This window comes from Diadema antillarum, unplaced genomic scaffold (assembly GCF_040938485.1).
Source record: "Diadema antillarum isolate AM-2024a unplaced genomic scaffold, OU_Dant_1.0 scf00000091, whole genome shotgun sequence".
NCBI classification, from domain to species: Eukaryota; Metazoa; Echinodermata; class Echinoidea; order Diadematoida; family Diadematidae; genus Diadema; species Diadema antillarum.
The window spans coordinates 2,089,304-2,150,251 of NW_027270980.1; the positions used below are offsets into that span (position 1 = coordinate 2,089,304).

General features: G+C 40.3%; 3 protein-coding genes across 3 annotated transcripts in view; 2 read left to right on the forward strand and 1 right to left on the reverse strand.

Annotated features, from left to right (window-relative positions):
- LOC139718191 (WD repeat-containing protein on Y chromosome-like) overlaps positions 1-21,018 on the forward strand; it is a 26,376-nt gene extending 5,358 nt beyond the window's left edge. Inside the window, exons 3-22 of the mRNA XM_071629670.1 lie at positions 1,743-1,811; positions 2,904-2,972; positions 3,847-3,849; positions 5,602-5,636; positions 6,983-7,148; positions 7,643-7,745; positions 10,541-10,625; positions 11,376-11,574; positions 12,633-12,751; positions 13,205-13,272; positions 13,559-13,707; positions 13,995-14,132; positions 14,483-14,836; positions 15,378-15,448; positions 15,818-16,514; positions 17,255-17,470; positions 18,103-18,454; positions 18,959-19,106; positions 19,641-19,863; positions 20,568-21,018. Of these exons, the coding sequence (XP_071485771.1) occupies positions 1,743-1,811; positions 2,904-2,972; positions 3,847-3,849; positions 5,602-5,636; positions 6,983-7,148; positions 7,643-7,745; positions 10,541-10,625; positions 11,376-11,574; positions 12,633-12,751; positions 13,205-13,272; positions 13,559-13,707; positions 13,995-14,132; positions 14,483-14,836; positions 15,378-15,448; positions 15,818-16,514; positions 17,255-17,470; positions 18,103-18,454; positions 18,959-19,106; positions 19,641-19,863; positions 20,568-20,822 (3,519 nt within the window). The 3' untranslated portion in view covers positions 20,823-21,018. The remainder of the gene's footprint in view (positions 1-1,742; positions 1,812-2,903; positions 2,973-3,846; positions 3,850-5,601; positions 5,637-6,982; positions 7,149-7,642; positions 7,746-10,540; positions 10,626-11,375; positions 11,575-12,632; positions 12,752-13,204; positions 13,273-13,558; positions 13,708-13,994; positions 14,133-14,482; positions 14,837-15,377; positions 15,449-15,817; positions 16,515-17,254; positions 17,471-18,102; positions 18,455-18,958; positions 19,107-19,640; positions 19,864-20,567) is intronic.
- Positions 21,019-26,302: 5,284 nt separating this feature from the next.
- On the reverse strand, positions 26,303-35,124 carry LOC139718192 (cysteine-rich PDZ-binding protein-like). The gene is made up of 4 exons (XM_071629671.1): positions 35,004-35,124; positions 29,294-29,359; positions 27,582-27,737; positions 26,303-26,437 (listed from the first exon to the last, which is right to left on the reverse strand). The coding sequence occupies exons 1-4, from the start codon at positions 35,017-35,019 to the stop codon at positions 26,373-26,375; spliced, it is 303 nt and encodes a 100-aa protein (XP_071485772.1). The 5' UTR covers positions 35,020-35,124; the 3' UTR covers positions 26,303-26,372.
- A 4,541-nt stretch (positions 35,125-39,665) lies between these two features.
- Positions 39,666-53,166, forward strand: LOC139718228 (DDB1- and CUL4-associated factor 5-like). Its single transcript, XM_071629707.1, has 8 exons — positions 39,666-40,548; positions 43,832-44,012; positions 46,452-46,591; positions 47,265-47,394; positions 48,143-48,356; positions 49,740-49,806; positions 50,377-50,495; positions 51,628-53,166. The coding sequence occupies exons 1-8, from the start codon at positions 40,311-40,313 to the stop codon at positions 53,164-53,166; spliced, it is 2,628 nt and encodes an 875-aa protein (XP_071485808.1). The 5' UTR covers positions 39,666-40,310.
- Positions 53,167-60,948: the final 7,782 nt, after the last annotated feature.

Here is a 60,948-nt window from a genome sequence, read left to right on the forward strand (position 1 = left end):
TTTTCTTTTTTTTTTTAATTCGTAATAGAGGAACTTTATTCACACACTATTTCAGGGCATTCGACTCATGGGTGGTCATACGTGTATAACATCTCTCATGTCATACACGATCTCATGAGACACTGTCTGAAATATATTTTATCTATACTGTTGCCGCTAAACCCGTGTTCAAGACAACTTAACGCCCTTCTCATTCTCAGGCGACGTGTTGTAGATTATACGTTCTGTTTTAATCTCTTTTTGCACATTCACCTGTGACGTGTCATCAACTTTTTAAATCAATATGGCTCTAAATGTTGTGGAACGCATTAATATGACCGCTGAGCACGCTTATTAATAACATATTCTTCATTTCATCAATTCAGTGTGCGATGCAAACTCCATAGCTACAGTCACGACAATTGCAGCTGTTTGAGAAATGTCCTTACTGTCACTTTCATCCCTTTCAACTTTTTTTTATCCCATTCAGTCCCTAACCAACCCTGTCTCTCGATTTGTGTTTTCTATCATAGTATTTATGTTCAGTCACTCAGAAACAACATAAAACCCATCAAAAAATATCAAAAAATATTGTCAATTAATGGCTTCTGATAAACGCTTAACCATGGCAGACAGGTTATACCGACTGTCGATGTTTCAAATATTTTGGTGCAGTTTATCGATTTCGTCCTTTAATCTCGAATGAAGATATAGGACCGTAAAACAAACAAGAAATCGATTTGCTATTCAGTCAGCGAACAACAAGGCCGAGCTTGTCCCAGCCTGGTCCGGACTACGGTAACCGTAAAATATACGCACCGACAGACCAGCGAACAAAGAAGCATCTTAACACAGTTTTCTCTAATTTCCTCCTGTTTTTAAATAACAGTCAAATTCAGTTGATTAATGTTGTCCGTACCTGTAGCATTACTGAAGTTTAGAGTTTGATATTGTGTATCTCAGCCTGTTCTTATTCTGTCATGGTTAGTATACCACAATTGTAGAAGATTGTTTTCCTTTTTTCTGCATGCTCTGTGTGGCATATAATATGATATGATATATGCATGATGACACTTTTCGTTACTTTTCATTCTCCTGCAAACTACATTTTCGACAAAAACATCCCATATTTCCCTTTGAGCAAGTCATATGCTACTCAAGATGTTATTGAAAAATGTAATTGTTCTGGATAGTCCTTTCATGTAATCAAAATCTGAACCAAAAAACAATCAAAAAAAAAAAAAAAAACCTGATTACAAGCCCTGCTGAAGCATGACTATGAAAGAGCCACTTTGCCGAGATCCAACTGGAAGAAGTCCTATACAGCGTAAAACAAAGCGTTATGAGATATCGGACCACGGCCATTTTTAGTCCCCACAGACTGGTCATCGTTCTAACGTTCATGTAACATCTACGTCTCATATATATATATATATATTTTTTTTTTTTTCAAGAAAAGCAATGCATAAGAATAATCCGCTCTGACATGGCAATATGTTTTGTTAAACGTCATGTGGGAATACAAATAGTGCATGGAACCTATGAACGCAAGACGTTGCATCAACGTTTTTTCTTCTCCGCATTCCCAAATTTCCGCTGGTCTCGTGGAATCCATTCATAGCACAAACTGTTTTTTGTTGGTTTTTTTTTTTTTTGGTCTTCAACCAAAGAAACAATAAATTGAGAGGTCATGTTTAGCGTAGAAATGATTCCTTTGAATGCATGAAATAACATGACAGTCGATGCTTGTTCCGTGATCGCAGGTTGACGACAAGGAGCTCGCCATCGTTTTCATGAAGGTCGACGCCAATTGCGATGGAACCGTAGACTGGGTAAGTTCGAACTTTGTGTTGCAGGCGCTGTCACTTTTCTGTATGATGCCAGTTTGTATAGGCGACACATGAAGAGTGATTGACACCACATTCTCCTATACTCTCAACCCCGGCATAAAACCGACAAAACACGTACACTTTCACAAGCACACCAAAAACCAGCACACATACACACAAAAAAACAAAACAACAACAATAAAGATTTGTAGGAACTTGTAAGACTTTACACTATGTAAATGAGCACAAATTCGTTATCACGCATAGTGCTACTTCGAAACCCATTATAGAAAGACACATTCTGACTCAAATTTATGTTTTATACTTCTTTGATATATCATGTTGCTGTTTCACTTCCTGCATGTACATGCCCTAATGAATGAGTTAATCATTTTTCCTTAATACTTGAGGCCGCAAAGAATAAAAACAGAAGAACCACACACACACACACACACACACACACACACACACACACACACACACACACACACAAAAGAGCACCATCTTCGTATTCACTTTTAAATGGTAGTTTCAGGTCATGGGTTACAATGTCCAGAGAATAATTACAAGTGTATAATCTGTACACTGTACAGTTCGGTAGTTTCTCATCTTGTGTGTCAAACGAAAGCTTTGGACGAAATCGAATGCTTGGACGCAAATTCGCCACACAACTCACAAAGCTATATTAGAAATGATGAACCAATGTTGCTAACCTGTGCTGTAATAAAAAATATATACACAAGTGTAACTCGCAGATTAGACGGAAGGTTTACGTTCTATTCGTCTTCTGGTAATCTTTTATTACGTGATGGTTATAATAAATTCGCTGGCACGACAAATACACATTGTGCTATAGTTTAAGTTGACTTCTTTATTGAATAGATTAATTTCTTCACTTTAATGCATTTAGATAAAATAAAAACGCTATGATGGGGTAATATTGTGGGGCCATTGCACACTCGACATGTAATTCTTGTAGATGCAATGTGGACATTTCATAGGATCATAATCATTGGGTCATATTTTGGGATGTGCTCGATAATTATAATGTAGGCCTAAAAATAACGTGACCAAATTGTCTTTGTTTCTCCACAGGACGAGTATTTGTCTTACATGCTGCTGGAATACCAGGAGCGCGATCACATGAGCAACCTTTTCAAGGACGTAAGTTAACCCTCTTGGTTTTTCGTGATTTTCAGCAGTTTTATATACTGTTTACTTTTAAACAAACATTCCGGAGGATGCGCGTTGTATGAACGAAAGTATCATTAGGTTATCAAACCCAGATGTGAAACTCCATGGTGTTATTCTGTCTTTTTATTACCTGTAAGAAGCGCCTGTATCATAAACTTTGCTTCACCTGCCCGCCACGAGTGTAGTTGCAAAACTACAATGTCGTTTATGGTCACCCGATAGATGGTTTGCATGGGACCGATGAATAAGAAATAAATCGGCATCCAGCACGAGTATAGGTGATTATGATAGAGACAGAGAGGGAGAACGGTAAACATTCAATAGACATTTATTCTTCATTCGCTTCCAATTGAGAGAGGTGATAAACTCTAAACTTGGAGGAGAAGTCAATCCAATGTGCTGGTATCTACGGCTTGAAATAATATCATATGGCTCTAATCAATGTGTGCACTATACTATTGCCGGTTATGTTTCTCTTGAAAGTTCTAACAGATTTTGTATGACTTGGCTGTCAATTAGTTCCGTATCCGTGAAATTCTGTTCTGTGGGATTTTTTTTTTCTTCTGGAATCGGATCGATGAACCACCGGTATAAACTATATAATGCTTTTAATGCAATCAAACTGACATACGTTTTTGTACTCTTGGACGGTATTTGGGGCTTACTCTGGGGTATATATTGCCACATGTTCTGTAACAGTAATGTGAAAAATGGATTGTGGGAATGGTGATCGGCTTCTGGTTTGACGATGGCAAACTATGGTAAAAAGCTGCGGGTATATTAAAACGATAAACGTGTGTGTCTGTGTCTTCTCCCTCTCATTTACAATGCTACCTGTAAACAGAGAGTAAGTATTCTTCGAGATAAAAATGCTAACCCGGCTTGTCGTGAACACATCACTAACAAATCAATTTTACGTTCTTTCTCACTTACCATGGCGTGAACCATATAATAACCTACAGTATACGACAGTACGATGTATAGTTTCAAATTGAGAGATTTTCCGAAACCCTTAAGAAGAAGGGTGACACGTCGAAATTTGGTGCAGTTTTAACGATTAAATGTTGTTGGACGCTAATAATGCATTACAGTCCATTCTTTTCATCTTTTATGCGAATATATATGCTGTGTGTGTGTGTGTGTGTGTGTGTGCGTGTTTGCGTGTTGTGTGTGGATGTACATGCATCAAATGATATTCTTTAATAATTGTTTTAATGTGTTAAATTTGAACGGCCACACCTCAAGGGGCTTAAAGCAGCTATCAGCTTGAAGGAGTTAGTACCTAAAATGATCGTGTCTTTTCGACTATTCAGTAGAATGATAGATGAAAATGTTATTCCACTGACCATTGACCGCGGGGACTCTTATAGAAAGGACTTTCCGAAGATTGTGTTTGTTTGTTTGTTTGTTTCGGAGGGGATGCCCCTTGACACTACACACACAGGAACAATTAGACAAACCACATCACCCCACCCCCGACCCCCATAATAAAAAAGAAGGTTCCGCGGTCTCTGCTTACAAAACGTTCTCAACTTCTTCATTTGTCATTTGAGTGATTATCTGACTTTGCAGTGTCTCAGTGTGAATAATATTCAACTATTGCACACTCTGCTATTTTTTCTTTATTTTTTATTCTTTTTATACTTATGAGTACGTTAGCCGAAGTTTTGAGAATGCTTGGAATCAATATTGGGATTTTAGTACTTCAGTATAATATCACCCGGGGCTCGAACGGTAAGTGCTTATTGTCGAAGCTCAACAGAACTTGAGACGAAATTCTCCAGCGTACTGGTGGAGAGCTAAAATCTATCGTAAATGGTGTGAGCTTTGAGATTTTGGGTGATATGTCTTGCAGGATTGGTTTGAACCGCTGCAGCCGCCCTATTTTAGATTCAGGGAGTCCATGATATACAACAACTCATCACAATAATCGAATTTGTAGATGACACTTGCGTAAATGCTTCTTCTTCCAACGCTGTTCTCATTAACCCATTTTAGGATTCGTCGGAGATTATAATCTCATATCATTACATGATAATAACAGAGTGCTGATTTACCTAGCATATTTACATTTGTGATGTCTGCATCCATATTCAACATCGTGTCACGATATACTCCTATACATCTGGAATTGGCCGAATGTTTAATGCCTAATTAAATTCCCAGTTTCAACCACCATCAGAACGGAGATTACATGCTTTCTCATATAGGTGTGCCATGCATATCGTAAAATATTTCCATCTTGACATATTTGAATAATCACCGACATTTAATGAGATACAAAAAGTTATGGACGTATAGTGTAAGATGGGAGATAGCATAAACTTATAACCACTGTATCTGAATTTGGATACGTGAATCAACCTCACAACCGTAGTGTGCCTAGAAGTTGGGTTTTAAACTGCTAATAACCTTTTGTCTAAACAAACGTATTCATTACTTGCTACCAAAGTCTGCCTGTAGCATCCTTCTGAACCTAATTTAAGTCCATCATTATTGTATTAGGCACTTGTATCACTTGGCTTGCCGTAATGTGGTGTACTATAGTATTTGATATTTGTGCATTCATGGTTCTTTCCTTCTTTTTTTCAATACGCAGATTCCATTTCCAAAACCGTTGAGACAAATTCCAAGGTGAGTCAACTGCTACTGAGCCGTGCAGTGATTTACACTGACACATTATCTTTTCCATATGCTGTCTGTGCATGTTCTCTTAATCCCCCCCCCAGGAGGTGGGGGGATGGACAATTAGGCCTATACCCCAGGTAAATACAGGTTAGTAATAGGGTTAAAGTAAAGATTAGGGTATGGGTTAGGGTCAGGATTAGGTAGTGAGACATGCCAGAACGGTTGATCCAAGGTAGATATAAACACACACATAGTGATTACATGTATACGTAGTGTCCTACATTATTTCTTGAAAGTTTGTGAACATGCATTTTTTCTTATACTTTCTTATTCTTGGGTGCATGTGCGTGTGTGTGTGTGTGTGTGTGTGTGTGTGTGTGTGTGTGTGTGTGCATGTGTGTGTGTGTGCGCGCGCGTAATTTTCTTGTATCAAATTTATTCACACTGTTCTTTTGTGTATCAGGGCATCTCAACACAAGTTACTCGTTATTATGTAACTTCCTGGGACACGATCACTGTTTGTTTCAAGCGGTCATGCATCATATAAATCTACTGCCGTATTTTGATTAATCTGACTGGAATAAATGTATCCTGAATGGAAAAGTTGTTACTCACGGGAAACTTATTGAAAATTAGCAGCCATGTCTAAATTGTCCTTGTAGATATATATATATGAGAAATAAAGGAAAAAGTGCATTCACAGGTTTGCAGCTCACGTTAAAAGGGCTTGACCATGTTGACGGGTTATACAGTAACTCATAACATGGCTACACTTCACCGACAAAATCCGTTGGTAACGGTTTGGTTAGTTTACCCACATGAAAGTGTGATTAGCTCTCCTGTCATGCTACTGGTATTCCTTTCCAGGCATACTCACATCATATTCCTGTCTAGCAATCTTGCGGGACTCCATTTGTCTCTATGACTCTGAGTGCGTATGGAAAGGATCAAGAGCATGATAGGGGAGCCATTTATGGTCAGGCTGCAGGATGACTGTCATCCCTGATTGAGCGACAACATCCTCGCCTGGCCTTCGTTCACCTGTCCTTAAAATCACTAGATGCCCATTACGCATCTCAAGGGATATGGAGACGGTACATTTTTCCTCTACTGCTTCTCGCCTATGGAACTCCCTCCTATTTTTTTTTCTACATGAAATTGAAAATTTGGAGCACTTCAAAGCTTCAATCAAGACTCACATTTTCTCTCTCTTGGAGGAGTCTGTACCTTTGAATGTCTTTTTAAAACAGAAATATAGCGCCAAACGAATGCTGTCAAGAATCATCATCATTATCATCATCATCACCATCTATGTAACCTTTCTCTGCTTTCTTTTTCCCCACCGTGCATAGTAACCATCGTGACATGCTCGCCAAAGTAGCCTTCTATCAGACGATCAACTTGCGTCACGGTAATATTGCTGACGAGGGGGAACATGGCGGCAGACATATCTCGGTCAGCAAGGAGGGCGTCATCAATTTTTGGAACATGGAGATGAACCTTATGAAGTCTGTTGTTGTGAGTTCTTTGCCTTGCGCTTTCATGCAGTATCCCCATTACTTTACAAACTGACCAGTCGTGACACATGTCTTTATAATCCATGATCTCCTAGCTTTTCTTCGCTATAGTTTTCTTCTATTCTTTTTGATGATCATTCTTCTTTTCCTCGTATCCATCAATATTATCATTGTTAGTAGTAGCAGTATCATATTTTCTGTTACCATTATCATCATTACATATGGTGTACTTGCCAACTGTCCCTATTTAACTGGGACATTTCCTACTTTGGGCATCTGGAAGTGCCATCTTTTGATCCTTTTTTATGTTGCCCCTATCTTTTTTCTAAAAACTGTATGTATTAATGTATAAGAAATGTCCTTATTTCTTTAAGATAGTACTCCAAATTATCCCTATTTCTCAGTTTTTTAGATTGGCAAGTATCAGTATGCTTGTAATATTGTTATCACTATCTCCCCCACCAATAAAAATGGTTATTCCACCATCGTTTTCAGCTGGAGCAACCGCGAGAGAAGAGCAAACCAATGTGGCTGACGGACATGGTGTGTATGCCCAACGTCAACATGATTGCGATATCATCTACAGAAAGGGAAATAAGTGAGTATGGAGCTTCGAGGACACCCAAGACCTGATATATCCCCGTACCTTTGCTCATCCCTGAAAGCAACTTAGTCTAGTCTTTAATGAAGACATGCAAGAAGTATGTAGCTATACCCGCTCGTACACACGCAGCAATAATGCTTTCGCATTTAGAAATAGCTAGCTCAATTAATGAATAAACGCGATAAATGACTGAGTCAGTAGTAGTTGTATCGTGATTAACACAGACAGTAATTGGCATGGATTATGATAGTACACACACAAAGACACACTTGTACACAATGACCTATAGACCATACATATTCTTCGACATAGCACAAGAACACATCAACGGTCGCACACCCACCCACACACACTCACCAGTCCAGACACACACTACGGAGAAGAGTAACTTTAATAACTCCTTGGTAAATCTGATATCGTTCGTCCGCAACACACTTAAAAGTCTGTGCACAGAAACAACACCCTTGGCTGCAACAAGGAAATGGTGTCACGAAATAAGATCACCCCGCATTAACATCATATTCTAAAAAAGACTGCGGCTTGCAAAAACAGATAAACACACAGGGAGATGCCTGAGTTTGTCGTATGTTTTGGATAAGCTATCGCTTCAAGGCACTGGTGACGCGCGGGGATCACTAATAGTTTGACCCAATGGCCCACTCTCTAACCTCGCCTTCCTCATACAGTTGACAACATGTCTGTCACGTCATGTCTGTATGCAATCTCAAAGGGTTTTGCAATCGTGATCTCGAGCGGTAGATGAAGCGCCATCTACCTATATATCTTTCTGCTGCTGAGGAAACCTGCCCATCAGTAAACAAACGCCTAAGACAAACCGTTACCTCATATTTACCGTAACAATCAATGGATCATCCCTGTGCCCCCTTATGTAGATCATAAATGAGGAAATACGATTTATTGTATGTAAAAATGCACTATCTCACCCTTAGCACACAGTGGCATCTGTTTGCTGAAAGTGTCGCGATGTAATGTATAGCGAAATGTGATGGAGAGGTCCCGTCTTATCGGTTGAAGCATCGTTACGTTAGTCTTGAAAAGTTGGGTGTGTATATATAGCATGGTAATATCATTTGAGGGCACGTACTGCAAATATTCGCAATTGACCAGTGGCTGTGATACTGATATGCAGAATGCCCGGGCAGAATCACATTCCCACCTGTCAAAAACATATCGCTTTCGAGTTTCGATGACGAAAACTGGGAGGATATTTTCGCATTTTGCCAAGAATAACATTGCATATATATGCTGACAGTTAAACATACACCGTCTTCACTCGTTGACATGATGGACATCTACGGTACAGCGTCTCGCATATACAGCTACTTAGTATGTTACAGAATTTGTCAACAGAACTCGTCATGAACTCACTTTCTACATTCTCCTTACTGAACTGTCCCTTCCTTTAGAAGCATATATAGAGTTTGGTTTCGTTTTAATGGACTGGACTTAAGTGCACTGCCAGATTCCCCAGCCGAACAGTCCAATCATCAACAAAGCATCACCAAAGGACAGAATGATGTCATGCACACACTTCTCAACGAGTTTACAATGAATGTCATGTGGAAAGGACTCTGGAAACAATTACTGACAGTGAAGTGATTGTGTTACAAATAGCGAGGTGATGAGAGAGAAACCGTATCAGAATTAAGCTACACAGGGGATTTTTTTTTTCCTTCGCGTGTATCATCGTTTTACCGCTACAGATATTCTGATACTACTAAGTACAATGCACTTACGATATAAATGAACACGGACATATCGAAACTCTCAATCGTTACACCGAAATTAAAATTCAAATCTCATTTTTTCTTTTTTTTTTCTTTATAACTTTGTATGCTTTATTGTTTGGTGGTAACAAAATTTCGATAAATCGAAAGAAAGCTGCCGGTCCCGAGGACTTCGTTATAATGGGAGTCACCTGTAACAAAAAACCCTCAGTTTTCAAGATGTCATTTTTTTTTTTCGTCATTGCAAAAGATGTCGGTGAGAGCAGTGAATATTGGCCCGATCGAGCCCTGTCATAGACCTATTATATCTACGATGTATCCTCAAGTATAATCTGCACTCCACTACGTTTATAATGTAGGGCATATACATTTATACATCAGACTAGGATATTTGCTCTCAATCACAAAACTAAAAGCTATTTTCAGCAGAAGCCCCCCATTTGCGGTGGTTTGGAGTCTGCGTATACTCCAAACAGATTACACATACAAGTGTACATTGCCATGTTATGCCAGTTAGTCTGAGGGAATAATTCAGGCAAGGGACATGGCTGCGTGAATCCCCCATTAATTAATTTCGTGATCAATTATATAATCATTTACAATCATTCATTGATACTGAGGAGCTGATGAGGCCTAGTAGATATGACAACGTAACCTATAAGACAACGGAATGTCAATCCATGGTCCCCTGGCAGCGGCTGTTGTGCCCCTGTAGGCCGTGAGCACTTTTTCCTAATTGCATGGTCTTTCGTTGGTCCCGTCGTTGCTTCCTTAGCCGTCACTTAAAACAAATCATAATACCATTAACACAAAAAAAAACCCAAAAAATATCTAGCTCCCATAAGATTACACAATGCATATGAAAGTTAAATTGTTCCGTACAGCAGGGACACCTTACCTTCTGGTTCTATACCACCACGCAGGCTGCCATCGCTCGTAAAAATCCATTATGGAAGACTGGGAATGGAAATTTGAACCCTGAGCTTCCACAAACGTTGAGTCTATTCTGTTATCCGGTCTATTATACTCCCTTCTGTGCAGGCTTCTTCGATGTGAATGCCAGTAAATGTGACAAATGCTTCCAAGTCGCGGGGCTGGAGCACTGCGCCCTTACAATGGACTATTGGTAAGTATGACATGAAACAGAGTAGAGTGTCTTCCGCAATTACTGCACATAACCGCATCCATTATGATTGGCGTCGAGTAAGTTTCTGTTTCGATCGATACAAAAACAAAAAAGCATGCGTAGGTTATCCTGCCATTCGCCTTCGTCCAGACTGATATGCTAAGTTGGCTGACAAAGAACAATTAATACAAGAACATAAAGAACAAATCAAGTCAAATTATTTACCACCTACGTACGGTGCATTGCGTCGCACGTTCATTTTCTGTCACAGTTAATCTCTGGTGTATCAAAATAAGTTATCATCGTGGTATTAAAGCTAAACGTGTGACGGCGCAGAATGACAGATGCTAACTTTCAAAAGTACGTCATCAGAAACTGAAATTATGTATCACGTGCTTAGTGTTATATTTCCATCATTGGTCTGCATCCGAAGGGATTTTATGGTGTAGCATAAACATATATGTTGAAGCAACTCAATATGCTTTTCATAATGATCATCATTTCCATTAGTACTTCCGATATTTTCTCTCGACAGTGACTGACTATAAAACGACATCAGAATTTAGTGTGGACAGTCATAATAGTCTTTCGCTTCGACTAAATTAGGTTTGTCCACGCACCATAGCAGAGAGTATCAGCAACAACACTGTAGTCTTTTCGTTGCTCGCCTGGCAGTTGTTGTGGTTGATAATGATTCGTGTAGTGAAACTGTCATCTCTCTCTGTTGATCGAATACAACCCGACAAACAGGTTCGACCACCGGAACATGAACCGGGCTGTTCTCGTGTTCGGCGACGCAGGGGGCGGAGTGTACTGTATCGTCTTCAGCGAGGCTCTGGGCTCGGCGCTATTCGGCTCACAGAACGCCAAGTCTGTCGGGTCGCGAAGGGTTCCGTTCCAGGAACTGCTGAAGGGACTGGTCAAAGGGATCCAGGTCTTGAAGTTTTCGGTAAGTGATGATTTGCGGACACATTCAACCCAGAGAGACTGAAAGGCGTTTGTAGTACCTCAATCATCCCACCAGTAGTAATGTTAGACAAAACAAAGGGAAATAACACACACACACACAAACAAACAAACAAACAAACAAACACAGCGCTTAGTCTTTGAGGTTATAAAATTGTCAGAAATCTCGCGCATGATGCGTTAATGTCCGTTTCCGTGTGAAAACAAAAATCGGTACGCAACATGAAAATTTCCTTGCAAAGCACAAATGTCCTACACTCCAGCTTTTGGCGGATTAACATAGGCAGCTACTTTTGTAACCTTTCTCTGTGAGTCAGGGGCAATAAGTGTTATGATATATTTAAATCTTAGTTCTCACTTGCGAGGGTCTATATACAAAATATGATTTTCTGGAGGAGGTTGGTTACAAAAAGTTTTAGTACACCATCGATGAAACACGTCACCACGTGAACGGATCACAGGAGCTCATGCACCTGACCATCTGGTGGTCTGTACGATTATTCAGTAACAGCGACAACTGCTCTCATTGGCAATTGCTGTGATTGTTGCCAGTGTGTGATAGGCATACACATCACTGGAGATATATATTATACACAAGTACGTTAGTAAAGGGATGGTATGGTATTGGTGGAGATGAGGAATGGGCTTTAAACTTTTTGCGAAGTACCAAGAAACCCCTCATGAAATAGTACAGAGCATAGCATTGTAAAAGGAATTCAAAGTTTATTTGATGAAAATCGGTTTGGAATGGCTGAAACATCCAAAAAAACAGACAAACAAACAAACAAACAAAGTAAAACAAAGCGATCGTAATAAAGGGTGGGTCCCACCTTTTATTAGTATTGCTCTATTTTGGATATCTCGGCCATTTCAAAACGAATTTTCGTCAAATAAACGTTGACTTCCTCTTGGAATTACATCCTCTTTCACATTTCATAAGAGGTTTGTCATTATCTCAACAAAAAATGTTTGAAACCTGAAGTTAGGTCTCAACCAAAACAATACAATTCCTGTAAGAGTTTTTGTCCTCTGACCCTGTAGCCCCTCCACGAAGACTGGGTGAGGAAAGTGAAGTACTGCTGTAACCTGAACTCATTCGTGTCATGTGCCACAACAAACGATACGTCCATTTTCATCGGCGATTTGGAGAGGAAGAAGTCGTAAGTACATGTACTTCCTGAATTGTCTGGATTCATGAATAAAAGAGAGCGTTAATGATGAGAGACTGGCATGTAGACTGGGAAGTTCGAGTGCATGGGTGAAGGTATCATCTAATCATGGCGAACGTAGGGAACACAGTGTTGTAGATATATGAGAGAGAACCATGCACAAAGATGATCTTGGATGAATTTCTCTATTAAAAAATGCACATTTCTTTTTCGTCATAACACATTTGTCTTTAGATCTATTTGTTCGTTTAATTGTTTGTCTTTAAGATAAATTAGGGAAAGACAGACGTCGATTCATATCTATAGTCGTAGTCTCGAAGACATGAAAACATATTTTCTATTTGAATGACTTTGGTCAGATGTCATTGGCTTGTTTTCGACGTGTTTGTGTTTTTCTTTTTCAACACTCGTCTTTGCATTTATTCAACAATTCTTAATTTTCAGGGGCTCGTTTTTCAAGATTCGCAAGGGGATCCTCTGCTTCGATTACGATAAAGACTCCAATGTAATCGGTAAGAATACCTCTCTCTATCGATCTATCTACCATTATCTATCTATCTCCTCACTTTTCTATACCTACCTCTTCAAATCCACATATAAATCTTTATGTGTGATTGTACTGTATATCTGGGTGTGCCAGAAACTGAAACACTTTTGCGGCCTGTTGGTCCGTGCCCTAATACCACTACGTCGGCGGCGATATTTCATTCAGTTATCGATAGGAGTGGAAGTGCTGGAATGATGAATATAGTATGAAAATGAGGTCATTTTAATGAGGTTGTGATTGTGTGTTTTCAGTGACCGGTGGGATGGACCGCTCAGTCAGGACTTGGAACCCGTATGTCACAACGAAGGCTACAGCAGTCATGAAAGGTCATACCTCGGCCGTGGTGCACGTCGTGGTCAACGCCCAACATGGTCAGATCATCAGCGTGGGCAAGGACAAGGTAAGGCTAAAGGAGACAGAAAGCAATGAAAGAAATTCCACTACAGACAAAATCACATATGCCTAGCCACACTAGATTTGCCTTAGCTATGTCGTTAATATATTTGTCAAATCATCACGAATGATTAGGCGTAATTTTGGGTGTACTACAAACCACATCGCACGGTTCACTACCTGTGCTCCAGATCGAGTGTCTTGGGGTTTTAGTTAGATAAGTCTTGTTCAGAACTGGTTCCCTCACTATAACCCTTTTTCCGTGTTGTTCATATCCTTTTTTATAATTCATAGGGGATCAAAGTGTGGGACATGCGTGACCAGACGTGTCTACAGAACATCAACCCGCGGAACATCACGATGGGCCAGCACGCCATCAGCACGATCTGCTTCCACGCCAAAACGGGATCCCTCATCCTTGGTACCAATCAGGTATGGGTCGACTTTTTGTTTGGGGTCTGGAAGAGGCATAATCTCGCTTTGACAGGACCGTATCGACGTCCTGCGGGAAGAATAATACAGGAGTGAGGGCTCTGTGAGCTTACAAGCGTAGAAACAGCAATGATCAGGAAATTAGAGCTGTCGATATTATCATTGTAAACTAAACAGATATGTTGCCGAAATGTTGATAGTGAGTGAGTCCTCGATCTGCTTATCCAGTTTGCATAGCTCAAATGATATTGAGAGAGTAGGTCAGTACATAATAGAAGATGCTGTCTGGACCCTGTCACCAGTCGGTTTGATGTTAAATGTCCCCACTGCGTTGTTCATGACGTTGACAGATTGCCCTCCTGGAGCACAAGTGGGAAGTGGAGGGCGACGAGGACGAGATGACGTCACACAATAAGCCCATCACGCACTGCCTGTACAACAGCCTCTTCAGTCAGGTGGTCAGCACTTGCCACGACTCCGTGGTCTGCGTCTGGGACCTCGCCTCGGGCACCAAAACGATCCAGTTCTCCAACGCGCACAAGTACATGGAGAAAGGTGTGGAGAAGACGGCGGAAATCACGGCGATGACCTTCGACCCGTCGGGTCGTCGTCTGGTGACCGGCGGCAGGAACGGCACCGTCAAGATCTGGAACTTCAACAACGGCGCCTGTCTGAGAGAACTGGAGGTCTTCGACAATCTTGAAGTGAGCGGATCAGGGAGTATTTTAGGCTGCTTTCCGCCATCTCACTGGATTTGATGATTAATTCATTCCCGATTCAAGCTCCGTGAAAATCAGTAAAAATCAAAGTGGATATTACCAAGGAGGTACTAAGCTCGCCTATAGATAGTACCTCCTCAATAATCTTGCAATCATGCCTATATGGCGAGTGAACGGAAACATTTTACCAGTATGGAAGACAAAGTCAGAATGAGAGAATGTAATGCAATTTAAGAAATCAGATTTTGTGGGAACTCGGCAACTACAGAGCATGGTTATCAAAATGTGTTGCTTAGGTTACAAATGGATTCTTACGACAATGTTACTAAAGACAGCAGAGATTAAGGAAGACTTTGCATCTAAAATTGCTAGAAGGTAAAATGTGCAGATCTAGAATTTGTCGAAAATAAAATTTGTGTCGAAGACGGAAGGGTTTTATCCTTCTCAACAATGCATACATTGCTATTGTTCTCGGTATTGTAACTAAGTCCCTTTTATATTTTACATACTTCTCTGTCTTCCCTAGGTCACAGGAATTGTATGTCCCAAACAGCGTATCGTCACCGCAGGCTGGAACAAACGCATTACCAGTTACATGTAAGTAAAGTTGTGTCAGTCATGTTGCGATGTTGTATGAACACCTTGTAGATAGCAAGCTAAGATGAAACAAGTTCCTTTCATTCCGGAGTGTGGGGTAACACGCCAGTGTCGCTGGTGACGTGGGTGCAAATGTATTGCTTTCACTGTTGTAAATTGTTGTTTCTTTATCATTAACACTGGTATCATTATCATCATTAATGCCGCAAGCAGTTTGTCTCTATTGTCATGATTATCATCATAATCCGTACTCCTATGTTGTCACTTCAACCCATGATACCCCTCTATTTAGTTGTGGTTACTGCAGATTTTTTTTTCCGAGAAAACTGGTTGAACATTTTCCACCTGTCTGATTCCCGTTTCATGTAGCGATTCGGATGACGATGAAGACACTCGCCAGTGGGCAGTCAAGCACAATGAGGACATCCTGAGCCTGGCGTGTTCCAACCCCAGCCGCTCCCTGGCCACCTCTTCCTATGATGGGGACATATGGGTGTGGTCACTGGAAACCGCGCACCCCTTGTGCAAACTCAACGCCTTCGAGGGAGTCAAGCCCCAGACGGGCTCGCGGGTCCTCAGCGTATCGCGCGAGACAAGCTTTCACACGACAGCGGGGACGTCGAGGGCGAGCAGCGCCACGCGGCTCCCGAAACGGACCGGCAGCACAGAGGGACTGAACGATCTGGAGGGGCAAGTAGACGACGGCGGGAGCGCCGACGAGGAGCAACTGCAAGAGGACGTCGCCAAGATGACCGTCGCAGGGGACGATAAAGAGGCCAAGGAGAAATACAAAACCGTGTTTCCCGTCATCAATCAGCCCCAGAGACGGACGAGTCTCGTGGACCAGAAACAGCCGTCGAATCCGAGATCGGAGTCGAGAACATTCTTCACGGAATCCTTCGGGCCAAAATCAAAGGACAACCAGAGGAAAGGTGAAGACGGCGAAGAAAAGGCGAATGACAACCGTGACGATGGCACCGTCAACTCGGAACGAACGAACTCTTACTGTCTGGGCGCCAAGAATAAGGAGGAGTACACACGGAAACATGAAGCATCAGTCGACAAGGTAACACACAAAACTAATGTCTAAACATTAAATCCTTTGCTATGTATACTAATGTAGGCTGTAATGAGTGAGCTTCAAGTGCCGAGTATTCATGAATAGCGAGTGAAACCAAACAAATGTCCCCTTACCGATAACTTCAAAAGCAAACCGGTATGCTTTTTAAAGGCTGTTTACATGGATGCCGCTGTGATGGACATTCAGTGCGTCCTTCCACTTAAAAACAATTGATATTATCCCAGTTTCTATACTACTGTTATGGTCTGTACACAATTCATTACACATCGGGGTTTTATCCTGACCCATGACTTATATAGGTAAAGTTGAAGTCTAACCTCTGATATATTTCTTTAGTTGAGTTCAAGTAATGCAGATGTCGCGAGAATCAACATTGGTAAAAGCGGGGCGTTTACGTCATTAGCTTTGTCCAGTGAGAGCGACTACCTGCGTTTGTCTGGTAGGAGTTACATGTATACTTAACACGAATTGCTGTTGGTAGCAATTTGACAAATATATCCGAACAGCCGTCAGCATTTCAGCTGTCACTATAGTAACTGAAACTTTTTGTGACGTATGACTATAGCAATCTCTTGGTAAAGTGGATGCTCTCGCCTACGACCTATTCATATCAGAAGTAGACAGACGGGGCAAACTGTAATAAAATGGTCTATTTTTCTTAGCATAGTGAACAGATATCAGTGATGAAATGATATAACATTTCGTGCGTTTGCCTCCAATACAAGCTCCTGTTCTTACAAGCTCGAATGAACGACAAGGACACGGCCACCCTAATGGCAAGCGGGGCCGAGGGCTGGGTGCGAGCCTGGTCCATTCACCACAAGGGAGGACTCCTCGGGCAGTTTAACGCCGCCCAGAAACCGGGCGAGTCGGTGCTGAGCATGGCGACAGATTCCCAGAACAACTTCCTAATCACGGCGGATACACTTGGCTACGTCAAGGTGGGTGTCTTCGTTAAAATAAATTTTCTCATAGATACAACATCGGAGTTATTCTTAGGGGCGCCGGTGTGTACGCAAAACTCGAGTGTTTATTCTTGTTTTGATCACTTGTGGGATCAATTTAGGAAAAAAAAAGTAAAAGAGTAAATAAAACTCAACGACGGTTATGTCCATCATTGGATAACCCCGTCATCGCAATCTATAAGAATACGCGCCAAATCCGTTGTTGTGCAGAGTTTAACGGCAAGTTCCTAGCTAAACCTGCATTTCTTACCAAAATTTCAGCTTGGCGTAGTCACAACGGTTCGTTGATAGTATCAGGATGAGTGTCACGTCTGTTTTCTTTCTCTTTCCTGTTTCCTTGTTACAGAATACAAATGAATCAGATACAAATTTGCCACGCGCGCATATGCTTTAATCTCGGTGTTCAGATTTCTGCTCATCGGTTGTTCAGTATTTTTCTTCGTCTTTTGTTTCAAGTCAGCACACCTTCAATTCATTTTCAGCTCAGAGTCTGCAATTCATAGCCATGAAAATATCTGAAAACAACGCAGCATATCTGGGTAAACTTCTAGTTTAATGTTGACAGAAAATTAAACACCTTTGCTCATGTCCCGCGGTCGTTTTCGAAGGTGTGGGACATCGCCGAATACTGCGTGGGCAAACGGGAGATGGCCCGTCGGCAGCGTGAGGACATCAACATCGACTACAAGGACCGAGAGCGCCAGTTCCCGTACCTCTCGGGCAACAGCAGCTTGAAGCGGCTGTCGCTGCGCATGGAGATGAAAGCCCGAGCGAACATGAAGCAGCCCCCTCCCCAAAGCAATCCCAGGGAGACGCTCATCTGGCCTCCTAAGCTCAATTCGTTCCGGGCCCATCTGAAGAGCATCACATTCATCGACTACGCCGAGGACAAGCAGTTGATTCTTACGGGCAGTACGGACTGCTCGGTACGGCTCTGGACGCTCAGCGGCAGATACATCGGTGAGTGTGTGGCAACTGACGCCAATGGTTGTTCTCGTTCGTCACCCTCATATTCTTTCTTCCCCACTACTTCACGTTCCCTGTTTTCTTCTCTAATTATCTATTTTCTGTCCCTTTCGTCTTTTTTTATCCAAGTTTGTCGTCATCATCCTAATCAGCAGCAGCATCATCACTACCACCATTTTATTGTTGTCAGCTTTTCGGCTCATTTCTTCTTTTGCCTTGCTGATTTTCGATTTAAGTGGTCAGATCTTATTCGTACTTTCTCCATGCTGAGAAATACAATCACTTTCATCTCTTACACAGATTACGTAATTACACAACTTGAATTATAAATTTGAACTGCTCATGTTTTCAGGATGAATTTGTTAAAACCGAATTGGAAGGAAAGTCGAGGAGAAACATACCAGTCAATGACTCGGTTGCATCTATACGCATTCAAAATTAAGGATTGTTCGCTTGTGTATCTTCCTGCACTGACCACACATCACTTCGTCTTACCAGGTACATTTGGTCAGAAGGGGGGCTGGACAAAACTGCCGGATGATATGGACCTAGCTAAAGCGCCGAGGGCGATCCCTCGTGACGTCCAGAGGGTTGCATCGGCCATTACCCTCAAAGTCCTCAACGGAGGCACCATGCCGAGATGGAAGTAAGTTCGACCTTTGAGGTATTGGCATTAATTTTTCTGCCCCTTCTTGTTCTGTCAAGATTTCCAATTGTTAACGACAGTTTCGAGTCACATTTACATAGACGTTAGCAATACAATGTATACCCAAATATATACAGTCATGTGTAGTTGTACAAATACACGTGTGTGTGTTTGTACAAAAAGTGTGGATAGATAAATACGCTAGATAGATACAATGTAGATGCTTCCCTTCTAATAGTCGATTTCTGAAACGTGTACATTAATTCAAAGTGTGAAATCAAGGGCGAAATTTGTGAATCGATAGGGGCGGGAGAGTAACTTAGTTCACTATCAAACCCGAGAACAACTATAATCGCTGATAATATTGAACATCTTTAAAAAGGTAAAACCCTGTATTTCCCGTTTTCCCCAGATTTTGGGGCGAAATTCGTTATTTGAAAGATTGGACTATGAGATAGAAAGCGAAAGAGAGCTTTTGGATTACAGGCGACCCTCTGATTTCTCCCCCCTTTTCCAATGCCTTTCTCCACAAAGGCTAGCTAAAACCATCATGATGGTGGTTGGCCGGAAGCAGATTCGCAACGACGAATTCGAAGAAGCAAACTCCAACAACGACGCGATCGACGACATCGAGCAGGCGGAGGAGAAGCGGTCGGCATCGTGGGGCACGAGCTCGATTCTCGGGAAGTCGTACAAGCCCAAGACGAGGCACAAGATGCCTCCGCTCCTTCCAGAGATAAAGCACAACCATAGCCAGGTACGGGGTGCTGATCATTCTGTCCGAAGTGTAATGGGTATGGTTGTAGGAAACACTCGGAGAGTAGCCATAGTAGGAGCCTCTATGGTAGAATGTCACAGTCATGGAAACAACTAAAGATAGAATATCCACTGACTGATTATTACTGAGCTGCTCCGGTAGTCACTTCGTCAATTGTCGAAACGAGCAATGCGCGAAAAGTCTGTCAGAAGCGGACCAAAGTGGGTGATTCATGTTCATAAACACAACGACTTTTATTAATTCTCTTATCATTTTGATGCATATTCAGTATTGATAAGCAGGGGAACATTTGTACGTAGACACTAAATTGTCGTTATGCAACTGGAGTGTGAAGATCTCTTCTATCTCTTGTCTCAAGACTGACAACAACGTTGCAATAATTTTGTGCTCTTTTTGGCGTGATTTGACTGTAGTTTGCATGTTGAAAATATTTGATACCATACAAGGTATGTGAACAACTCTTTCAAGCCCAAAAGTTACATCACAAATTTCCTGTAACAAACATCTGCACACGTCATCGCAATCTTAAAAACTCGTTATCTCAAATTTCAAATTCAAATTTCATTGCGCCGCAGTTTGTACCAAGGCCTTCAGTATGCAGGGCTGCCGTCATGTGACAATATGCAACCAAAAAAATAAAAAAGGACTAACAAAAGAATTTGCTCCTTGTGCTCTCATCACAGGTTATGGTCTATTCGTCGCTACCTTTCACCGACCTCGCCCCAGTCAGGGAGACTACGGTGCCCACAACACTACAGGAGATCCAGCTTCGACACCAAGGTTCCGACGACGCGATGAACAACCAACTCGCCGGCGGACAGGCAGGGCAGCTAAAGCGAGGGGTGAAGAAGTCTCGACTGCAGGAATTCATCCAGAAACAGCGCGCCGTTCGCATACTAACAAAAGGGCGCTTCCCGAAACCAACACAACCGAAATAAAAACTATCATTACAAAGGAAATATATTATGTACAAGAAAGAACCCTCTTGAAGAAGCACAAAATTGTTGCAAACTCCTCTGGCAATCAGTTACAGGAGTCGAGGCCTTATTTCATCAAGAAGATTGAATGCCAAAAACTATGTAAGATGTACAAAAGATGGTAAATTGTGCTACACCAAAACCGTTGCCGAAATTGACAGCAGTGGGGAAAACAACACGAAGCAGTTTCTAGCTGCTGAAATTCTTTTAAAGTCCTGTCGACGTCCATGGAGGACATGTAGTGTAATGTCTTATAACTGACGTTCGATTTGTAAACACCTGGTGGTTTGCTGTCGGTGTACACTTGTGTATTCTGATTGGTCATTAGAAGGACTTACTGAAGAAACTGGTGTCGAATCTTGCACATATTGCTGCATACCTGTACATATGCGTAGAGACAATAAACAACCGTTCAAGTGCCAAATTTGCTAGACAATACGAATAAAACATGACAATATAAATACCAAAATCATGAACATGTCAGCATTGCCAGCAACAGTATGACGTGAGTGATGATCGTCATCTGGTCAAGACCCTAACAAGTAATCTGTGTTTCCCATATGTATGGTGTACGGGATCCATTTGGCGACCCCACAATGTGAATCTTGCCGTCTCTTCCACAGTGTACAAGATGAACAGGTACATCGTACTTTCAAATGGAATGTTGAGCCCCATCATCAAAGCAAGACCTTAACATTTTGATCTGATACAAAATCAAACTCAGGCATGCTTGTACAAGTGTACATGGTTGTGGTTTTCATGAACAATGATCCCCGTGATGCATGACTATCTATCTGTTCAGTCTTGTTGAGTTTGTGCATCATCCGGCGTAACGCCTGCAAAAAGGAAAAGAAACTCCTCAAGTCTTCTTGCATCTCTTTCACTCCCTCTTGCTCCAATTCAAATATGAATGTGTCATAAATGGATCACAAAAAAGGCACACACTCGGATCACGAACATTTCACAAAAATGCCAAGTACATTGGTGTGTAATTATGTACTCTAAGTAAAGATATTTATTTTCTAAGATGAACATGTTGGTGTTCACATAAGAATGTAATAAATAAATGCTACAACATACTTAATAATTTCACTTTGTGTGCATTGTTTTGCATTACACTCGTAGCTATGCACATTATTCCATTCACTTACCTAGTGAAGTTGCAGACAGCTACAAAGTATGAAAAAAATCAAGAGAGAGAGAGTGGATGAACAATAGTGTGGTAACAAAGGAAATTAAACACAAGGTAACAGAGATGTTAAAGAGGAATAGACAAAAAATATTTTGCAATCACTGCTTTCTGGTTATCCCTCTTGAAAAGCATCATATAATTTGATGATAAGCCAATTCACAGTTATAATCTGAGCATGTGCAGATTATAAAGGTCATTGCAGACCTTCTCTTGAGTGGACTTGTAACTGAGATATCTAAAAAATTGGAAAGCCTTCATGAAGACTATGGTATAATTATCTACAGTATGTATGAACCAGGTGCATATACATAGGTGAGTATAAAAATACAGGTTAATGTGTATTCCCAGTAACAAATTTAACAGAAGTCATTCACGCAGCAATTAATTGCCTAGAGCTTTCTTCTTGGTTGTTTTCAACTGTTCTTAAAGATTATCCCATGTTACTTTTGTAAAATCTGTAGTTCCAGAGATCATGGCAGACTGATGCAAACTATGAACTGGCTAATTCATGAAATGGTATATCTAAATACAGTAACTTGTGACAGTATCAGAATTATACACCCATAGGGCAAGCACAACAGTGAGAATGTTAACACATTCATTAAGCTTTAAATGGCCCACACAGCATGGAGGGCATTTAATCCAGACTTCATCACACAATTTTCAAATGATGAGCTGCAAAATTTTCAAACCAAATCATTTCATTCTGCCCTGCTTGAATGTATGGGCATTTTACAAGTCTGTACATATAGTGTTCATGAAAGCCATAGGGGCCTACAGTTCTTTTCCTTCCATTGTAGTACATCCCTCCCCGATAAGATTAGCTTCACAGAGTACAGTTAAAGGTGCAAGTGCTACAGTGGCAACACATAAAATGCAAGGGTACACTTTTTACCAAATGTTTTTTCCATGCCATTCTAAGCCTGCACCTCTGAGCACCGCCCTTTTTCATATGGTTTGCATAATTAGCTACTACCTTCACTGTAGTAAGATACACTACTATGATATGATAATATGAACCAAAGGCAAAATGAATGGGGAGAACAGAGACAAAGAGCAATGGATGTGGAAAGGAAGTGGATGAGACCAGAAACAGAGTAGCCCTCACTTTCACTTTGCTTGAGTGAAATGAAATGTGCAACAATTGCTACACATTACTACGCAAACTACATGTACCACAACAACAGCCAAGTTATAGCCAATTTGCTTTTTGCTTTTGCTAATATGACTACTGTAAGTAAAGTTGCATTCACTGCATGTAAGTTTTTAGTGGGTCTTGGGAAATGAGTTATACACTACACAATTCTGCTCTGACCTAAGTGGTAATCTCTACACCCTTTTTTTCTGGGGGGGGGGAGGGGAAACTTAGTCAAAATTCATTAGCACTAATGGGTCTAGGGTCTGTAGATTGTCGCAGAGATCAAGTCTACATGGAAATAGCAACTGAATTAACGAGAAGGAGGAAGCAAAAACATAACACAAACACTACCATACAAGATTATAAATCTACTCATCGTAACGCTGGACAAATTTGTTTAGACGGATATCAGATAAAAATATTCATGTACTGTACATGAGGATGTAGGCTAGATTTTCACGGAGCAGAGAAAATGCTCATTCTAGATCCATGTTACACAAATGAAATATCACACACATCATTAATAAACAAGAACCATTGCAAAACTTGAATGAGGACTATAATTCTGCTACAGTTGCAGATTTGTGTCAGGTAATATTGACATTTACTGTTATTCATAAAAGTGAAACATGTCTCTGAAATAGTGCTTGTTGTTGGGTCTTCAAAGAAAAAAAATATATTTCCATCAGCATACTGCAAATCAACGAATTTGGTAAATCACGTCCTCATCGGGCAACTACAATGACTTCTTTAAGAGTGCATCAAATCATCACATCAGATACCTAATTGACAAAAAATGATTACCCAATGTTTCTTTCTACGTGCTGAAGTTTGGCTAAAATTTTACTGAAATTTGCTAATATCTGCACTGACCCAAATCTCTTGCAAGTTTTGCATCATTGGCATTCTCAATAACAGTACTATCTCCAGGGTGACTTACAGTAAGTCTCACATACACTACAAACACTACCATACAACTCTCTTAATCCGTTGAGGATGAGTCCACTTGGGCAAGTGTCTATGGGAAATGTGTATTGAAGCAAAATCAGCCCATCCTCAATGGGTTTAAATGAAATGTTTAAATGGGTTTGATGAAATGTGCATTGTTATTCTGTTTTCTTCATGTGAACCAAGCTTCATGGCCCTCCTCAAGATACACTGTCTGAGAAAATACAGTAAACCTCGCATGAGTCGAAGCTCTCGGGACTGACAAAAATGCGTCGACTTAAGTGAAATTCGACTCTCGCGAGAGTCGATTTTTTTTTTCCGACTCACAGTTATGTACATGTACAAGTATTATAGTACATTTGCATGCATGTGTGTGTGTGTGTGTGTGTGCGTGCGTGTGTGTGTTTGCATTCAAATTTGTCTGTTCTTGAAGATAATGTTCTTATTTTGTTCTAAATTGAACATGGAATTTGTATCAATACTAGTAGTTAAACGTAGTTCTGAGAATGTCTGCGCTAATGTGGCAATGTGCATGTGCTATGTCTATGGTGCAACATAGGTAGCCATCTCTGTCAACCTACCCTGAGACAAACACTCTCCCAGGCCCATCCCACCTCCATTGAACAAAAGTATACAGCCAGCCGGGCACGCACAAACAAGCTCCGCCCACTTGGCCTGTCACTGCTGTCAGCAGCGATTGGTTGACCAAGGAGTTCTGGCTTGACATGGATAAAGTATGGATGTGCTGTGTGTATGGATAAAGTATATGGATCGATGTGCTGTGTGTATACATGTATACATGTGTATGTATTCGACATGCGTGCAGAGCGGTACGGTGAGTGTGCATGCTTTCCTGCAGCAGGCCAGGGACGGGGTTCTGCGACACGCCGATTTTTTGTTCTCCTCTAAATGTAATGAGAATGCCAGACAAATCTTTTTCGGCTCAAGTGATGTAAACTACGTGTATTTTGTACAAAAGGGACTGAATGTTTTACTTCGACACAGCCGAAATTCGACTCTCGTACTTCGGCTTATCCAAATATTTCTTAGAGAAAATACATAGGGAAAAATCGGGACTTTTTATTTTGCTTCGAGTTAAGTGTTTTTCGACTCACTCGACGTCGACTTATCCGAGGTTTACTGTATGTGCATACACTGTACACATCCTCTGTGGAAAAGGAAGTTTATTACTTTATGACACTCATTGAAAAGGTATTTCTTCTACCTTCATGTTCAAAAGAAAATGAAACACAGACAAACAAAGTAACGGACCAGGACAGACACAACACCACAGGCACAGGAGTAGGCCAGATATTCTAAGGTACACTTCAGATGCCAGGGTAGATTGTCCACTGTCATAACCATTCGCACAAATGTTTGGTTACTCCAACCTATATGTATTCAGCACTATGCTGCAATGAGCTTTATACTTATGCTCAAACAATATCATTTCTAGGATAAGATTGAATCTTTCAACACAATTTGACCTGGTAACAGAGCAATCACGTTGAAATGACTGCAATAGTACAAAATGCTACAACATCCATCTTCATTCATGTTCATATAAAGAGTGAATAAGGAAAAAGCAATGACACATATTGGTTTTGGACACTGGCGAGCTTATGCTATATAACGGGAAAGCTATAAGACGAACAGGGACGAAGAATCTATCAGATGTGATGTTACTCGCAGTCAAACAGCCGTTCCAATTCCAAAGTAGTTTCACTTTCACCTGAATGCAGAGCAAAGCGGTGTGTGCATACGCATGCACAGTACACCAGGCTTCTTTACATTCCATACACATGTACATGTTACATTCTCCGATACTCGCTGATTGGACGGCTACTACGCTGCGTCCTCGATCCGGACCAGGCGCTATATTGGCTCAGAACCATTCTCGATTTCAGGGGGACGGGGGGCTATTCGATGTTGAGCTTGCGCAGAAGCCAATTAGCACAAAACACTCTCAAACCAGTGGCCGCGTTGTGCTTGTTGAAAGCTCGCTAATGAACGTCAAAATCTACATGACACGTTCATCACACATATCTGTCCACTGACAAGACCTGGCGGCATCAAGTCTGCAGGTGTGAGAGGCAAAATTCAAGCGCGGTCCCATTTTGCACACAGCTCCTAATGACTGTCTCCTTTTGCAGGACAGATATTCTCTCTACACCAGCAATGATGATCCATTGCTCACATATATAGCAGTTCATCTCTGCACCCACTGCAACTGTTACACTGATGTCTGCTTGTAGTTCTTTGTGTCTATGATCCTCTTTCCACACATTGCACATATTCCTGCAGTGGAGATAAAAGTCACATATTACGAGTTGTAGTCTTTACCTATCATGTGTCTTAATAGCAAGCTTATTCATGGGACTAAAGTTGGGTTCATAGTTGTAAACTTATTAAATTTTAGTGACAAAAATAAGAGTAGGATACATGAAAGTTTGAATTTCAATGACATCAAGGATAAACAGTGTGTAATGGAAGCACTGGAAATTACATTTTTGTCTTTCTGATAGTGTGTAAACTGAAGCAAAATACTGAAGCTTCCAAAGACTACTTTTTAAAAGTCAATTTCACAGATATGAATGAGATAGACATTCAGTGAGTTCTTCCAATTAGAAGAGTATCCTAATATTTACATTAATGTTACCTTCGATATATGCAATTTTTAATATTTGTAACAGCCCTCGGGTGACAAGACCCTGTATCTCAATTGGCATACAGTATATCTAAAAACCTCTTAACTCAGTTTTAAATATCACATATACTGATCCGAGTTTTTAAAGGCACATAGACCCGGGTGTTTAGTCGAATGCGTACGCGGGCAGACGGCGCAAGTTTCTTACAGAGACCTATGCTATCAACTCCTCTTCAGCGCTTAAGCTTTGACCCATTTCCACAAGGCCAAAAAACTCCGATCCACTGTAGTCAGTGGTCCAATCACAGTTCGGCTCATAATTCGGCTCATGATGACAGCTTTAGCAAACTTCTTCTATGATGTCATACTAAGAAGCATGCACCCTGGCATCACTACAGACTGCATGATGCGCAGAAGACAACAAAGGCAACGTTACCTAGTAACACCTACGCGATTTACTCTTGATGACAGCTCAACTTCAGCAATCTTCGTATCAATGCCTACATGATCGGCACTACACATGTATCATCCAACAGCGCCCCCGCTACTGCTGGGTCTATGCATCTTTAAACATTACAACCATTAATGTAATCCACAATAATGTTTCTACATAATTTGAAGTCAAGATTGATGTTACTTTGCCAAAATGTTGTGAAAATGAGTGTTTTTGCTCACCTAAAAATTTATGATTTATGAGATATGATTGTCATCCCACGGATGACAAAGTGAATCTTACACCCAATTTAGAACTGTTGTCTCCCATCTGTGATATGCCATTATGTCAACCACACTTACCAACTTTGTAGGCACAGGCTTGGCAGTAGTGTGATCCAACTTGGTGCACGGACTGCTTGCAGATTCGACACTTCTTGAACTCCTTCGTGTATGGATTCATTCGAGCCTTCTTGGCAGTCAGGAGCTTGTTTTCACCAACTCTTCTTCCGCCACCCTCTACAAAGCAAAGTACAAAATTAATCATTACATTCTCTACCCTTTTCTCCACTGGGATATACCCATTTTACATTGCATCAAATAAAGTGCTACAATAGCACAACTTTCCTATCTCACTACTGACTGCAGGCATATCTATGGCTAACTCACACCATTAGGCAAGAAACCCCATGTTTCAGCTACACACTTATGTCTAACAATGTATCAGATTTAGTTATGTCACACATAAAAAAGAAAGAAAAGAAAGGATTAGGTTATCAGGCCATCTCCCACATAAGTTTGTATGCTGTAGAATACCTGCCTAAATCCAAACAGTGAAAAAGAAAAGTGTTTCAATATATTTCATACCACATCTTTCTTTTTTTTAATATTCACCTTCAAGTATTCAGAATTACATTATGAGTATTAAATACATGTAATTACCTAAATGTAACCAGCACATGGATGCTCTGGCTCGCAATGTGAATGGATTAAAAGGGGAAATATCACGAGCAATATCAGAAAAACAAGCCCTCAACCTGTTGAGGATGAGTCCTGAGTAAACTTGGGCAGGGAAATGTGCGTTGTAGCAGAGTCAGTCCGTCCTCAACGGGTCATAGAAAGGCCTAATGAAATACTCAAAATATAAGTAAATCATACAGTATCATGCCATATAGTGAGACAATAAGACTTTGCATAATAGGATCGTAAGACAAGTTTGCGAGAGAAAAAAACAATAACAGAGAACCACAGTAATGGAATGAGAAATAAGTATTACTCCTTTTCACAGGAAGGTTTTTGATTTCCCCCCTTGGAGACGATACACAGGGAATTTGTGTTATGGGTGGCAATATATTCCCAAGTTGTCAATTTCGCGAATTTCAGGTGACTCACAAAATCGACAGAAAAAAAAGGAACAATATCGTAATATATTACATGTTTATTACTGAAGGGCATTAGATAAATGAATGTTAGATTTCATATCTTACATGGTTGTGAGGAATACATTCTTAACGATGACATGCTTATTGAATATCTGGTGTCGAATGTCAATGTGAAATATACTGTAAAAGTGGAAATTTTCGCAGTGTTGAAATTTTCGAGCATTTCGCGCAACCCAAAACTAGCATGAAAATAAAAGCATGCGAATATCTTTGCTTGCCATATGTTCCAGTAGTTGTCTTGATTCCGTGGCATTAAAAACACATAAAACTCTTCTTACCCCGCCGAGCGCAAAAAATTAGTCGCGCGAAAATATCCACTTTTGCAGTACTGGGATATTCAATAATTACACACACATGTATATTCCTTTTGGGTTAGTAACCTCCACTCTCCACTTTTTCTGATGAATTCCTTGCCAAATGTTTCAGAAGATGAAGTACCAGTACTTTCCACACAATATCAACCAGGCAAATCCTGGCCAATTACTCATTCCAGCCAGCTATTACCATTAGGTGACCATCACAAACACACATGCAGGAATGAAGAAATGCCGAATGGATGAAGAATCCACATCAAGTGTTTATTAAGATTTTCAGGTGTAAGAAGATGTGTCTACTGGTATTTTCGATACAAACCTGTCGTATTTCTTGCGCCTCGTTTCCATGGGTCTGGTGTGATCACCTTACCAAGCTTCTTCTCACCTGTATAAAAAAAGCAAGGAAAACAAAAACAAAAACATATCAATGAAAGTACCCAAGCACCTTTGTTGATAATCGTGTACTTCGATATCATTTGATTTGAATTGAACTGTACTGTTCTAATGTGGCTGCTCAAGCAATGGCTGTTTGTATGCAAGAAAAAAATGCGACAAGCGCCTTTAAGTCGCCTCCAGAAGACTAGACAATGGGGATGAAGTGTATTGCTAAGGGGTGCATCCAGTTGCAATCACTGCAGCCAGGGGGCTTGCACCAGGGAAGTCATGACTGATTGTCGTCCATGGTTTCTTATCCACCAAGCTATGAAGTACAACAGCTCTACGAGTGTACCTTGAGAAGCAGTCTCAACACCAAGTCTGATCATTCGTATCATAATATTTGTATTGTAGAGTACATTGTACTGAGCAACAAAGACAAATGTTGGAGCCAAAATCATGGCTTTGGTCCAGCTAAAATTTGGATATCTGCCTTGAAATGACATCGCATTAAAGCATGTGGAGGGGGAAAAATGGTGAAGGGAAAACATCTCGTCAGCAATGCTATTCTTATTCCAGTTTTTAAGTTCCTTGAAAATATTTGGAGGAATTTTGAAAATATGATCAGCAAACCAGTATTCATCGTGCCTGTTCATGTCAAAGGTCCAAGAAGTTCTTGGGTATATAGACCAGCTAATGTTTTAAAATTACATTCATACAAACATCAAATGTACTCCACACCTTTTTGCTCACAATAACATTGTTTACCATAGAGTAAAGGTGGAACACTGAACACTGAACACAACATCCTCAAACATGACCTTGACACTCTCTCAGATTAGTCTGAATTGTGGCTGATGTATGTTGACATCAAAAAGTGTGCTGTCTTTCAATAACCAAGAAGAGGAAGCCTAGAATTCACACATACCATCTTGTTGGAAAATGCATACCTGAGGTACCCAGAGTTGAATAGTACAGATATCTTGGGTTGTATTGACAATAACAAAGGACTTGCACTGTCAACAAGTCCAGCACAAAGCTGTCACACCTTGAGCCTCCTCAGAGGAACTCTGAGTCTAATCATGTGTTCCAAGGCAAGGGAGTAAAAGTAATAGAGATTTTCATATGATCAGGCTCTTGTAAGAGCCTGATACAGAAACAGAGCGACAGCTGAAGTAAGACGAGCAAGGGCAGCTTTTGAAAATAAAATTGCTGAGGAAAAGAGAATGCAAAGAGTTTCTGGAGATATGTCAAAAGTAAATAAAAACCAAACACAGGTATCCCCGAACTGATGACTCAGGATGGCACATGGGCCAAAACAGATCAAGAGAAAGTCAATGTGCTTAATACTTTTTGGGTGAAGGTTTTCACAATTGAGGATCTCACATCACTGCCGACTTTGACTAAAACTTCCAATGTTGACCTAACAGAGATGGAATTCAGTGCTAGAGGCATAGACGAATTGCTTTGCAAGCTAGACATCGGCAAGTCACCAGGTCCGAATGGATGGAATCCACTCCAGAGTGCTGAGAGAAGTCCATGAGGAGGTCTGCATACCACTTTAAATCATCTTCACCAAGTTGATGAAAGACGGCACTGTGCCGGAATCTTGGAAGCAAGCTACAGTGGTACCACTCTTCAAAAAGGGGAAGAAAAGCGATCCTGCCAATTATGGGCCTGTGAGCTTGACTTCAGTAACATCTAAGATCATGGAAAAATTGGTGAGGAAAGAAATGGAGAAACATAGCCTACAATTTTGTACGTGAGCATAATCTAGTGACCAATGACCAACATGGCTTCTGTAGAGGAAGATCCTGTGCAACACAACTCCTCGAGGTTTTAGATGAGTGGACTCGATGGATTGATAATGACCACAGTGTAGACTGTCTATACTTGGATTTTCAGAAAGCCTTTGACAGTGTTCCACACCAGCGACTCCTCCACAAACTAGAAGCATATGGTGTAGGTGGCTACCTTCTGAAATGAATTACAGCATACCTCACTGGAAGATCTCAGAGAGTTAGAGTAAATGGGGAACTATCTACGTCACATCCAGTTATAAGTGGTATCCCCTAAGGAAGCATGTTAGGTCCATTACTCTTCATCTGTTTCATAAATGATCTACCAGAGGTGGCCAAATCTCGAGAGAAATTGTTCGCTGATGACACCAAATTATACAGGATTGTCGATAACCAAGATGATGCAGATGTGCTGCAAGATGATGTTAATGCTGTAACAAAGTGGGCAAGCACATGTCAACTCAAGTTCAACAAGACCAAATGTAAAGTTGTGCACTATGGTAGAAGTAACCCATGTCATCAATATACCATGTCAGGAGAGGATGGTGAGGAGGAGATCACTCAGGACATCTCCAAAAAAGATCTTGGAGTCATATGTGATAGATTACTCACATTCAGTGCACAAACAGCCGAGCTTGCCAAAAGAGCTAATGTCAAACTTGGAATCATCAAGAGATCTTTCTCGGCGCTGAATGAGAAGGGATGGCTCAAGTTGTACAAAGCACTAATAAGACTGACATTTGAGTATTGCAATATGGTGTGGTCTCCTATTTTCAAAAAGGATGAAGACCAACTTGAGAAAGTACAACAGAGGGCAACAAGATTGCTCCCCCACCTTCGTCATCTGGAATACACAGAGCGTCTGAAAATCCTCAAGCTACCCACCCTTGCATTCAGAAGGCAACGAGCCGAGCTCATTCATATATAAAGATCATAAAGGGAATAGATCATCTTGACAGTACTCAATTCTTTTGACATGGTTGAATGCAGCAACACCAGAGGCCACAGCTTGAAACTGAAGAAACCAAGAATTAGGCTGCGGCTGAGACAAAATGCCTTTGCTGTAAGAAGCATAAATAACTGGAATGCTCTACCAGAAGCAGCAGTCTCAGCCACCAGCGAAAACCAATTCAAGTCGGCACTAGAGAGACATTGGGAAAGCCACCCACTGAAGTACAACCCATATCAGAGACAAACAGTGACGAGGGGCACATACAAAACTAGAAATGTCGCTACAGCGACTGGTTATACCCCTGCCAAACAACATTTCATAAGCTTTGGTCAAAACAACATTTCATAAGCTTTGGTCAAAAAACTGAGGAAGTAGTTAAATCCGCAAGATCTTTCCTTGATCTTCTGCCATTAATATGCCGTTACCATGGCAACGTACTTTCGGGTACTGTCGAAAAATGCGTCTTGCACATCTACAACCAAAGGCACACATCTGTACCAAGTTTCATGGAAATTGGGCAAAAACTGAGGAAGTAGTTTGCAACACAAAATTTTCCATCATTTTGGCTCATAATATGTGAGCTGTCACCATGGCAACATACTTTTTGTCACTGTCAAGAAATGTGTCATGCTGACCTATATCCTAAGACAAACATTCAATATGAATTCCATGAGAATTGGAAGAACACTGATGAAGCAGTTTTGCCATGAAGCATTTTGCCCTATATTTTACCAATAACATGCCGTTACCATGGCAACGCACTTTTTGCCACTGCGGAACATATTCAGATGAACATCTGTACCTAATTTCATAAAAATTGATCAAAAACTGTGGGAGGAGTTCGCGACGCAAGATTTGTACCCATTTTTGCCCATAATATGCCGTTACCATGGCAACGTACTTTTGGGTACTGTCAAAAAATACGTCTTGCACATCTACAACCCAAGGCACACATCTGTGCCAAGTTTTATGGGAATCGGTTGAAAATTGAGGAAGTAGTTCGCGACGCAAGATTTGCAACGGACCGACCGCCCGACCGTCCGCTGATTCCTATACCCCCTTCAAACTTCGTTTGGCGTGGGTATAAAAAGCAGATGCTTTACGTCTCGACACCCTAGTAAACCCAAGTAAGTAAGACAACAGATGAAATATGGAGCAGAAGCATGGAACCCCCACACCGCCACATCTGTGTTAAAGATCTTGAAAAGGTCAAAAACTGTTCCTTGCTCTGTCTATCAACTCGAAGACAGGAGTACATCATCCATGTATTGTAACTTACATTGTATTGCCAAAGTGAAATGGGACCCATTCCACATTGGCATGGCACAATGACTCTTTCCCAGTCTTTCCACTGGCAAGCATGCTCTACAAAATCTACCATACTAATCTTGTGGACATTTCAATCCAGTCATCTGTCATTCCAGGTTCAGTAGAAACCTAGCCAGACCAGCCAGGAGCAGCATGCTTTTTACTTGCTCCTACATTCATTGTAGCTCCGCGCTCCTCACTTTTTACTGTGATTTTATGTTAGGGAATAATTTTCCTTCTCAAAATTGAATAGCAATTTTAGTCGATGGACATTCATTTTGACAAAATGGTGTACAAATCTATGTAATGAAGTTGTGAATGCTGTGCAAATGATAGTAAGTAATATAGGATTCGTACCTTAAATGCACAGCAAATCGCAATACAGAGTACTGTAGTACTAAGGCCTAATTTAGTATGGGGTGTGGGTAGTGTAGTAGTAGAGTAGTGCTACCACAGCACAGCCACAGAGCACAGCACAGCCACGGGTCCAGGAAAATAATCTATTTTTCTCTGTCAGCTAATGATCATAAGCCGATCATACATGGACTCGGAGGTGCAACAGGGATTAATTCTTCCCAGTACGTTCAAGACTCACCGTGGATCTAAACTAGACCCTCTAATTTAAAGGACAAGTTCACCTTCATATAGGCCCTATAAGGATTGAGAGAATGCAGCAATATTAGCAGAACACATTGGTGGAAGTTTGAGGAAAATCGGACAACCCGTTAAAAAGTTATGAATTTTTGAAGTTTCTGCTCAGTCACGGCTGGATGAAAAGACTACTATAGCTTGTGATGTCACATGAGTACAATGATATAAAGAAAGAATAAAGAAAATTCAACATATTTCCATTTTTCTCGCATAACAAAAGAAAACTCGACTTCTCTCTTTCAGAAGGCAGGGGGAATAACATTACCCTTAACATACGTCAGTAGCAAGTCGAAGAACTGTGCACTTTATTCAAAAAGTAAAGTTTTGTGAAATTCTCTTTTTATTTTCCTTATGTTATAGTTGTAGCATGTGACATCATACACTGTACATTTGAATAGTAGTCTTCTCTTCCAGCAGTGGCTGCGCAGATACTTAAAATATTCATAACTTTTGAACGGATTGTCCAATTTTCCTCAAACTTTCGCTGATGTGTTCTACTAGTAATATTGCTGCATTCTCTCGATCATTATGTTATGTACATGAAGGTGGACTTGTCCTTTAACAAACGCCAAGATACCAAGTCACCACAGCTACAGTCGTCAGCCGTTTTGCAATCTAGCCCGACCAGAGGCTGTGACTTGTTAAAGTATAGTAGTCTAGTACGCTGTGGACTAACCCCGTCGCGGGGCGCTGTAACACAGTACGTATTTGTCCGTATGGGGTCGCTGCTGCGGTTAGCTGTGGACGTACCTACGTACAGCGAATGGGCTGTGTATAGTTAGCAGTTATCGTGAGTTTGTGCAATAAACAGTCCCACGCCTAAAAAATCGCGTCTCGTCATTACATTCAACCGGAACCTGTGTGGGCCCTGCCTGCTACTATTCAGTTACAAATGTGACGTTGTTGCTACGAAAATAAGGACAAATAAGAAAGGCAATACTTACATTTTTCACAAACCATGATGAGAGATGGTGTCAAGTTTGAAGGGAAATTAACGCTCTACTACACCGTAGAAGGGATCAATCAGTACACAGCAAAAAGTAGATCTAGAAGAGGGTGCATATAATGTCGTGAGTCAACGCAAGATCAACTCGTGCGATCGTCACCGAAAAGCCGTGCATGTTGTAGGATGCAAGCGGAGAGGGCGCTCGACTGAAAACCACCAAGGATGTGTGACAATTGTCACACACTGATGAGGATCTGAAACACAGAACTTCCCACACACTCACATACTTTTAAAAACATGGCGCCGGCGGTGTTTCCTCCACTCTTCAAGAGATGCAGACTCCCATGGACTTAGTATAAGTTCATTCGCGTTAACTGGCATTCTTTTACTTGCACTTACTTAGATATTTACCGTACTATTATCTGTGCTTTGTCTACACACATGGCACTCCCTGCAACTGCCTTGTCTTACCAGTCAAACCACCACTGACTCCTGAATGAGCTGCTCAAGGGATTCTTTATACTCTGACAAGTCTTTAGTTTTAATAGGCCTATAATCATATCTACCTAACTTAAAGCAGACAAACAAAACATTTAATTTTCGGACTAATGAACCATCTGAATAACGAACCTTCGGAATAACGCCACAGGTGCTCAGATTTACAATTTTTCTGGATTAACGAACATTCGGAGTAACGAATATCAATCACCCGATCATTCCAATTCATTACTTATATATACTAGTTGATTGTAATTTCTAAACATTCAATGGGTCTCAGTTCACTTTGAGGCAAATAATCAATACTAAATATTGTAATTGCTTTGTAAAGAAATATGTTCAAAATGTATAGATTTGTTTTGGAAACGTTTCATGACGATCTATCGCACATCATTGAAAAACTTTGTGTCGGTGTTTAAAGTTTTAATCTGATTACAATTTCTCATGGGAGTGATGAATATCGGTGTCATCTGCAAAAAAAAAAAGTATAAATTTTGAAATTCTGGATGAATCTATCACAGCATTGATATACACGATGAACAACAAAGGGCCCAAGATTGATCCCAGTATGAGGAACTGTGTCACTATGGTATCCGTGGTTAAGGTCTTGGATTGGTTCAGGGCTTCCTTGCCGACTGCAAACAATACATTTCGTTATCCGTATTATAGTCACAACTACTGTATAGCAAACAATCTGTCAACTATGGTGTTCCTCGCTGCAGCAGTTTACTGGGACCTCTTGTTGTTAACGTAAAAAAAAAATGATATTAAAAAATTCTGATATGTTATCTCTTTAACGTTTGCTGATGACTCAAACATATTTCTTTTGCATTCAGATCCCCACATTTTGGTGGATAAATTCTGAACTTAAAAACATTGCTTTGTTGGATAAGGTTAAACAAATCGTCTTTATTTTTTTTCAAACCAAGTGCAATGTTATTTAAAACTTTGAGTAATCTCCATAGTATTGATAGATGACATAGTTATAGATAAAGTTTTTTAGGTTTGCTAATCGATCATAAACTTTCGTGGAAGCCACATATTGATAGTGTTTGTCATAATATACATCTCGTAACATTGGTGATTGTGTATCTTGTTTTCCCACCCCATCTTCTTAATGTTATATTCAGCTTTACTCCTATACCCTTACAGGGATATCATAGCTTGAGGGAACACTCATTCAACTTAACTCGATTCAGTTTCAAGTTCATTCAACCTTTTTTTTCTTTCTTTTTTTTGAGACCATGACCACATCACGTCTCCAGAAAAAAAAAACCCTTCGTATGATTTGGAACGTACCTTGCGTCCTTGGGGTTCTTACACCAATGATGTTTTCTACTATTATCCACTTGCCCAATTTATGAACAATCTCAGCAATAATTCATTACCTCGCATTTTCACTAGCATGTTTGCTAGAAACCACTCTTTTCGAAATCCAACTCGTCACTTTATAATGAATTATGTTTGCCCTTAAAACTAATAGGACTATTTACACACGATCTACATTACATTAAATGTTTTTGCTATAATAGACCCAAATTTTGGAATAGTCTCTGTGATAACTTAAAAGCGGCCTCAATCATTCGAAGAAAGATTTTTTTTTCTAAGTTAACGTTTTATATCTATATTGACATTATGAAATCGTCAGATTTTTCCGGTTCCTTTATAGTTATATTGCAAAAGGACCGAAAAATCAAACTTTATTTCCTTTTGAAAGCAAGCAATTATTGCTCAGCGGCTCCGACCATCCATTAATCCCTGTCTTATACTAGAATAGTCCTCATGATATACTTTTATTATCTTCACATCATGTAATTTTTTTCTCTCTCTTAACGCCTCTCCCTGTCTCTCCCCCCCCCCTCTCTCTCTCTCCCTAATTCCCTTCTCTATTATGACAGTGTAGGGATTTGTCTATACTGGGTGTTTGTTTTATAGGTCATAGCTATAGTTTCCATGTCTTAGCTTGTTTCGTAATTCCTTGGTTTTTTTAATCAATGTGTAACAGATACATGGTATATATGAAGAGTTTGTTTGCAAAAACCGATAAGTCCATTTTTGAAGATTTTGAAGTACGGTCTCTGTCATAAAGTACAAAATAATACCTTTTAAATGATATATTGGTCACTGCATATAAAGGTAATTTTTTTTAAGTTATTGTCAAAAGAAGCCAATTTTTTTTATTATTCTCTTTGTTTTTCTTGACCTTTAATCGCAAATATCTCCATTTGGCAAATATGGACTTATCGGGTTTTGCGAACAAACTCTTCATATGTTCATATATAAATCATTATTATGATAAATGTCGTATATATTATTGTTACGTGTACGATAGGGGAAAGCACCCGACAAACATGGCTGTTTAGCAGTCCTCCCCATTTCCAGCATCTCTGTATCATAATTATACACTTAAATATTTCGCAAACCTATGTATAAATTTCGTTAATCGTATACATTGTTATGTAATTTATGCATTCAACTTAATAAGTTTTACTTAATCATTGGGTTATCTAAAACGACAGACAGGGGCCGCGAAATGTGTTTTGTTTCTCTAAGTGTGTGTGCTTGTGTGTTACATAGGGGGTGGATGGTTGGGAGGGGTTAGGGGTAATTGGTGTTACCACGTATTAACTATATTCTTTCTTGGGTATGTATGTGGTGCACCGTTAAGCATTCTACCACCCCAAGTTCTGCCACGGGAGCCTTGAAAGGGTCAAGGGTAATGCTCGTTGATGGGTCAAGGGTGAATGGTACTTTATACCCAAAAACAAAAACAAAAACAAAAACATATTCAGGGATAATCTCTGGACGGAACCCTCCGAAAGACGCGCATGCATGGTTTTGTTGTGATTTGTTTCCTCCTTTTTCTCTTTCTTTTTTGACGAGAAAATTACGAGTGTGTGTGTGTGTGGGGGGGGGGGGGGGCTGCATTCCTCCCTCCCCCGGTTGCATGGCAACTGCCAGAGATGCCTCTTGTCACGAATCCTCTGCCGGGCCTGAAAATAAAGACTGTGTGTATATGTGCATGGATATATACTAAAATACTCAGAAAAACTTCCGATTTTACAACGCGGCTATCAACCACGGTTTCCGTATGATTGGCATGCATCGTAGTCTAGACTGGTATTAGTCGTCTTCTTATTTGCTTCATATTTTCAGAATTGCCTCTGAAGCGAATATCACGATGAACGTTTGATTTATATCGTCTGTCATTAATTGATTACATGAAAAATTCAATGTCATGAAATTGATTGTGTTTTCGATGTATACGTCATCAGCCTATAATATCAGGCTTTTGATATTCACAATCAATACAGGTGTTGACTTTTGTCATTATAGGACCTATCATGGAATATACAGAATTTCTGATAATCAGAATTTTGAACTTTGGATTTAGGAGTCCCTCCACTAGTCTCCCCCTTCTTCCCATTTCCTCTAGTTCCCTTTCTACCACCTTACCCTCTTTCCCCCCTCTACCAGTCCTGTTCTTCATCAAACCAGGGCAGGGAAGTGAGTACCTCCCTGATCCAACTTCCCCCTCCATTCGAATTGTGATCGGCCCTCCCTCATTCTTCCCTCCTCGATCCTTCCCTCTTCCCCTCCTAATTCCTGCCTCTCATCCTCCACTCTTCCACTCCTTATTCATGCCTCTCATCTTCCACTCTTCCACTCCTCAATCCAGCAGCAATGCCCCTCAACATCCTTCACCACTCCCAGGGGCCAGGATTTTTTTTAAATGTACTGTATAGTTATGGAGGAGGGGCGCTGCGGGCTGGTAGAGGGGCAGCTCAAGGGTCACTAATGCCCTCTTCTTTGGGTTTTGTTGTGAACCCCCCCACCCCCACATCATTTTTTTTTTTTACAATGCAAGGCGAAAAGACAGTCCGATCTCACTCCTCCTTACCCTCCTCCCCTCCCTCTTGTTTCCCATCTTCGACTTCCTCCTCTTGGTCACCACCTCCTCTACAATCTGCCCCCTCCACCCCCCACCCCACCCACCCCCCCCCCCCCCTGCAATGGGCTTTCGGTGTTGAGTGCTGTGATAGGCCGCTAAATGTGAATTCATCTTCATCAACAACAATCAGCCTCTCCTTCTTATGCCTCTGACACTCTATTGCAAAGGACGCAAATGTCAAGGACATCGTATTGTAGTTATTGGAAGTTGGTGATGGGGTTATAATTGTCCGCTCTCGACATTCCATGACGAATACGATTTACACACTTTTCTACACTTCTACTACTCGAGTAGTATTTCCTATGTCGCAAGTAACATACTCAGCACTCAGCGAGGCTGGTTACGGCTTTCGGGAGACTCACAGTCAATCCAACCTACGTCCATTGCTTGTGTGTTTGCCCGATCTGCTATGTGTGTGTTATGGAATTGATTGAGTGTGTGTCTCCAATGGCAGACGTGTTGTAGACATACATCGTGTGTATTGAGTACATTACACACAGACCGGCTGATGATACTGCACTGTACAGTGCAGTACGCTCGCTACAGAGTAAGCCGAGGATCGCATAGAAGACCGACCATGCCATCAGTGGAGAGCTCCTCGATCACCAAAAATCTAATCCTGTGAGCAAGCCAGCCAACGTTCGTTCATCAGCGATCTCATCTGTACTGGTACCAGACAGAGCTTAGGTGCGTACATACTAATTTCGTACACACCTAAAACCCAGCCTGGACCCGGTCTTAGTTACTGGTCAGAGTTGGAATTGGCGACGACGACAAGTTTTCTCGGCTCAGCAAGTCTACTTCCTCACTTTTAAGTTGTTTCTCGCGTGAGTTCACGGTGAAGAAAGGCCAACCATGGCCTGCATTGAGGGGGTTGGCACTCGCACCTCGTCAAGAACGGTGCACAACTTACCTGGAATGTTGACAAATCGACAGCACAGTGGTGGTAACACACGACTCCCACAGCTTCTTATGAGCAGACGAATCGACTCCGCAAGGAAGACACCGCCTTACCGGATGAACTTGATGGGGCACTACGGCTGTGTGAACGCCATAGAATTCAGCAACAAGGGTGGACAGTATCTGGCATCAGGTTAGGATTTTCCTTTTTCTCTTTTTTTTTTTTTTTTTGGGGGGGGGGGGGGTAGGAGCTCGGGAGATGGTCTACTCTGGACGGAGTTTTGTGTTGTGCACATACATACATATTACTTATAGTGGAGTAGAAAAGTATGATGATGTAACGTTACAACGTAGGCCCGCCTAGGATATAGGAGGAGTAAACACTAGTTAACACTAGAGTCTATACAGTACACCATCACCGATCAACACTTCCTCTAAATCATCCCACAACACACTACAAAATTTGCAATCGAATCTTTTTAGACTAATTAAGAATAAAGTCAAGACTTCAGGTTCAGCCAAGTGCCATTTTAATAACGTTACTCGGTCATTCTGTCAATTAGATTCTAATTTGTTTCTTCTAATAAGTTCTAACAATTTTTGTTCTGTCATGGAGCTATGATTATATACATTGTATTAGGATGATTTATGCAATTCATGTCTTAGAACTGTTGAAATGCCGGTCTAAAATAAAAATGGGTTCATTTGAGACCAATGCCTCATAAGAGAGTCATAATTGACTAACAACAATGAATAATGTTCACCATTGACACTCAATATGGAGGTAATAGTTCCCGCCAATATCATGGTTTCACATGTTAAAGGATGAATTCATTAGAAAATGATTCAAGGTACGTGTGGCAGTACTTCTTGGACAGTTTTTCAAATATGATATTTTAGCAAGTTAATCTTGACCCATTCCGGGCTACCAGTGCCTACCACATCTAAAAAGTGTTAAGAATGACACCTCATGTTTCTCAAGCTTTCAGTCTAATCTCTGAAAATCTCATGTGTGATAAAACAAAAGCAAAAGCAGTAGCCTAGTAGCAGTGCCTCATGTGATATGCACGTACATTGTACATATAGCCATGTACGAGATACCTTATAACTTTGTAAACCTTATAATTGGCTATGTATTAGAATACTAACACTTGGACATTGCCTAACAATTAACACTATTATAACTAGAAAAGCACTCTGAGAGAGCAGACCTCCGCCAAGTTAAGCATGCAGCTCATTTCCACCACTGATCTTGTTCTTCCATAGAGATATCAGTGATTTCCACGTACTTATAGCATTGTGTGCTGAAGGTCGCCCAATTTCCCAATATAGAAGCCTTTGTTACATCATAAACCCTCAGCTGCACGGCGTGCCTCGCCCTAGCAGAAACTGAAGCACGCACTTTAGTGCACGCATGCAAACCTCAAATACGTGCAGTCTGAACTCCCAAGTTCATTGACCCTACCTGCCAAAATATCAAAAATCCTTCATAAATTCCCAAAAAATTCTCGGATCACTACCAAAATTTAATTGTTTGTTACTTGTGTCATTCTCAACCTTTCCTGCAAGTTTCATCACAATCCGTTAACTACTTTTTGAGTTATTTTGCACACGGACAAACGAACACACAAACCAACGGTAACAAAAACATAATCTCCTCCCTTGGCGGAGGTAATAACTTTTGAAAACTAACTAGTGGAAAAATATGCTTTAGTTTCATTTTAATGCCTTTTAAGACATTAATAAGGCATTAATAAGTCTGTAAGTGCATGCTAATTTAGAATATCCTCTTGATTGAAACGGTATGATATTATGATGTAAACATGCAGATGCTCCCTACCTTACGTACACAAACATTGTTCCTTCTTCCCTCCCCACCTCCTCCTCCTGACCCCATTGCTTTGCTGTGCTGCAATATCTCACTTTCACTTCTTGTTCATTGTTGGTATCAGTGCTATTGCTTTTTTACTTTGAGCTCCTACATTTTGACACAGGGCAACAGTACAGAAAACAGTATAGAAGCTGGCAACATTGTAGAAGGACAGGCCCATGCAAAACACACTATGGTCCCCATGCAGAACATGGTTACATCCATGAAACTTGGACCAGTGCAATACAACCTTATGATTGGCTGGTTTGTTTTTTTTTGTGTGTGTGTTGTTGTTGTTGTTGTTTTTTTTTTTTGGAAGGGGGGGGGGGGGGTTGGGTTTTTTTTTTGTTTTGTTTTTTTTTGTACATTTTCATTTTTTTTTTTTGGGGGGGGGATTAATGTTCTCTCAGATGCTACCAGGACACCCATTTTAACTGTTGTCTAACTGCCGTCTTTGAAAATAGGAGAAACCAGCTATTTCTTTTTTTTTTTGGGGGGGGGGGGGGGGGGTGGAGAAAGTTTACGACCAAGTTCTGTCATAGAGAACCTGTGTGATCTTGCAGACACAACAAAACCTTTGCCCCCTACTAGCAAAATGTGGGTGTTTACAAATTGCCATCAGCCAGAAGCGGATCTAGAGGGGGGGTTGGGGGGTTGCAACCCCCCCCCCCCCCAAAAAAAAAAAAAAAAAAAAAAAAAAAAAAAAAAAAAAAAAAAAAAAAAAAATCCGGGGACCATTTTTTTTTTATCTTATCTTTTTTTTAAAACTTGTAATTTTATTTTTTTCTATTTGAGATTTGCCAGTATCAGTGACAAGCTGTTCATAATAAAAGTATTAGGCTGACAGTGCTTATTCCAAGGTCCCCAATTCTTTGTACAATGTATCTGTGTTGTCAACTGGCCTTACATTGCAGGAAAATGCAACTAAATTTTACAAATTTTCATGGGGGGGTTAATTTGGCAATGACCTCTATACCAAAAATATTGGTGTTTTAGATGCAAGAAAATGCCATTTTCACACACAGATTTTCAAAAATTCTCCCTTCTGTGGGAGGGGGGACACCCCCCTCCCACACCCTCCCCCCCTCGCTCGCTCCGCTCGCTCGGGCTCGGTCGCTACGCTCCCTTGCATACCGGCCCCAACCCCCCCCCCCCCTTTATAAAAAGTAATAAAAGTAATAATAAAAGTCAGCCATCGAGCTATCTTATGAAAAAAAAAAAATTATGGTACAGATAAAATTCTGTTTGAGTGCAGCACAACCCTATTTTCAGGTTAATATCAGATGCTTGTCCACAATAGCAATCTTGCCACTGACTTCTACATGTAAAATACATTTGATATTTGCTCCAAGAGACTTGTGCTAATATCACAAACATTTACAGATTTATTTTGTACCAATTGAGAATTTCTTGCCCCTGCATTCTCTGAATGTTCTAACCAAGTTTCGACATCAGTTGGACTCTAGAATACATAATTTATCATCATTTGAAGTTTAGATGTGCATGTTAGGAACATGAAATAGAATAGCTATCAAACATCATCACAGCTCTTCATATCTTGAGTAATATCAAAATTATTTTTGTTATGGTATCTCCTTATCCCTAGGTGGTGATGACAGACGTGTCCTGCTGTGGAATATCAACAAAGCATTAGACTCCCGCTATGAGCCCAACAGCATGAAGGGTGAACACCACTCCAACATCTTCTGCATGGCTTTTGACAATGAAAATGGGAAGATATTCTCTGGTGGCAATGATGATCAAGTGTTGGTCCATGATACAAGGCGGTAAGTGTACAATGTTTAGTGGTAACTGCAAGGATTTTGTTTGTTTGTTTGTTTGTTTATAGTTTTTGTCTCGCCCACCGGAGGGGAAGGCGAGACTAAGGGATCCAAATGGTGTCCGTCCGTTGTCCGTCACAAATGTTAAAGTTTACCTGCAAGACTCTTATGATGCATAACTTGGCAACTGTTACAGCAATGGCAGCCACACTTGGGCGATAGAAGCACTAGGGGTATCTTCATGTTATGGTGTTGTCGGAGGTCATGTGATGATGTCAAAGGTCATTTGAGGTCATATATTAAAGAGTAAAAGACTCATTTCTATGTTAACGTTTACCTGCAAGACTCTCTTTTGACAAATAACTTCACATAAGTTGCTTGGATTACAACCTAACTTGGGTCATAGATGCACTGGGGGTACCTTCATGTTACGGTGCCGTTGGAGGTCACAGGATAAGGTCAAACGTCATTTTAGGTCATATGTTAAAGTTTACTTTCAAGACTCTCTTATCACACGTAACTCGACGCATGTTGCTACAATGGCAATCAAACTTGGGTGATGGATGCACTGGGGGTACCGTCATGTTATGGTGCCGTAAGAGGTCACATGATAAGGTCAAAGGTCATTTGAGGTCATACATTAAAGTTTACTTGCAAGACTATCTTATCACACATAACTCAGCACATGTTGCTACAATGGCAATCAAACTTGGGTGATGGTAGATGTCTCTTGGGAAGTTGAAGGTTACCACAAGGCCAAAGGTCACAGACAGGGGTCAACGAACTTTTGGGGCCCCAGTGTTAAGTTTTTAGGGCGCATTTCGTTTATGGCTCATAACTTTTGATCCCTTTGTCTGTTTGTGACCAAACTTGGATGGAAGATGTCCCTTGGGGAGGTGAAGGTCGTCACAAGGTCAAAGGTCACAGACAGGGGTCAACAAACTTTTAGGGCCCAATGTTATGTTTTTAGGGCGCGTTTTGATTGTGGCTCATAACTTTTGATCCCTATGTCCGTTTGTGACCAAATGTGGATGGTAGATGTCCCTTTGGGAGTTAAAGGTCATCACAAGGTCAAAGGTCACAGAAAGGGGTCAACAAATTTTTAGGGCCCAATGTTAAGTTTTTATGGCGCGTTTCGATTATGGCTCATTACTTTTGATCCCTTTGTCCGTTTGTGACCACACTTGGATGGTAAATGTCCCTTGGGGTGTTGAAGGTCACCACAAGGTCAAAGGTCATAAGCAGGTCAATTAACTTCTGAGAATTATAAAAAATATTAATTCCTTGTACGCGAATGGGCGAGACACAATTCGGCACTTGCCTTGTTTGTTTTTTTATTGACTTACAAGTGTACTCTAAGTATAGGATTGATTGCATGAACACATTTTCTATTCATCAGAACATCCTCTCTGTGGCTATTTTGCCTTGTTGTTTTTAATGGGAAACACAATATCAACAGAGCCAGCTAACCCTGCTTTTATATGAGTATGATGTCATCGGAGGTAAATTACTCCATTACGTGCCCTGACACATATACATACACTACAGTTGCAGGGCCGGCGCAGTGTTTTCAAAAGTGTGGGGGCCCACTTCCGGGTTTCATGAGCTAACAAGCAAAAAAAAAAGAAAAAAAAAGGGCCTCGACTCAGTTCATCTCTCCCCGTGCACTTCCGGGTTTCTTCAGCTGACAAGCAAAAAAAAAAGAAAAGAAAAAGGTCCTCAGATCATTCTCTCCCCTCCCATTTCCGTGTGTTATCAAAAAAAGGTCTTCACAGAAAACACATAACCTTACCGCCGCCATACTTCAAGATCTCTATCTATTTCTATTTGAGTGCCACTTACGTACTTCCAGGTTGAAAAAAGTGTGGGGGCCCAAAGTGATGACACCTTATGTATTCCTTTGTATGAGTTGTACTCTTGCTATGCTTGTTCATCGGCATTCATTTAATTCCTCAAAACTTGACCGAATGGTTAGTTAGCCAGCCCACTTGAGAATAGCAATGTACCTCATTTCAACAGAAAGATCATGGCAACACAATAGGGATTAAGGGGATTAAAGGACAAGTTCACCTTCATAAACCTAAGGTATGAGAGAATGCAACAATATTAGTAGAACACATCAGTGAAAGTTTGAGGAAAATTGGACAATCGATGCAAAAGTTATGAATTTTTAAAATTTTTGTGTTGGAACCGCTGGATGAGGAGACTACTACAGCTTGTGAGTCATATGCGTACAACAGTATAAAGAAAATGTAAAAGAAAATTCAACATATTTTCACTTTTTTCGCATAATATAATTAAGTAATCTTTATTCATTTGCAGTTAGTTTCTACATGTTGATAGCTGCGCCTTCCAGCGAAGAAAGTGTTCAGTCAGATGTCTTGATCAGTTAATGAAATAGACAAAGGATTAATTGAAGTGTGCTTTTGTGGTTTGTTTTTGCAGGGGTGATGCCATAGATGTTTTCCTACATGAGGATGCAGTGTACGGGCTGGCAGTAGATCCACGGAATGATAACATCTATGCCAGTGCCTGTGCTGATGGGCGGATACAGCTGTGGGACATCCGTGCTCCAAGTCACCAAGGTGTGTTCAGGCAGCAAAGCCAGATTTTTTTATTTGACTTGCCAGCAATCATCAGCTCACTGATCCAAAGATAAGATATAGATTGGAATGGAAGATCCTTATAGCTCATTGAATGGACTATGTCTATCAAGATAGTGATGTCGAGGAAGGGTGATATCACACTTTAGCCTCATATGCTAAAGACAGGATATGATTCATGGATATTTTGATTAAATGCGGTTATAGTATTAGTAATCATAGCGTTGGTGATTGTAGAAGTCATGATGCAGTCATCACAAATTAAGAAAAAAATAAGTCAACAAATAAGCAATGATTCAAACATGTTTGTGTGTTTCAGGAACATCTGTTGGGAAATGGATTCTATTATTACAATTGACATTGAGTCCATCATGTGGTTGGGTGAATTGACATGTTGTAGGAAGATGCCTTCCTGAGTCTGATGTGCGGAAAGGTCACAGCAGCGAACCAAATAAGGAGAAAGAACTTGAGATCCTTTTTAGGAAAAAAAGGAAAGACTTTTCTGTCTTCCAATCTTTTGTGGTCAGTCTACTTCTTAGAGAAACATCTTTTGACAGGAATTTAATGCCTGAAACAAACATGTACATTTGTAATTTCTTATGATGGATAGGGTTTTACACCATTACTTGTTTCTTTCCCTGTTTCTTTGTGACAGAGCCATTTGTCTTAGCCAACTATGTGACTGCATTTCATGCTGTGGTATACCACCCACAAGAGCCAAGGTTTCTAGCTACTGCAAATGCCAAAGAAGGAATTGCTCTCTGGGATGTGAGAGCTCCAAGAAGGTGAGTAGAACATTGAGTTTGTTTTATGTACACCAATGTCATTTCTATTTTGCTTCAAAAAGGATTCAATTTTAGAAAGGTGCTCGATTAAACATGGTTCATAGAGGTAGATTAATATTTGCATTATACCCGTGCAATGTTGTGTTTATTCCATGGGAGAGTAATGAGTCTTAACATGTGAGATCAATACTGTAAGGCTTTACACTTGATATTCTGAAGTGTTTTAATTGTAGAACATATATTGCAAATTAAATGTGTAAAACAATTACAAAATCATTGCTTTCCATAACAGAAATGTGAATTATAACATCACAGAGGTGGAAAATGTAATTTAGTTCTCTTGAATGTGGATAATAAGGATTTGACTTATTTCTCATTCTGTTGCTGTAGTTCTCAATCATGTTGTAAACACTTATGATATTGCCATTCAAACATCAACGCAAGATTATAGCATAAACATATTTATGCCTTGATAATATATTTTGTATTTGAAGACCTGCTGTTAATGCTTTGGAGGTTGATTGTTCAGCTAATGTAATCTGTAACAAGCAGACAATAGTATGGAAAGAATTAAAGATAACATACCAGTTCTCTCACATTTATTTGCCAAAAAGTTCAGAGCAGAAATATGGCTGTTGCTTTACAAATGAAACTTTGGTGCAAGTTATTTGATTTTTTTCTCCCTTTAATATCACCATGATTTATGTAGTCATCTGTCTTTCTTCTTTCTGTAACCAAATTTTCTCAGCTGCTTGATGAAGTATGGAAGTGCCTACACCCAGATGAATGCCATGAGCGTGCGCTTTAATCAGCTGGGGACTCAGCTCCTGGCCCTCAGGCGCCGACTGCCAGCCGTACTCTATGACATCCACAGCCCTGTCCCTGCGGTGGAGTTCAACCACGAGGGTTACTACAACTCCTGCACAATGAAGAGCTGCTGCTTTGGTGGAGACAGAGATCAGGTAGTAACCTTTTACAAGTTCATGTCATTCTTTCCTTCATTTTTTTATTTTTTATTTCACCTGAATCATTTCATAGAAATACCAGCAACTATAGCAACAGCATAATAGCATTTTAAGTCATGATGTGATTGGATAACAATGAGTCCAGCATACAGTGGGGCCAATTATGATATATTGGAGTGTAATATGCTTGCTATTTATGGTATGATATTTAATGGTCTACATAAATACTGGTCTGTGATTTGTCATAATGTAAACATGTGGCTAATGCAGCGAGGATCAAGATCATTACATTGCGAGCAATGACACTGCACCATGTAATATAATTCAAGACATTGACTGGCTGCTGATGGGGCTAGAATGAAGTGATTGTATTTATGTAGACCATAATATATTTCCCTGTCTGTCGTTGTAGTGTAACTCTTGACAGTTCCTTGGGAGTTATATTTTCCCCTCGACGCAATATTTTCCCACTGCTCTGCTACCTTTGGAAAAATATTTAATCTCTGCAGCTACTTCCTCAGTTTTCAACCGATTCCCATAAAACTTGGCACAGATGTGTGCCTTGGGTTGTAGATGTGCAAGACGTATTTTTTGACAGTACCCAAAAGTACGTTGCCATGGTAACGACATATTATGGGCAAAAATGGGTACAAATCTTGCGTCGCGAACTCCTCCCACAGTTTTTGATCAATTTTTATGAAATTAGGTACAGATGTTCATCTGAATATGTTAATGTGCAAGACACATATTTCGGCAGTGGCAAAAAGTGCGTTGCCATGGTAACGGCATGTTATTGGTAAAATATAGGGCAAAATGCTTCATGGCAAAACTGCTTCATCAGTGTTCTTCCAATTCTCATGGAATTCATATTGAATGTTTGTCTTAGGATATAGGTCAGCATGACACATTTCTTGACAGTGACAAAAAGTATGTTGCCATGGTAACAGCTCACATATTATGAGCCAAAATGATGGAAAATTTTGTGTTGCAAACCCAATTTCCATGCTTTACTATTCATCATTAAGATTTTCATAGGGTAGAATACAAAATGTATTGGTTTTTTAGCCTTTTGTCGTTCGTGTACAATTAATTGTCTCAGTGGCAGGATCTTCAAAAGCATCTTTATTGTTTTATTTTATTGCTGATTCTTGACCACACAAAATATGGAAGTTCCTGTTTTTCTTTTATATTGGTAAAACTTTTTAATTGATTTGGATTTCTGAAGGTGTAATGAATTTAGCCAGTTCCATCTAATCTTTGTCCAATATAAGATATGTAGTGAAATATCAAATGTGATGACAAGATGATAATTTCTGCAGGAAAATATCCCTAGGACTTAATGGAATAACGTCAGCTGTCTTCTTTTGCTTTTTTTCCTAGTATGTTTTGTCCGGCTCCGATGACTTCAACCTGTACATTTGGAGAGTTCCAGATCCAAGTGAAGAAAGTAAGTTCATAAGTTTCATGTGAATGCGAAGGTATCTGCCCAATGTTATCAATGCATTGAGCACTTTGGAGAAATGATTTTTGTAGTCTGAAAGTAATCATTTGTTGTGTATGACTTTGATTTACTTATTTGAATTGCTCAAGAAAGAAAAAAAAAATGTGATAGCACTATGATTCCAGGATGTCATTCATGATGATTTTTCATCCATGAACAACCATTTTCTGAAAAGAATTCAGAGGTCATTGCAGTACTTTACTCATTGCAATACTTTTCTATGGTCATCAATGAGTATCAAAACTTTGTATATCTCAACCTTAAAAAAAAAAAAAATCAGTTTTCAACTAGAATCTTTATATTAGTACAACTCAAATGATACTATCAATATTATAGTATTTTAGAGTGATATTTGATATGTCAAAAGAATAAACAAACTTTGTGTGTGTGTGTGTGTGTGTGTGTGTGTGTGTGTGTGTACACATGAGGCTTGAGTTGACACATTAAGGAGACTAGTGAATGTAGATGAAGGGTATATGTCACAGAGATGTCATTGTTTATGTTATCTCCATGCAGTTCAACATGTGAATGAGGCCCATATGGTTCTGAGAGGTCACAGGCAGATTGTCAACCAAGTCAGGTTCAGTCCAGGGACCTTCCTCATTGCATCCTCGGGCGTTGAGAAAGTCATCAAGGTATTGTCAGTAGTGGACTTTATATTGATGACGATGATGGTTGTGATGATGTTGGTAAACACAGCCATAATGATAAGAATATTGATGATGATTATTGTAATGATGATGATAATAATAATCATATTTTTAATCATGAGGGTATGAAGATGATACTGTTTCATTGGATGCATGTCCTGTGACCATGTAAAAAAAAAAAAGAACATGTACACATTATCTATAATGAGTATCAACTGAAGTGTCTGCTAGTATTAGGTTGCATCACAAGGAACATTGCAGGGCATTGCTATTCATACGTTACGTACCTCAAATGTCAACGGTTACTGAACTGTAACGAGACATGTTTGGGCTGTAACTCCATCTTGGAATGGCCAGTTGTGCAGTCCGAAGGTAGTAAGATTTCGTAGGGAGGGTAAAAGTGAATCTACAGTCATCTACATGACCATGAGAGTGATGAATGGTTCAAGAAAATCGGAGATCAATGCACATTTTGCAACAAATGTAATTTCCAGCCAAAAACTTCAGTTAGGAATGTCTAGTGGTGACGTACATTGATGGACAGCACAGAAATAAGATGACAGTTATTTGCATACTGTATGTGATGATGGTAGGAAGTCAAGACCAAGGGTCACTCTACTTAGGTCAAAAGTGTAATTTTCTTCTCCAGACCTCCACCAAGAAGTATACTGTAGTCATATTACTTGGCAAGTAGATTAGAAATGAATGATTGATTAGTTGCATGAAATGACGAGGGGAGAGGATATAGGCTTGAACTAAAGACCACTAAAATTAAGCTAAAATGCCTTTTCTGGCAATATATTCCATAAGGTTAATTCATACAGAAAGCATTAGAGGTCACTTTCTGGTCTGTCGTTAAGATCAGTGAATTTCATAAAATTGTAGATGTGGGCCATGTTTACATGGCAGATATTGTGATTGCATGAGCAGTGGAGCCATCCGAGTCGAGTGTGCGGCAGTCAGATTACTCTCTTTGAACTTTGCCATATATAATGGAGATTGTAAGAGCAATTGATGGATAATGGGGCATCAAGATTCACAGAGCACTAAATTTACTATTTTAGAAATAGGCACATATTAATTGTACTCTCCTCTCTGTCTTGCTTATTCGCTGTAGTTGTGGAGTGCCATCAAGATGCCAGGGATGTCGGATGGAAATGAATCTCCAAGGAAGATGTACACTCGCCAGCAGTACTTTAACCTCATGATCAGCTCTGGTTCGGCTTTATCACATGACTACTCTGACAAATCAAAGGAAGAAGACCCGAGGATGCTAGCCTTCTTTGATTCCTTCATCCAGAGGGAAGTCGATCACAGCTTTAGCAGTGATTCGTCTGACGACAGTGCTCTCAGCCCCGATAGCCTGTACCTGCATTTCGTGCGTGATCATAGTGACGCCAACAGCTCTGATGCGGATGGTCCAGTGATGCCATCCTTGCTACCCCCAGAACTGGGCATGGAGAGTGACAGTGACAGCGATCTCTTCCGCCAGGGAAGCTCACAAGGGGCAGTAAACAAAGCGATGCCAAAGAGCCAGGTGGAGGAGAGGCTGATGAGTGCTGGCAGTGATGCAACAGGATGCAGTGCAGGTGGAAAGGGTGATCATCTCAAGAAGAGTAAGGCCAGTGCCTCAGATGCTCAGGACAGATGTAGCACAAGTCAAACTAGCCATGTTTCAGATGGCAGCAGCCGAAGAGAGAGGGGGAGAACGAGGAGCAGAAGTACTACAGACTCCTCCAGCAGTAGTGATGAGTCAGAGGACTTTCTGGTGATGAGGTATCGGAGTCGCTTGCTGCGGCGCATCATGCGACAAAAGAGCAAGAAGGGAAAAGACCTGGGCGTGAGGGGAAAGTCTGCAGGCACTGTGCATTCGCAAGCAGAGAAGGACAGGTTGGCCAGCATACAGCAAAGGCTCGCATTCAGTCGTGTCATGAAAGAGCGCATCACTGAAGGGAGTGAGAGCGATTCAAGCCTTTCAGAAGACAATGAGCAATTCCTCGCTCTCGTTGGACAGCTGCGGCAGAGAACAGATTCAGCCCGGCAAAGGGCTGCTTCCTTGAGACGACACAGAATAATGGCATTGGAGGACGTCTCCAGCTCTTTTATTTCTCCTGTGTCTGGGCCATATTCTCCCCCTTCTTCTAGGAGTACTCAAAGAGATTCCTCTACAAACTCTAGTACAGCGATGGGGAGACTAGCTTCTGTAGCTTCAAGTCACTCCTCACCATCAAACTCACCAAGACATGTGCAGAATGGGTTCCCTGAAATAACCATTGACTCGACAAATTCAGCTGTCCAAAACCGTACATCGGGTGCAGGAAGCCATGCGCAGAGAACTGCAGGCCAGGTGCAAACAGCTGGCACTAAAAGCAAAGCTAAGAGCAAAATCAAGCACCCCGATCCCAAGGGACACCAAGGTTATCCTAGTACATCGAATGGAAGCAGAAGCCAGCCTGTGAGAATGTCTGCAGCCTGTTGCAGCACTGATAGCGGCAAAGGGAAGCATGATGCCGAGAGTACTGCGTCAAACAGTACCAAAGACGGGGCTGCAAGCAAAAATGGTTTCAAAAAGTTCAAAGTTAATAGCTCCGGCAAAAAGCGACATTATCGCAGCACGAACTGCTACTCGAGGCATAACGATAGTGACAGTGACTAGGAGGTGATGTGGAAGTGCTGAGCAATATAAAACAGAAGTGCCATGTGTGAAAATCTTAAGTAGTATTGCCAAAGGCTTGTTGACGCTATATCAATATTTCATGAGTCTCAACATATATGTGCATTTTCCTGGTTTCGCCAAGCGACCAATGCTTCCAATAATGTGAAAAATGCCTGACAATATAAAGTACCGAATGAGAAGTGTGAGAAGCAGTTACTTGTGTTCAATTTCAAAGCATTCAAGAATTCACCTTGTTCCCCCCCCCCCCCCCCGTGACTTGTCTAATCAAAGTGATTTAAAAGAATACAAAGAGAAAAAAATGAGCAAAACTAAATCACTGATAGATACTGAGAGAAGAAAAAGATGAGCAAAACTAGATTAAACATGAAGAACCATTCAAAAGAATTTATTTCTATTTATGAATATAATGCCATGTGAGATGATTCCTTTACATTACTTTTTTTAAAAATTCCATTCAGCGTACCAACAAGAATAGATTCCGCTTCAATCAGCTAATGTTGAACAACAGACTTAACCAGAGAAGCAAACCTAACTTGGAGTGACATTAAATTACAAGTAGGAAGCATTCACTCGTAGCCACTGGTGATCATGACTAACTTGCTAGGACATGTTAACAAATCCAAGGATATGAGAGTTCAGAATTTAATCTGATTTCTTTTTTCTCTACTCTGCCCAAAACCCACTTTTCAGACTTTTAGGTACTTCAAATGATTTGAAATGTTTACATTTCAATGCACTTCAGACTTTTTTTTCGTAACTTTCAGGTGTTTTTCCAAGTACTCTGGAATACACCCCTGCAAATTAGAAGGAGCAAAAATTCAGGACAAAAACTCTATAGCTCAGAGCAGATCCTGCATTTTTTGACAACCACAAATAACCTTTCTGTTATGTTCCAGCACTTTGATAACTTGAAGCTTTCCATCTCAAACCATTAATTTCAGAATTTGGGAGTCTTGAACAGTTTACAGCCAAGTTATGTTAGATGCGTTTGTATGATTTCAAACACATATTTACACACAGTGGGCCAACGATATGTACCTTGCATTTTCCCATGCATTGTTGACACCGTATAAACTACGACTAGTTAATGTCCAGTTTATAAAAGCTCCATGATTTATCACCGCCATGTGTATATGCTTACTATATCCTGATGTAAGTGAAAATCTACTTTATGCAGTTGTATGTTTATATTTCAAGAGTATGGACCCTCTGTTTAAATCTACTCATCCACAGGTATGTGTGTATGTGTGGTAAAATGAGATTTGATAATGCACATGACATGTCTTTTTTCCAGTAGCTAATAGATCATAAGTTAACAATGTACCTGATTCTCTGATGAAAAAAATGAATACATTTTCACAATTGTAGACTGAGTAAACACAAATGTCACAGTTGTGTCAAAGCACTTTTTCGCATACATTTGTGGGCAAAGTGATTGCATGCATCTGATTCAATCGTCACCTTATTTCAAAGCTATCCATGGTGTATTATGAATGTGCATCATTCATATGTCTACCTGAAGTTTGTGTACCTTGGTATTTGCATTTTGTAAATTAGTTTCTTTTATATGAATCTCATTTACTTGAATCAGTGGACAAATCAAAATCTGTTTTGACATTTAACATGCCATAAACACTCTGTAGAGGCAAAGCTGTTCAAAACTTTGCGCAAGCTGCACTTCAAAATATGGTGTCTCAGTGTGAAAGTGGCATTTCTTCATTTCAGGAAAATAGAACACCTCCATAGTTAGTGTCAAGGTTTAACACTGACGCCGTGGCATCATGGCATCAAATCATTGAATACATTGTTTTATGGTGTCTCCCACCCTTCAAGTTTGACAGAGTCACATCTGGATATGCACTACAAGTGACAGGCTGGGAGAGGGAAATTTCATGCTTAGTATTGAATCGGATGCTAATTGTTTGTCAACACACAATTTCAAGTGAATGCTTGCTGTCAAATTGTTCAATGACAGTGCTTAAAATTGAGAGGAAGGGGATTATTACTTTGATGTAGACATCTAGAGGTAACTGTGATGTTTCTCAAAAAGTCATCCATTGTTAATTTTCCTTTTTATATGTGCATGATAAGTCAAATTCATGAAGGGTGCTGCAAAATCATGGAGTGGATTAACTTCAACATCAATCACCCTGCAGGGTAGATAATTTATAAGCTGTACGTCTGTAGGGATTGAGGAAGCTTTGGGGAATAGAGTACCGAAGTGATGATGCCACAGTCTTTGGTTTGATCTGAGTTGGAACCAGGTGCACACTTTCACACTCGTTTGAGACTGGTTTAGAGTACATGCTGGTTGTCACGATAACTAGAAGCTTGTTTTTGTTGTTTTTTGTTGTTGAAGTTATGCCATTTGAAATGGTATTATGGTAATTGTTGTAGTTTGCTAACAGGACACCTTCGTGGGTTTCACTTGGACTGAATTTCTTTCCAACTCCCTATAAACCCCTATGTCTTCTCTGTTGGTAGTTTACTTCCTCCTACCTAGGATTATAGGGGGCATTTCATGAAGCATTTTTGTCAGATTTTTTTTTTCTGACAAATTGTTAAATGCTACTGAAATCTTTGCATCTGGTTGGGCAAGCACTGTGACACCCAGAGACAAGACTGCAATTGAATGGCAACTCTTAAATGGGACCTTCAGGCAAAGGAAGACTTTTGTTTGTTTATTTTTCCTTTGAAAACATGGGCCAGTGAAATATCTATGGCATGCCTGTGATTTCTGTGAAGAGAAAAACCAAGAAATATTTAATGATGCTTACTGAGTTTTTCGAGTACCATTGGATTATCAATTCTGTGCACGACGTTTGTGTGTTTGTGCATTTTAACCCACTGAGGACGAGCTGATTTTGCTATAATGCACATTTCCCATAGACACCTTCCCCGAGTATACACAGGGAAAATTCAATGGAAATAAGGCACAATGAATGGCGTAGGGTTAGACAAAGTCCTTGCCTGGGTGGTACCCTTTAAAGGGGAAGGCTAGTAACTGATCAGTGGGAATCAGTGGAAATGCTGGGAGATGATTGTTCCAATCCTTATGGGATTCATTCAAGAGTTCATTGTATATCTATTGTTGTGTGAAAATGATTTGCTTCAGAACGGTCTCATATTCAAGTAATGTGCAGATTAATGCTCCGTCACTGACCAGGGACGCTAACCTGGAAGCATTAAACTGCACATTACTTGAATATGAGACCATTCTGAAGCAAATAATTTTCACACAACAGTAGATACATAATGTACTCTTAAATGTGATAACTTAAATGAATCCCATAAAGATTGGAACAATCATCCCTCAGCATTCCCACTGATTCCCACTGATCGGTTACTAGCCATCCCCTTTAAGACTGCACAATCTACAGTTTATCAGGCATATTTTAGGAAGTAGCTGCTGAGGTCAGGAAAATATACCTCTCCATTATTGGCCGGATTTTGTCATACCTGAGGCATTGATACCAGACACTAGTAGTGTGTAAATCAAAGTGTGACCCAAGTCTTTTGTTGATTAACTATGGCATATGAATTACACGAACGTAAAAGACATACACCTATATTGAATAGATTTTGTTGCACTTACATCTGTCAGGTTACTGCTTAAGTACTTGATTTGCAGGTAAGCACTGTACTAAATCAGTATCAAGATGATGTAATTGTGTGGAGATACATGGCTTTCATAAAGTACCACCATCCATACTAACAGTGCTGATTTTTTTCCCCCTTTCTTTTTCTTTTTTTTTTTCCGGGGTGGGGCTTGTTTGATTTTTGTATTTTGGTTGTTGTTTTTATGGGTGGGATCTATTCATGTTCATGGCTTTTGTAGATTTTTGAAAACTTCATCTTAATTCCACTGCCAATTTACACTGTACCTACACATGTATGCCTTCTGCCTGTATTAACTATGCTACAATTGTGTATGTGTTCTGTAAACATGCAGTTGAAAGGTAAAGGTATTTCTAAGCTTCGAACTGATTCCTCAGCCTTTTTTATGTTTTTCACTATGTTCTCTCTCTCTCTCTCTTTTCTTTCAGAAGTCCTTTTATTCATGTTTCAGTGATGTTACTGTTTTGTAATGTTGCAATTGTGCAGGAAGCAATTGCTAATATCGACACACATTCACACTTTTGGCTTGTTGTTCATTTCACACAGTGCTGACAGCAAGGATTATTTCTAAGGCATTGCGTTATCATAAGTTATTAGCCTTGTGATATTCAAACTGCAGAATATAAAGGAAAAAAGGTAGAATGTTCTTCTAAGACACTGATAAAAGTCATTTTTGAAATATTTTGTCTTGTCTAACTTCTGATTGGTATCATATAACTCAGCTTTGGAAAGGGGTCATTACATAAGATTTAAATGATAACTATAATGTTACTGCAGTCATGGTCATTTTCTCCAAGTGCAAGAACTAAACCAGAAATTACCAGAAAAACAATAATAAAACAAAACTCCAAGCAGGGAAGCTGGTAAGCCCAAGAGTGTCTTCACAATAGCCATGTCAAATGATCATATCCCAGTTGCTGCAGCCTTCTTTTCTTTTGTTTGGTTACTCCATGTCAACATACAGCATACACACAAGAATGTGTCCGAGTATTCCGACTTTAAGCATGAAGGTATCAGTGTCACAAATTGCACCCAACTGATAATGTTGCTTAACCTGTTTTGAAGGGCCATTGTGTACTATTTCTTCTTGTAAGATACTCTACATAGTATTTGGTACTGTAAGGGTCTAAATTTCATGAATGTACTTGCTCCCATACGATGATTTTTGCATAAACATGTATTAGTATTTTAGTTTAAGGGCTGCCAGTGCATCTACTGCTTTGTGTTGTATAAATGACTGCTTGTAGCCCCACACTAAAATAGACAGTAAATTTTGTCTCGCATGCAGTACGCCAAGCCACTAAGCTGCTCTCCCTCCCAAGTGTACGTTTGTGCTTCCAGGCCTGCATATCTCAGCATTTTTTTTTTCTTCAGTGTTATGCTGAAGCATGCAGTGTTTTACAATCTTGCCATCATACACACACACATACGCATGCACACACACTCACACTCATACAAATGCAGTTGCATTATATGGCACGTATGGACAATTTTTAAATGGTGTCCGTAATGTACATCTGTAAAAATTCTACTACAATGTAGGCCTACTGCTGAATCCTCTCTGAAGCAGTGAAGTGATAATTGTGGAAATATTTGATGTATACACAGATCATCTTTTATTTTGTACCCAATAGTGTTTTAATGGTATGGATTCTAGCCTGGTCAATTCAGCATTACTTAGGCATTTGTATCCTCTGGTATTTTTGCATACTTTTCTTCTTGATTTCATGATGTACACATATAGTAGTTCTTGATTTTAGACATGATTTGGCCTCAGGCAAGTAGTGATCAAATTAAAAATTTGCTCTTAATGGATAGCTTTTGTATGTGATAGAAATGAGAAAAGGTGTTAATTCTTAAAAAAAAAAATGCTGTGAAGCACTTGCATAGAACATTGCATTATTGGAAAAGTTGCAAGGTGTTTGAGAAGACTTGTTAACCTTTATGAATTTAACTTTTTTCTCTCTCTCTCCCTCTGTATGGACAACAAAAATATTTATTTGCTTATCTTACACATTTTTTTTTTTTAGAGTTGCTTATCAAAAATATATTTGTTGAGGTTTTAACTCACATGGCATTCCATACTTCAATTAAAGGAAGATATAACTGTGGGTTCAGATGAAGGAGTCCCTCCCCCCCCCCCCCCCCCCATCCCCGCCAGCGTGAGGGCCAAAGGCTGACAGGCTTCATCACCAAGTTATGTCAGGCTACTTCCGAGTTGTTTGAATGGGTACTCCATGGGAAGCGGAAATTATTAATGTGATTTGACCTCCCAGTGTGCACCATGATCATGTAGGCGTGAGTTCTACAGTGTACTCTGATGGCAGAAGTACTGTAATGCACCAATTTTACAAAGCAAAATGTTTTTACCACCACCAAGTGTTGGAAGAGCACTTCATACAAACAGCTACGTGTACTGTTATTGGCACTGCTTCTCGGCTGCGTAAGGAGTATGTCATACAGGTTTGCTCTGTTGTGTAGATATTTTCATTGTGTGAAATGAACTTCTCACTTTTTCTCACCATGATGCTCTTGTGCTTAGCAGAAATCATTGCCACCTTCTTAATCCAGCATCAATAAATCTGGGCTTCTGTATGTACTGTGACTTTTTTTTATAATGAGTTTGATTACTTGTACAAAATTGCTATGATGCCTTCAAGATAGTGTGCACACTGTGATTGTTGTTGCCATCTGTTGTGTGTGTGTGTGTGTGTGTGTGTGTGTGTGTGTGTTTGTGTGTGTGTGTGTGCGTGCGCGTGCGCGCGTGTGTGTGTGTGTGTTTGTACAGGAACAGCTATTGGGATTCAGATAGGTATTGGTTTTGGATTGCCACAATCCACAAACAATACCTATTTGCGTGCATATAGGACATGCAATATTATAATACTACATTCATTGATGATGATGAGAGATATTAGAGAGAGATAGAGAAAGAGAATAGAGCAAAATATGAAGAAAATAGAAAAGGAATGGAAGGAGAATAGAAGAGGGTGAAAAAGGAGTGGAGGAGGAGGAAAAAGAAATATGCAAACTGTGAAGACTTGAATCATTTCCACTAGTGCTTGACTGACACGTATGGAGTTGCATGCTTGTGTGAGTTATATTGATGGTATAATACAGTACAAAAGGTATCCAAGTTATTGTATATAATTTTACTAAGTGCCTGAATGTAATGTGGACAATGTTGACATTATTGTCCCCGCCGAACGAGTTCGAGCAGGGGACTATGAAACGGGCTCCGTACGTGTGTGTGTCTGTGCATGCGTCCGTCCCTGCGTGCGTCTGTGCGTCCGTCCGTGTGTGCATCCGTGTGTGATCAAAATGTTCAATTTGCTACTTCTCTGTCATTTATGAGCCAATTTTGATTCTGTTTGCTTTATATGATAGCACTACATGGGAGCTTTGAAACTTCTACACAGAATTTCAGTCGTGACCTTTGACCTTGACCTTTGATCTATATTGTACATTTTGCTACAAAATGCTACTCCTTCGCCATTTCTAACCCGATTTCGATTCCGTTTGCTTTATGTGATGGCACTAGGTGAGGGCTTCAAAACTTCTACACAGAATTTTGACCTTTGACTTCTTTGACCTTTGACCTTGATTTTTTACCTATATTGTACATTTTGCTACAAAATGCTACTCCTTCGCCATTTCTAACCCGGTTTCGATTCCGTTTGCTTTATGTGATGGCACTAGGTGAGGGCTTCAAAACTTCTACACAGAATTTTGACCTTTGACCTTGATTTTTTACCTATATTGTACATTTTGCTCCAAAATGCTACTCCTTCGCCATTTCTAACCCGATTTCGATTCCGTTTGCTTTATGTGATGGCACTAGGTGAGGGCTTCAAAACTTCTACACAGAATGTTGACCTTTGACTTCCTCGACCTTTGACCTTGATTTTTGACCTATATTGTACATTTTGCTACAAAATGCTACTCCTCCATTTCTAACCCGATTTCGATTCCATTTGCTTTATGTGATGGCACTAGGTGAGGGCTTCAAAACTTCTACACAGAATGTTGACCTTTGACTTCTTTGACCTTTGACCTTGATTTTTGACTTATATTGCACATTTTGCTACAAAATGCTACTTCCGGCGGGGACATATATTACGCACCGCGTAATTTCTACTTTTC

Bases quoted from the DNA above. Each gene is read 5' to 3' on its own strand.
- LOC139718228 (XM_071629707.1), top strand. From the start codon at position 40,311: ATGGCCTGCATTGAGGGGGTTGGCACTCGCACCTCGTCAAGAACGGTG. The intron at 40,549-43,831 runs GTTAGGATTTTC...CCTTATCCCTAG, and splicing joins TGGACAGTATCTGGCATCAG to GTGGTGATGACAGACGTGTC. The intron at 50,496-51,627 runs GTATTGTCAGTA...TATTCGCTGTAG, and splicing joins GCGTTGAGAAAGTCATCAAG to TTGTGGAGTGCCATCAAGAT.
- LOC139718192 (XM_071629671.1), bottom strand. The intron at 27,738-29,293 runs GTTTGTATCGAA...TTTGCTTTGTAG, and splicing joins AGGCGCAAGAAATACGACAG to AGGGTGGCGGAAGAAGAGTT. The intron at 26,438-27,581 runs GTAAGTGTGGTT...TCTCCACTGCAG, and splicing joins AGCCTGTGCCTACAAAGTTG to GAATATGTGCAATGTGTGGA.